This window comes from Coregonus lavaretus (genome assembly GCF_964263955.1).
Source record: "Coregonus lavaretus genome assembly, chromosome: 14".
Taxonomy (NCBI): Eukaryota; Metazoa; Chordata; class Actinopteri; order Salmoniformes; family Salmonidae; genus Coregonus; species Coregonus lavaretus.
In genome coordinates this window covers 19,332,015-19,404,103 of record NC_140001.1, presented here as the reverse complement: position 1 = coordinate 19,404,103, position 72,089 = coordinate 19,332,015, and the positions used below count along the sequence as shown (strand labels likewise).

The 72,089-nt window shown below is 42.6% G+C and overlaps 2 protein-coding genes across 2 annotated transcripts in view; one reads left to right on the top strand and one right to left on the bottom strand.

Moving 5' to 3' along the window:
• Positions 1-12,013, top strand: part of LOC311140968 (nuclear receptor subfamily 5 group A member 2-like) — a gene marked incomplete at both ends in the record, with an annotated part of 20,666 nt that extends 8,653 nt beyond the window's left edge. Inside the window, 3 exons of the mRNA XM_084176229.1 lie at positions 2,828-2,947; positions 10,331-10,478; positions 11,760-12,013. Of these exons, the coding sequence (XP_084032355.1) occupies positions 2,828-2,947; positions 10,331-10,478; positions 11,760-12,013 (522 nt within the window). The remainder of the gene's footprint in view (positions 1-2,827; positions 2,948-10,330; positions 10,479-11,759) is intronic.
• A 4,685-nt stretch (positions 12,014-16,698) lies between these two features.
• On the bottom strand, positions 16,699-49,382 carry LOC311140932 (adhesion G protein-coupled receptor D2-like; the record flags this gene model as incomplete). The annotated part of the gene is made up of 24 exons (XM_084176200.1): positions 16,699-16,749; positions 16,883-16,944; positions 19,077-19,248; positions 19,401-19,454; positions 19,599-19,640; positions 26,646-26,766; positions 31,264-31,379; positions 31,555-31,688; positions 32,164-32,317; positions 32,558-32,660; positions 33,141-33,244; positions 33,376-33,502; positions 33,620-33,675; positions 34,119-34,224; positions 40,619-40,727; positions 41,731-41,865; positions 43,124-43,235; positions 45,626-45,925; positions 46,174-46,268; positions 46,549-46,674; positions 47,808-48,437; positions 48,587-48,823; positions 49,019-49,079; positions 49,338-49,382. 24 exons carry the CDS (start codon positions 49,380-49,382, stop codon positions 16,699-16,701), a joined length of 3,252 nt encoding a protein of 1,083 aa, XP_084032326.1.
• Positions 49,383-72,089: the final 22,707 nt, after the last annotated feature.

The following is a 72,089-nucleotide window of genomic DNA, read 5'->3' as shown; positions in this document are numbered from 1 at the left end:
ATGTTCCATTAGAGGAAAACACCATTATCAAAAGTGACCGCAAATGCAATTATGCATGTAATGCTTTTATTATAAAGGTGCATTTTTATGGTGAAAATTATCTTCCCCAAACTTGAAACTCACGCGCTGCTTATGTATGCCAGTTAGGCTCTACACCCCTTGTAAAGCTGATTAATGTGCTTAATTTTAAGAAGTTATTTGGCCACTTTAGTTGTGATACAAACCTTATTAAAACATATAGGCCTATGGGCTAGTCTACATGAGGTGTGCGACTATGATTCGACAAAGTTGCAAAAACAAGGCATTGTTTCTTATAGAATTCACAAGTGATAGGCTTATATTGTCACCAATCAGACTATTCTTGATTTAATCTTGTCTTGACATATACTAAATCTTAATTGTGTGAAATTTGTTTGATTTAGAATGAACCATTATCATGCACCTGTATCGAAACAGGGGCAGCGGAAAAAATACATGTCATCTATGCACTTAAATAGCGAATGGAGGACGCTTTTCCCCGTGGTTAATTTTCATGCCAGCCAGGTAGGCTATACTCCTGTTGTAAATATAAGCAATGTGCATAATATTAGGAAAGTTGAAAAATAAATATAGTAGGCCTAGACCATAGAAAGCAGTAGAGTCCATTACTTTTCTCGCGCAATTGCATACAGTGAGGGAAAAAAGTATTTGATCCCCTGCTGATTTTGTACGTTTGCCCACTGACAAAGAAATGATCAGTCTATAATTTTAATGGTAGGTTTATTTGAACAGTGAGAGACAGAATAACAACAAAACAATCCTGAAAAACGCATGTCAAAAATGTTATAAATTGATTTGCATTTTAATGAGGGAAATAAGTATTTGACCCCCTCTCAATCAGGAAGATTTCTGGCTCCCAGGTGTCTTTTATACAAGTAACGAGCTGAGATTAGGAGCACACTCTTAAAGGGAGTGCTCCTAATCTCAGTTTGTTACCTGTATAAAAGACACCTGTCCACAGAAGCAATCAATCAATCAGATTCCAAACTCTCCACCATGGCCAAGACCAAAGAGCTCTCCAAGGATGTCAGGGACAAGATTGTAGACCTACACAAGGCTGGAATGGGCTACAAGACCATCGCCAAGCAGCTTGGTGAGAAGGTGACAACAGTTGGTGCGATTATTCGCAAATGGAAGAAACACAAAATAACTGTCAATCTCCCTCTGCCTGGGGCTCCATGCAAGATCTCACCTCGTGGAGTTGCAATGATCATGAGAATGGTGAGGAATCATCCCAGAACTACACGGGAGGATCTTGTCAATGATCTCAAGGCAGCTGGGACCATAGTCACCAAGAAAACAATTGGTAACACACTATGCCGTGAAGGACTGAAATCCTGCAGCGCCTGCAAGGTCCCCCTGCTCAAGAAAGCACATATACAAGCCCGTCTGAAGTTTGCCAATGAACATCTGAATGATTCAGAGGAGAACTGGGTGAAAGTGTTGTGGTCAGATGAGACTAAAATCGAGCTCTTTGGCATGAACTCAACTCACCGTGTTTGGAGGAGGAGGAATGCTGCCTATGACCCCAAGAACACCATCCCCACCGTCAAACATGGAGGTAGAAACATTATGCTTTGGGGGTGTTTTTCTGCTAAGGGGACAGGACAACTTCACCGCATCAAAGGGACGATGGACGGGGCCATGTATCGTCAAATCTTGGGTGAGAACCTCCTTCCCTCAGCCAGGGCATTGAAAATGGGTCGTGGATGGGTATTCCAGCATGACAATGACCCAAAACACACGGCCAAGGCAACAAAGGAGTGGCTCAAGAAGAAGCACATTAAGGTCCTGGAGTGGCCTAGCCAGTCTCCAGACCTTAATCCCATAGAAAATATGTGGAGGGAGCTGAAGGTTCGAGTTGCCAAACGTCAGCCTCGAAACCTTAATGACTTGGAGAAGATCTGCAAAGAGGAGTGGGACAAAATCCCTCCTGAGATGTGTGCAAACCTGGTGGCCAACTATAAGAAACGTCTGACCTCTGTGATTGTAGTCCCCTGTAGCTCAGTTGGTAGAGCATGGTGCTTGCAACGCCAGGGTTGTGGGTTCATTTCCCACGGGGGGCCAGTATGAAAAACAAAAAAAGGTATGCACTCACTCTGGATAAGAGCGTCTGCTAAATGACTAAAATGTAAATTGGCACTAAGTAATGTTTTGCAGAGGGGTCAAATACTTATTTCCCTCATTAAAATGCAAATCAATTTATAACATTTTTGACATGCGTTTTTCAGGATTTTTTTGTTGTTATTCTGTCTTTCACTGTTCAAATAAACCTACCATTAAAATTATAGACTGATCATGTCTTTGTCAGTGGGCAAACTTACAAAATCAGTAGGGGATCAAATACTTTTTTCCCTCACTGTAGCCTATTGAAATGTTGCGGAACATGAGCTCATGGGCTCTCATGAAGTGTTTGATTATATTTTCGAAAACATTTGTATTGATGTCAGAGTGATTAGAGGGACAATAGAGTGCTGAGTACCAGGCAGTTAGCAAGTTTGGTAGGCTACTGATGACCATCAGCAGCATCAGAGCTTGGAGAAGCCTAATTACCGTGACAAAATGGTCACATGGAATTTGACTGCTTTCATGACTTGTGACCGCCGGTGTGGCAGTAATACGGTCACCGCAACAGCCCTATGCCTCTTTGAGATTGTAATATCAGTGTAGGCTGTTTTATTTGACATTGGGTTTGACACTAGATTGGTTCTTCACTACTCCTATGTTTGGCTGTGTGGAATGAGTTTGAGCTTTCATGTGACCTGTTGTTTTCTATTTCTTCTTCGAGGTGGGGGACCAGATGAAGCTTCTTCAAAACTGCTGGTCTGAGCTGCTGGTCCTGGACCATGTCTTCAGACAAGTGCAACATGGGAAGGAGAGCAGCCTGCTGCTGGTTACTGGCCAGGAGGTAAGCAGCCTCGCAGTTCCAACATAAAATTAATACAATGCTCATACATTGATGAATACCAGACATACATACAGTCACACACACACACACACATGCATTCATCATGTAGTCATTACAGATACATAACCTCTACGGATAGCAATACGTATTTTTTGTTGTTGTTGCAATAATGTATATCTATATAGTAATTACTGTTTTTACGCTGTACCAATGTAATTACCACACATTATTTTAGTGACATAATGTCTGTGGTCCTCTGTAGCTCAATTGGTAGAGCATGGCGCTTGTAATGCCAGGGTAGTGGGTTCGATCCCCGCGACCACCCATACGTAAAAATGTATGCACACATGACTGTAGGTTGTTTGGATAAAAGCGTCTGCTAAATGGCATATTATTATAATATAAAGTGGGACTACACTGAGTGCTCTTTCCATGACATAGACTGACCAGGTGAATCCAGGTGAAAGCTACTGTATGATCCCTTATTGATGTCACTTGTTAAATCCAGTTCAATTGGTGTAGATGAAGGGGAGGAGACAGGTTAAATAAGGATTTTTAAGCCTTGAAACAATTGCGATATGAATTGTGTATGTGTGCCATTCAGAGGGTGAATGGGCAAAACAAAAGGTTTAAGTGCCTTTGAACAGGGTATGGTAGTAGGTGTCAGGCGCACCGGTTTGAGTGTGTCAAGAACGGCAACGCTCCTGGGTTTTTCCAGTGGTGGAAAAAGTACCCAAATGTCATACTTGAGTAAAAGTAAAGATACCTTAATAGAAAATGACTCAAGTAAAAGTGAAAATCGCCCAGTAAAATACTACTTGAGTAAAAGTCTAAAAAGTATTTGGTTTTAAATATACTTATGTATCAAAAGTAAATCTAATTGCTAAAATATACTTAAGTATCAAAAGTAAAAGTAAAAGTATAAATCATTTCAAATTCCTTATATTAAGCAAATCTTTTTAATTTACGGATAGTCAGGGGCACACTCCAACACTCAGACATAATTTACAAATGAAGCATTTGTGTTTCTTGAGTCAGTGAGTCCGCCAGATCAGAGGCAGTAGGGATTACCAGGGATGTTCTCTTGATTAGTGCGTGAATTGGAGTGTTTTCCTGTCCTGCTAAGCATAAAAAATGTAACGAGTACTTTTGGGTGTCAGGGAAAATGTATGGAGTAAAATGTACATAATTTTCTTTAGGAATGTAGTGACGTAAAAGTAAAAGTTGTCCAAAATATAAATAGTAAAGTACAGATACCCCAAAAAACGACTTAAGTAGTACTTTAAAGTAATTTTACTTAAGTACTTTACACCACTGGGTTTTTCACACTCAACAGTTTCCCATGTGTATCAAGAATGGTCCACCCCCAAAGGACATCCAGCCAACTTGACACAACTGTGGGAAGCATTGGAGTCAACATGGGCTAGCATCCCTGTGGAACACTTTCGACACCTGAGGGCAAAAGGGTGTTCCTAATGTTTTGTATGCTCAGATATAGATTAGTAATTATGGCGCCGGAGAAGATGGCTGCCGTTTTACAGCCCTCTAACCAATTGTACTATTATGTGATTTTTTTGCGTTATTTGTAATTTATTCTGTACATAATGTTTCTGCCACCGTCTCTTATGACCAAAAAGAGTTTATGGATATCAGGACAGCGATTACTCACCTCGTATTGGACGAAGATTTTTTCTTCAACGAGTCGGACGCGAAGGATATCCTACAGACACCCGACAAGGCCCAAATCCCCATCATTCGCATGAGAAAGAGACAGAGATATCGTGGACATAGGTCGGGGTGCCTTGTAAGGATCCGACGGCGAGTGAGTAAACTGCCTCTTCCATCAATCCTATTAGCCAATGTTCAATCATTTGAAAACAAATTGGACGACCTACGATAAAGGTTATCCTACCAACGGGACATTAAAAACTGTAATATCTTATGTTTCACCGAGTCATGGCTGAACGACGACATTGATAACATACAGCTGGCGGGATATACGCTACATCGTCAGGATAGAACAGCTGACTCTGGTAAGACAAGGGGTGGCGGTCTGTGTATATTTGTAAACAACAGCTGGTGCATAAAATCTAACACTAAGGAATTCTCTAGGTTTTGCTCGCCGGAGGTATAGTATCTCATGACAAGCTGTAGACCACACTATTTACCAAGAGAGTTTTCATCTATATTTTTCGTAGCTGTCTATCTACCACCACAAACCGATGCTGGAACTAAGATTGCACTCAATGAGCTGTATAAGGCCATAAGTAAACAGGAAAACGCTCATCCAGAGGCAGCGCTCCTAGTGGCCGGCGACTTTAATGCAGGGAAACTAATTTCTACCAGCATGTTAAATGTGCAACCAGAGGAAAAAAAACTCTAGACCACCTTTACTCCACACACAGAGACGCATACAAAGCTCTCCCTCGCCCTCCATTTGGCAAATCTGACCATAATTCTATCCTCCTGATTCCTGATTATAAGCAAAAACTAAAGCAGGAAGCACCAGTGACTCGGTTAATAAAAAAGTGGTCAGATGACGCAGATGCTAAGCTAAAGGACTGTTTTGCTAGCACAGACTGGAATATTTTCCAGGATTCTTCAGATAGCATTGAGGAGTACACCACATCAGTCACTGGCTTCATCAATAAGTGCATTGATGACGTCGTCCCCACAGTGACCATACGTACGTACCCCAACCGGAAGCCATGGATTACAGGCAACATCCGCACTGAGCTAAAGGGTAGAGCTGCTTTCAAGGAGCGGGACTCTAACCCGGATGCATATAAGAAATCCCGCTATGCCCTCCGACGAACCATCAAACAGGCAAAGAGTCAATACAGGACTAAGATTGAATCGTATTACACCGGCTCTGACGCTCGTCGGATGTGGCAGGGCTTGAAAACTATTACAGACTACAAAGGGAAGCACAGCCGCGAGCTGCCCAGTGACACAAGCCTACCAGATGAGCAAAATCACTTCTATGCTCGCTTCGAGGCAAGCAACACTGAGGCATGCATGAGAGCATCAGCTGTTCCGGATGACTATGTGATCACGCTCTCCGTAGCCGATCAGGTCAACATTCACAAGGCCGCAGGGCCAGACGGATTACTAGGACGTGTACTCCGAGCATGCGCTGACCAATTGGCAATTGTCTTCACTGACATTTTCAACATGTCCCTGACTGAGTCTGTAATACCAACATGTTTCAAGCAGACCACCAAAGTCCCTGTGCCCAAGGACACTAAGATAACCTGCCTAAATGACTACCGATCCGTAGCACTCACGTCTGTAGCCGTGAAGAGCCTGTAGCCATGGCTCACATCAACACCATTATCCCAGAAACACTAGACCCACTCCAATTAGCATACCGCCCCAACAGATCCACAGATGATGCAATCTCTATTGCACTCCACACTGCCCTTTCCCACCTGGACAAGAGGAACACCTACGTGAGAATGCTATTCATTGACTACAGCTCAGCGTTCAACACCATAGTGCCCTCAAAGCTCATCACTAAGCTAAGGATCCTGGGACTAAACACCTCCCTCTGCAGCTGGATCCTGGACTTCCTGACGGGCCACCCCCAGGTGGTAAGGGTAGGTAACAACACATCTGTCACGCTGATCCTCAACACGGGGGCACATCAGGGGTGCGTGCTCAGTCCCCTCCTGTACTCCCTGTTCACCCATGACTGCATGGCCAGGCACGACTCCAACACCATCATTAAGTTTGCCGACGACACAACAGTGGTATGCCTGATCACCAACAACGATGAGACAGCCAATAGGGAGGAGGTCAGAGACCTGGCCGTGTGGTGCCAGGATAACAACCTCTCCCTCAACGTGATCAAGACAAAGGAGATGATTGTGAACTACAGGGAAAAAAAAGAGGACTGAGCACGCCCCCATTCTCATCGACAGGGCTGTAGTGGAACAGGTTGAGAGCTTCAAGTTCCTTGGTGTCCACATCACCAACAAACTAACATGGTCCAAACACACCAAGACAGTCGTGAAGAGGGCACGACAAAGCCTATTCCCCCTCAGGAGACTGAAAAGATTTGACATGGGTCCTCAGATCCTCAAAAAGTTATACAGCTGCACCATCGAGAGCATCCTGACTGGTTGCATCACCGCCTGGTATGGCAATTGCTCGGCCTCTGACCGCAAGGCACTACAGAGGGTAGTGCGTACGGCCCAGTACATCACTGGGGCAAAGCTTCCTGCCATCCAGGACCTCTATACCAGGTGATGTCAGAGGAAGGCCCTAAAAAATACTCCAGCCACCCTAGTCATAGACTGTTCTCTCTGCTACCGCACGGCAAGCGGTACCGGAGCGCCAAGTCTAGGTCCAAAAGGCTTCTCAACAGCTTCTACCCCCAAGCCATAAGACTCCTGAACAGCTAATCATGGATATCCAGACTATTTGCACTGCCCCCCCACCCCACCCCATCCCCCCTCTTTTACGCTGCTGCTACTCTGTTTATTATTTATGCATAGTCACTTTAACTCTACCCACATGTACATATTACCTCAATTACTTCGTCTAGCCGATGCCCCCGCACATTGACTCTGTACCGGTACCCCCTGTACATAGCCTCCCTACTGTTATTTCACTTTACTGCTGCTCTTTAGTTATTTGCTTTAAAGAATTTTACTTAACACTTTTTTACTTTTTACTTTTTTTTAAACTGCATTGTTGGTTAAGGGCTTGTAAGTAAGCATTTCACTGTAATGTCTACACCTGTTGTATTCGGCGCATGTGGCAAATAAAATTTGATTTGATTTGATATGTACAGTGCCTTCAAAAGGTATTCCCACGCCTTGACTTTTTCCACATTTTGTTATGTTACAGACTGAATTTAAGATGGATTGAGATTTTATGCCACTGATTTACACACAATACCCTACAACGTCAAAGTGGAATTTTGTTTTTAGAAATTGATAAAACATTTAAAGCTGAAATGTCTTGAGTCAATAAGTACTCAACCCCTTTGTTATGGCAAGCCTAAATACGTTCAGGAGTAAAAATGTGCTTAACAAGTCACATAATAAGTTCCATGGACTAACTCTGTGTGCAATAATAGTGGTTAACATGATTTTTGAATGATTACCCCATCTCAGTACCCCACATCTGTAAGGTCCCTCAGTCGAGTAGTGGATTTCAAGCACAGATTCAACCACAAAGACCAGGGAGGTTTTCCAATGTCTTGCAAAGAATAGCACCTATTGGTAGATTGGTACAAATAAAAAAAGCAGACACTGAATATCCCATTGAGCATGGTGAAGTTATCAATTACACTTTGGATGGTGTATCAATACACCCAGTCACTACAAAGATACAGGCGTCCTTCCTAACTCAGTTGCCGGAGAGGAAGGAAACCGCTCAGAGATTTCACCATGAGGTGATTTTAAAACAGTTACAGAGTTTAATGGCTGTGATAGGAGAAAACTGAGGACGGATCAACAACATTATAGTTACTCAACAATACTAACCTAAATGACAGAGTTAAAAGAAGGAAGTCTGTACAGAATGCAAATATTCAAAAACCAGCATCCTGTTTGCAATAAGGCACTAAAGTAATACTGAAACATTTTTTGCCAAAGAAATGAACTTTTTGTCCTTAATACAAAGCGTTATGTTTGGGGAAAATCCAACTCAACACATCACTGAGTACCACTATTCATATTTTCAAGCATGGTGGTGGCTGCAGCATGGTTTGGATCAGCTCGTCATCGGCAAGGACTAGGGAGTTTTTTTTTAGGATATAAATAAATGGAATAGAGCTAAGCACAGACAAAATCCTAGAGGAAAACCTGGTTCAGTCTGCTTTCCAGCAGACATTGGGAGACAAATTCACCTTTCAGCAGGACAATAACCTCAAACTCAAGGCCAAATATACACTGGAGTTGCTTACCAAGACGACATTGAATGTTCCTGAGTGGCCTAGTTACAGTTTTGTCTTAAATCGGCTTGAAAATCTATGGCAGGGCTTGAAAATGGATGTCTAGCAATGATCAACAACCAACTTGACAGTGCTTGAAGAGTTTAAAAAAGAATAATAATATTGTACAATCCAGGTGTGCAAAGCTCTTAGAGACTTACCCAATGAAACTCACAGCTATAATTGCTGCCAAAGGTGATTCTAGCATGTATTTACTCTGTTTTATTTTACATTCATCTTTTTTCTTTAAGTCGAATTTTTCTTTCACTTTGACCCTACAGAGTATTTTGTGTAGATCGTTGAAAAAAAGAGACAATGAAATCCATTTTAATCCCAATTTGTAACACAACAAAAAGTGAAAAAAATTCAAAGAGTGTGAACACTTTCTGATGCCTGCTCTTGTTCTTTTACATTTGGTCGTGTTTGGAAGATGCAGAACAGAACAGGAAAAAACAACCATCAGCTTGTCTCTGCAGCCTGTAACTGACTCCTGGGTTTGGGGAGGAGAGGGGAAAGATGGCAGCTTGTTTTTAGTTGCTTCTTGTTTAAATCGTGTTCTTTTTTTCTCATAAAGAGTGCAATGGAAAACAGGGTATTTTTATCTACATACTGTACTAGGTTTATGGGAACAGGAGGAAGAGGGGCTTAAAAGTTACACTGTATAATTCTAGAAGTTACTGTGGGAATTGGAAGATTTAACGTCCAATATGTTACATAAAATTCCAATCGCATTAATTTAGAAGGTGGTGAGAAGCTACTGCAGACTCAATGTATGGCATCTATGAACATGTATTGAAGCTGTACTGTACTGTAATTCAGGTTGAAGTGGTGGCAACTCCACCACTTTTCAACCTCATTTTCATTATCTCCAGCACAATACCAGTGTCTACATATGTGAAAACAGCGCATTTCTACGTTTTGTAGAAAAAAACATAAAGTAAAAAAGTTCTACCCAATGACATCAAAAACAGTGATTTTCTAACACTATGAGATTTGCGGTGATGTGGGGAGTAAGAAAATACCCTCCCTCTGTTTTGAAAAACACAGTTTTTCTCACTTTTAATTCCACCCTTTCATGTACATTTACATTTGAGTCATTTAGCAGAGTTTCTTATCCAGAGCGACTTACAGGAGCAATTAGGGTTAAGTACCTTGCTCAAGGGCACATAGACAGATTTTTCATTTAGTCGGCTCTGGGTTTTGAACCAGGGATCTTTCGGTTACTGGCCCAACACTCTTAACCGCTAGGCTACCTGTCACAGAGAAGCATTGTTTAGGATCTTTCTTCTTATCTTTTGAACCACAGATCATAGAAATGCGCTGTTTTTACTGGTTCGGTGCTGGAGAAAATATATATGAGGTTGAAAAGTGCCAGAATTGCCCTTTAAAGCCTGTATATACAATAAAACATAATGTTGTCCTCCTGTGATGTGTTGCAGATGGATCTGTCATCCATGGGGTCCCAGGCAGGAGTGAGTCTGTCAGGCCTGGTCCAGAGAGGACAGGAGCTGGCTGGGAGGCTGCTGGCCCTGAAGTTAGACAGGAGAGAGGTTGCCTGCATCAAGTTCCTCCTCCTCTTCAATCCCAGTGAGTAGACCACATGGACATACACTATACACACTGTATGCTGTACCACATTAGATGGTGATTATTAGTCTTATAATATGTATATAATATGTATATAATATATGCCACTTAGCAGACACTTTTATCCAAAGCGACTTACAGTCATGCATGCATACATACAGCTCATGTATAGCTCATTACAGCTAGCTCATGAATGGAATAGATTTGTGATAGACCATGTAACATTACTATGGCCTTTCAAAGATCTGAATTTGATTAGGTTTGAGGTACTTCTTCACACTTTTTTGTATTGTAGCTGTGGTTTGTATAACCCAGTGACGTGTAGTACTTAAGAATGGACAAATAACTTTTTCAAACATTTTGTTGGAAATAGGTTTTAGTTGACAACCCTCGCTGTCCCATTTATTTTGAAAGGCAGAAGTGACATTTTAAATGGAAATGTCACAGCCATTGATATATGTTTATTTATCCAGAAGGTTACAACTGTTGTCTGAACCAATCCTTTATTTTCAGGTATACTCACTTAATTAAATGTAGGGCCTTGTCAAAAGGCAATATTAACAAAGAAGACAATCTCACCCATTATTCTTTAATAGCATTCAATGGAACCATAATGGATGGGCCTATCATTCAATAATCTGACTGACATTCATGCAGTGGCTTCTACATATGGAGTGTGTATAGACGACAGTTGCCCAGATTCCCTTAAGCGACTGCTATTTAGTGCCAGCGAGCTGGGAATAAAAGGCTTTAGAATAATGAGAGCACTCGTCACAGGCAGAAAATATTTGCCATCTCCGCTGTCTGTTTCATTCTCTCTCTCTCCCTCATCTTTCAATCAATGAGTCAGGTTTATCAGGGCAATTTAGTTGCCCTTAAGCGGTTTGAAAAAAATATTAAAAATATTTATACTGTGTGAATGGCTCTCCTGGCAGGACTCAGCTGATGCTGAATAGAAGTCCATTATAGGGTCTAGCTATTGTCACACACACACACACACACACACACACACACACACACACACACACACACACACACACACACACACACAACCCTGCTGCACACTGTACAGATCCAATGTACCAGAAATGGAATATTAGTAATAAACTGATGCAATGTCAATGCTAAAGCTTAGGCCTACACTTGATCTCCACAAGCTGAGCCTTAACACAGGGATTTGAGGAACAGTTTCAAATAAATATATCAATATTCTCCCATTTATGTGATCATCTACAGAGTAATATAATCCCCCTTAAAGCTCTTTCCTATGTCCCTGTCCAGATGTGAAGCTGTTGGAGAACCAGGTGTTTGTGGAGAGTGTTCAGGAGCAGGTGAATGGGGCTCTGCTGGAGTACACTCTGTGCACCTACCCCCTGTACCTGGACAAGTTCAGCCAGCTGGTGTTACGTCTGCCAGAGCTGCGTGCCCTCAGCACTCAGGCAGAGGACTACCTGTGCTACAAACACCTGAGTGGGGAGGTGCCCTGCAACAACCTTCTCATCGAGATGCTGCATGCCAAGAAGGACTGTATATGAGCACCACGCTACCACCACTACACACCAACAGACTGTCTGTGGGACTAATGCTGTGGAAGCAAAGAGGGGATTTATGATTAAAGCTAGGAGAAAATGATGTGTGTTTGTGTGCGTGCATGCATGCGTGAGTAGCCCCTCTGTCCAAGGTGTGTGTAAACAGAATATGGACTCATTGTTTTGGCAGTCCTTTAAATGTACATAGTTATAAAATGTACAAAGAAGCTATGTTATGATACTGTATGTAATAAATGTAACTTTTACGTTTTGTTGAATTAAGCAGAGTGAGGTCTACACTATAACCCCTGTTATTCAGACTTGTCTTAGCCTTTCAAATATAGTGTAAGCACTACATTTATTAGAGCACTTGTTCCTTTGTAAATTGTCACCAACTTTACCAAAAAATGTGGTATGTGAAAAATATGTTATGTTCAATATCGTTTTTTTCTATTAGATATTGATATTCTAATATATTAACTACACATATGTTTACAATAATTACATAAGCATACTCATTCAGTTTAATGACAGTCTGTTACTCCAATGAGAGATCGACTTAAAGTGGTAGAAAGAGAGAAAGATACAGAGGAGAGAGGGGGAGGGGGAGGGGGAGGGGGGAAGAGATGGAGTAAGAGAGAGGGAGGGAGAGAGCCCTGAATGTGGCGCTGATGTGTGGGAGAGAATGAAAGGAAGCCATCTTTGGCTGCATCCATCTCTTATTAACAGATTAATGGAGGACGGCCCCAGAAAGAGACACCCACATGTGTGGACAGAAAAATGAACAACAAAGAAAGCAATCTCTTATTAAGTAGATGTGTTAAAAATGAATGTTCTTGGTAAGCTTTACGGTATAAGTCCTCTAGCCTCTTCTGTCCACCGTTGCTACAGAGCCAGGTCAAGGATAGGGGGTCGTGCACTGTGGATGTGCTCCAGTCCTTTTGTACTCGCAGAATGAAGGAAAACATGCAATTGGCAATGTATGGATGTTTTTTCTTTTCAAGGTAAACTTGAAGGAGAGCTAGGGAAATCCAGTTGGATTCAAGTGTAAAGAGAAAATAGACTTATCGTACTTTAGAAATGGCAGGGAAATTGGCAGATGAAGCACAAAACATTAAGTATCAGGACGGCAAGGAATGAAATCAACATCAACAACAACAACATGTACCACCCACATATCCGTTGCGTAATTTCAGCACATAGTGAAGCAACATGTTGGAATTGTCTCTCTTATACAGACATGGCAGGGTTGGCTGTTTTAACTTCTTCTAGACAATCAGAACACCTGCCGTAAGAAAACCCTGGCCTGTCTGTCTGTGAATATATGGACTATTTTGTAACTGAAATGACTGTCATCTGTGCCTCTCTGTACAGTACATTTATATTGTGAATCACAAAAAGAAATAACACAGTGAGCAATACCAAGCTCAGATGTTTCAACACACAGACTTTTCTATTTCTTAAGGTTGAAGATGCTTATTGTGCAATTGGTTCCCTATATGTTGTTTTTGCTTCTGTTGAGATTAACCTTATTCTGTGAGGTCCCAGTCTTGGTTGTTTTGGTGAAGTGATGAGCTCTGTTGAAGTCCTCATTCTCAAACTGTCTATGATGGTCCACTTTGTTACCTCTGTCAGCAATTTGAATGCTTTTCAAACAGAAACAATCAAAACATATTTTTTTCTTTAAATATATTTTATTGTAATATCATCAAACCAATAAATGCAATTAAGTAAAGCGTTACTTATGTTCTGTCCATTTCTTTTGAACCATCCCACTGTTGTTCAATGACCATGGGGGTCATATATATATAATACATTATTTTCAAATACTCTGGAGGCTATCCGGGATAGTGGTAGCAATTTATGAGTCATGACAACACAATTCATAGTAATGTTGAAGTCTATGGTTCTGGGCGGACTTCACAAATACATAGAGTACCAGTCAAAAGTTTGGACACACCTACTCCAGGGTTTTTCTTTATTTTTTAAAACTATTTTCTACATTGTAGAATAATAGTGAAGACATCAAAACTATGAAATAACACATATGGAATCATGTAGTAACCAAAAAAGGGTTAAACAAATCAAAATATATTTTATATTTGAGATTCTTCAAAGTAGCCACCCTTTGCCTTGATGACAGCTTTGCACACCAAGAAAAACTAACGGCTCTGCAAGCTGTCTCAATCTCGTTTCCTTGCACCTCTGCCCAATCAACACTTAAAAAGGCTACACAAGACTTCCTGGCTGAGCATTTGAACCACGTTGCTGCTGCCCCCTGGGGATGAGGTGTGGAAGTGCGTGGTAGTGTATTTGTCTATGTCCTAACAATAACCTTCCCCCCATCTCATAACAGTATACAAATACAATTACATCAGACGACAATGTACAGTGTTTTTGCCTCAGCATATTATTGTATTGGGACAAAACACAGTTTCATGCAACCATTTGAGCTGTAGTAAATATTGTGTCTCAGTTCAGAGTGCACCTTCCTGTAGTGGAGATAGGGAGATGCCAGGATTGCTGCTGCTTGTTGTAAGGTAGGGTAGGCCAGGGCAGGGGAGGGAGGAAAGGCTTGGGGAGACAGCCAAGCTGCAGCTAGCACAGCCTCCAATACACATAGTGGTTGGTTGGTGATACAGTACTGTAGGTGGACAACAGGTGATAGGCTTCATAAAGTCTCTTTATGAGCTGCCCAGACAGTGCACAGTAAGTTAGCAGCATATCTCTACTATCTAATGCTGTTGATCTATGAGAGGATCTGTCATCCTACTATCCACGTTTTCACACTGACAACACAATCTTGTTGTCTGGTCATATAATATCTTACAGTAGTAAAACCCTTTAATCCTAGATTCAAAGGTTACAGTGCTTACAGTAACATCTACTATCTAGTTATGTCTACTGTAAAAACAGTAACGTCTACTGTCTAGTTATGTCTACTGTAAAAACAGTAACGTCTACTGTCTAGTTATGTCTGTAAAAACAGTAACGTCTACTGTCTAGTTATGTCTGTAAAAACAGTAACGTCTACTGTCTAGTTATGTCTGTAAAAACAGTAAAGTCTATTGTCTAGTTATGTCTGTAAAAACATTAACGCCTACTGTCTAGTTATGTCTGTAAAAACAAAAAGTACACATACACAAAAAGATAATTGTAAAAAAATGACTGAAGGTGTGATCAGCCACTCTACAACAGAGAATAAAACTGAAGTCTGTATGCACGCGACAAACGTTGTGTTGCCTCTCTGGAACGGCCATTTCCTAAACAGCAGATGATTCCTGACCCTGGGAATGGGACACCGTGGAGGAGGAGCTGTCCTCCTAAAAAAACGCTTCCTGCTTCACACGCTCTGTGTGTGTGTGTGTGTGTGTGTGTGTGTGTATATCTTTGAGTCTTTCATTCTGTATGTGGGGGTATGTGTATGTGTGTGTGTGTGTATTCTATATGTGCAGTATTTGAGTGTGTGTCTATTTACACTATCTACAGTATTTGTATGAGAGTGGATGCATCTATTGTGTGTATCTGTTTGTGGTATTCACTGTGCAATTCCACTTTCTTCCCACCAGGTTATATGATAAATGTGCCTTTGTGTCCATACATTCCATCAGCAGCCTGTTGTAACAGAAAAGTAACACAAAATGTATTATTCTATCAACATATTATGTCCAATATAATAGATTATTCTTTCTTTGCAAAAAAGGAAACTACATAGAACGTCTATAAATGGTTTAATCCTTAGAGACTAGGCCTTGTAAAACCTCCAGTATTGCCCCAACACAACCTCTTGGGTGGATTGAGTGTGTGTGTGCGTGTGTGTGTGCGTGTGTGTCTGTCTGTTTGTCTGTGTGTGTGTGTGTGTGTGTATGTGTGTGTGTGTGTGTGTGTGTGTGTGTGTGTGTGTGTGTGTGTGTGTGTGTGTGTGAATGTGCATGTGTGTGTGCGTGTGCGTACAATGCGTGTGACACAGTCAAGCTGTGGGAGCAGGTGTTCGAGTGGATGATCGGCGGTAGTCTGATTGTCTAACTAATGAGGAAAATTATGTTTCCTATTGTTCTGACTGTCAACATCGGACCCCAAGTGCCACTCACACACCACCGATAAGATGTTTGACACAAAATAGAAAACATTCAGCAAATTAAAGGACAAACTTTCACCTCTCTCCTTTCTGATGATTAGATTGGGACTATAAGGTTCTATCTGCATTTTTGTCTCTCCAAAATGTTGTTATTGATATAGCCTTGTTCTGTTCCATGTTCTCTACTTATATAGTACTCTAGATACCCAATTCATGTTGTTAAGTTCAAAAGAATACACAATAAAAATTGCTGACATCATTCAAACTGATTAGGGTTCGGAACTTTAAAGCCAATTATCTCAGAATCATATTTTTTGCAGATAGAACCTTATAGTTCCAAGCTCTCGACATGGTGAAGCGACCTGGTCCACTTCAACAACCCAAAAACAGCTGCCAATATGTTTACAAAACGCACACCTGTTTTTATTACATGTAGTCAAAATAATAGTCCATTAAAAATCATTTTCATCTGAAGAAAATATAGATACTAACTGAAGGGGATTAAATTATGACGAAATTGTCAGTAGACAGTGTAACCTGGTTCCTTATTGTATGCGTGCCAGTCACATAATTTTTTATAAACCAAGATTAACTTGAAGTCAGATTCAGCTGCCTAGGAAATGATGAAAATACCTGAGGGCTTGAAAGCAGTCAGTTGAACCACCTGGTAAAGTAAAACAGACATGTTGATGTCTGGGAGATGGATCATAATTCTCAAATACACAATTAACCATTTGGAGTGATAGTAGGCCTAATAAGTGGATATAGTCTCTTTAGATACATAATACCAAACATACCTGGTTTCCTGATGCTGGTTTCAAGGAGAAGCTCACGAAACTACTTTCTTTCCCAAAACTCTCTGAAAGACAAAAAGGCAAAATCCCACAGTGATGCATTTATTCACCTGGTACTAAAGGAGAAGTTTACCCCAAATCCAGAAACTCCCAAGTGATTCCATAATTTGAAACTAGTTCAGTGGAGTTTGCCCTCTCCCGAGTGGCGCAGTGGTCTAAGGCACTGCATCTCAGTGCTTGAGGCGTCACTACAGACCCCCTGGTTCGATTCCAGGCTGTATCACAACCGGCCGTGATTGGGAGTCCCATAGGGCGGCGCACAATTGGCCCAGCGTCGTCCGGGTTTGGCCGGTGTAGGCCATCATTGTAAATAAGAATTTGTTCTTAACTGACTTGCCTAGGTAAATAAAATAAAATAAATAAATAAAAGTAGTGCTGTACTGTAACAGCTGCAAAAGCAGTTCACCTGACTGGTGACGTTGCTGGATGCAGGCCTCGCTTTGTGCGGTTGCCAGTGAATTCATGATACAGAAATCAGTGAATTGTGGACAACTTCATTGTTTATTGAAAGCATATGACCGAATGAGCTATTTTTGTCAAAACTACTATCTGTTTGGGTCAGGAAATGTGTACTTTTCCACCTAAAACATTTGCGATTATTTTATATCATTATTTTATGTAGCCGACTGCCACAGCAGCGGAGATGGGTAACAACTGTGCATGTGCGCTCTCGGGGGAATCCCTGCTATGTAGAAACTGTATGTTATGCCCTGAATCACAGATACACGTTTTTGTTAAGACAGTGAAGTGAAGACAGCGTTACACACTAGTTATACAAAGTAAACAAGAACCTACAAATATGTCTGACGACCAAATACTCGTGAGTGATGAAGAAAGCTACTGGAGGGGTGCCGATGGTGTCGTCGCCTGAGTATTCGGATGAAGAATTTAGGCAAATTGCAGCAGTTTCCTGGACCACAGACCCAACCCATGCCCAGGATCAACACAGACGGTGGTGCAGTTGTGGCAATTGCTCTCCAATGCTGCAAATGAAGACTGTTTGTGCTGCGGAGAGAATTCGAATGTGTGACTACAATTCTTACAGAAATTGAGGAACGTAATGATGATGAGAAGCAGTTTCTCAAATGCGCCTTTGTATTTTGGCACTGCGCCAGATCCAGTCCATGGAAATATAGTATCAACAGCTGTATCTTTTAGTATCCTTCAGTTTTCTGTCCCCATAATTTCAGAATGCATATTTCGTCACTGAAGTGCTTGCTACACACATGCAGCAATGCAAGGTTGGCTGCAGGTGTCTTTACATCATATTTACTATTTCGAATTGCTACTAACCATCTTCTGCATTACTCCATATCTTTTATCGGAAAACCGTGACATTTGGTGGCTTCTTCCCTTGATTTCCTGTATAAAGTGCAGCCAGGGACCAATCACCAGCTTTCTCTTACTGCCATCTCTGTTTCCACTTTGCATAACTAATTTTACCTGCAATATTCTTAACTATTAACTTTCACACAAGGTTCTTTCTCACCCCCCCCCAAAAATGTAATCTGTGACATCAACCTCTGTATAAGGGCATATTGTGACGTTTCTACGTAGCAGGATCTCCCCCATGAGGGGCACATGCACAGTTGTTACCCATCTCCGCTGCTGTGGCAGTCGGCTACATAAAACAATGATATAAAAGAATCGCAAATGTTTTAGGTTGAAAAGTACACATTTCCTGACTCAAAACCGATAGTACTTTTGACAAAAATAACTAATTCGGCCGTACGCTTTCAATAAAACAACAAATTTGTCCACACTTCGCAGATTTCTGAATCATGAATTCACCGGCAATGGAGCAGAGCAAGGCCTGCATCCAGCAATGTCAGGAGTCACATGACACATTTTTGCAGCTGTTTCAGTACATCACTACAGGGAGAGAGAGGGGGAGAGGGCAAACTCCATTAAACTAGTTTCAGTGTTTGGTATCACTTGGGAGTTTTTGGATTTTAGGTAAACTTCTCCTTTAATGGCATTCATGCACCACAACCCACCACTACCCAACTCTAACCCAACCCAACCCAACCCAGCCTACCCAGAACCAGACAACCTTCCCCCAACCTGACCCACCCCAACCTGACCCACCCCAACCCTCCACAGCCCCATGCCTCACTCCAGCCCCAGGGCCACCCACCCCACTCTGCCCAGCCTCTCCTACCGTTTTTGATGACCAGTGAGGTGGAGGTTGAGCTGCCGGGGCCTGAGATGTCGCTGGTCTCTGGGCTGGAAGGAGGTGGCAGACTGTGGGTCCACGTCTGTGCCTGACCCCTCTGGGACGGCAGGAAGCTGATTGGCTGGGAACAGTTCTACAACCAATGAGATTGCATTGAGATGTTTAGATGACGCTGTCTGATTATGTATTCAATGCATGTTCATACTGAATTAGCATAATGTTTTTCTCCAGTTTGAGCATAATACACATTTTAGTACGGCTGTTGCTGTATGTTTTTTGGCTCACCGTGAAAGACAAGGCTTTCCTCTTCTCTTTGATCCTCTTTATGGCATTCCTCACCTTTAAGAAAAGCAGACAATACCCTCAGTAGCTTGTACAGCCACTGACGTGTTTGGCATTGTCAAATGGTTGGCATGCCACAGATCGACAACTACATTCGGAGAGAAAGAAGCCCCGCTGAAACAGAGTTCTTAGAAAACATACCTCACTATTGTAAACCGCATACACCAGGAATATGTACAGGCCCTACAGAAAGGAAAAGACAGAAGACAATGTAAGACATTATTACCCATGGCTGTAACTACAGTTGAAGTTGGAATTTACATACACCTTAGCCAAATACATTTAAACTCAGTTTAACACAATTCCTGACATTTAATCCTAGTAAAAAGTATCTGTCTTAGGTCAGTTAGGATCACCACTTTATTTTAAGAATGTGAAATGTCAGAATAATAGTAGAGAGAATTATTTATTTCAGCTTTTATTTCATTCATCACATTCCCAGTGGGTCAGAAGTTTACATACACTAAATTAGTATTTGGTAGCATTGCCTTTAAATTGTTTAACTTGGGTCAAACGTTTCAGGTAGCCTTCCACAAGCTTCCCACAATAAGTTGGGTAAATTTTGGCCTATTCCTCCTGACAAAGCTGGTGTAACTGAGTCAGGTTTGTAGGCCTCCTTGCTCGCACACATTTTTTCAGTTCCCACAACTGTCACGCCCTGGCTCGGGGGACTCTCTTATGTTGAGCCAGGGTGTTAGTTTCTATGTTTTGTGTTGTAGGTTGTGGGTCTAGTTTGATTATTTCCATGTTGGCCTGAGTGACTCCCAATCAGAGGCAACGAGTGTCAGCTGTCAGCTGGTTGTCTCTGATTGGGAGCCATATTTAAACAGTCGGTTTTTCTTTCGTGTTTGTGGGATTTTGTTTCAAGTCTGGTTAGGTTTGACCGTGTACTGTCACGTATCGTTTGTTGTTTTTGTTGTGTTTCCTTCAGTGTTAATAAATATGTTTGCATTCGACGCTGCGCATTGGTCCTCTCTTACCGGCGATCGTGACAGAAAATCCCACCACAACTGGACCAAGCAGCGAGTCGAGGAGCCATCGCCAGCGAAATCCCTAGCAGATCTCCGTGGCAGCCTCGACTGGGTCAAGCCGATTGAAGAGCGGAGAGAGTGGACTTGGGAACAATGGAGGAGGAGTTTCGACTGGGTCAAGCCAATTGAGGAGCTGAATAGTGGGAGTTGGAAGCAGAAGAGCGAGAGTTGGGCGAGAACTATAGAGGCCTGGCCCACGGGGAGGAGAGACCCCCAGAAATTTTTTAGGGGGGGGCTCACGACGTCGGGGCAGCAGGAGGCCGCGATAGAGCGGTCCAGCGGGTTGGCAGAGGAGGCCGCCAGGTTACGGGGGCCACTGGCCGAAGAGGGGGTGGAAGGTGTAGAGGCACGGCGAGAGGTACTGGGGTGTGTTACCAGTCCGGTCCGGCCCATTCCAGATCCTGGCGTAGGACCAGTGGTGTGTGTCCCCAGTACGGTCCGGCCTGTTCCTGCTCCCCGCACCAAGTCTGTGGTGCGTTTCGTCAGCCCTGTCCGGCCCGTTCCTGCTCCCCGCACCAAGTCTGTGGTGCGCGTCGCCAGCCCAGTCCGGCCCGTTCCTGCTCTCCGCACCAAGTCTGTGGTGCGTTTCGTCAGCCCTGTCCGGCCCGTTCCTGCTCCCCGCACCAAGTCTGTGGTGCGCGTCGCCAGCCCAGTCCGGCCCGTTCCTGCTCTCCGCACCAAGTCTGTGGTGCGTTTCGTCAGCCCTGCCCGGCCCGTTCCTGCTCCCCGCACCAAGTCTGTGGTGCGTTTCGTCAGCCCTGCCCGGCCCGTTCCTGCTCCCTGCACCAAGTCTGTGGTGCGTTTCGTCAGCCCTGTCCGGCCCGTTCCTGCTCCCCGCACCAAGTCTGTGGTGCGCGTCGCCAGCCCAGTCCGGCCCGTTCCTGCTCCCCGCACCAAGTCTGTGGTGCGTTTCGTCAGCCCTGTCCGGCCCGCTCCTGCTCCCCACACCAAGCCAGTGGTGTGCGTCGTCAGTTCAACACGGCCCGTGCCTGTTCCCCACACCAAGCCAGTGGTGTGCGTCGTCGGTCCGGCACGGCACGTGCCTGTTCCACTGGTGCCTGGTCCGGCGCCGGTCAGATGCGTTACGCCGGAGCTAGAGCAATCCGCTCCACCAGTGTGCAGTCCAGCTCCGGTCAGCAGGGCCAGACCGGATCAGGGGTACTGTGGGGGGTTAGAGAGCGAGTGGGGATCATGCCCGGAGCCGGATCCGCCGCCTAGGCGGAGTGCCCACCCGGTCCCTCCCCTGTTGTGTGTGGTTGGCGCGGTCGGAGTCCGCGCCTTTAGGGGGGGGTACTGTCACGCCCTGGCTCGGGGGACTCTCTTATGTTGAGCCAGGGTGTTAGTTTCTATGTTTTGTGTTGTAGGTTGTGGGTCTAGTTTGATTATTTCTATGTTGGCCTGAGTGACTCCCAATCAGAGGCAACGAGTGTCAGCTGTCAGCTGGTTGTCTCTGATTGGGAGCCATATTTAAACAGTCGGTTTTTCTTTCGTGTTTGTGGGATTTTGTTTCAAGTCTGGTTAGGTTTGACCGTGTACTGTCACGTATCGTTTGTTGTTTTTGTCGTGTTTCCTTCAGTGTTAATAAATATGTTTGCATTCGACGCTGCGCATTGGTCCTCTCTTACCGGCGATCGTGACAACAACCTTTCTATAGGATTGAGGTCAGGGCTTTGTGATGGCCACTCCATTACCTTGACTTTGTTGTCCTTAAGCCATTTTGCCACGTTTTTGGAAGTATGCTTTGGGTCATTGTCCATTTGGAAGACCCATTAACTTCCTGACTGATGTCTTGAGATGTTGCTTCAATATATCCACATCATTTTCCTTCCTCATGATGCCATCTATTTTGTGAAGTGCACCAGTCCCTCTGCAGCAAAGCACCCCCACAGCATGATGCTGCCTCCATCGTGCTTCACGGTTGGGATGGTGTTCTTCAGCTTGCAAGCCACACCCTTCTTCCTCCAAACATAACGATGGTCATTATGGCCAAACAGTTCTATTTTTTTTCATCAGACCAGAGGACATTTCTCCAAAAAGTACGATCTTTGTCCCCATGTGCAGTTGCAAACCATAGTCTGGCTTTCTTATGGTGGTTTTGGAGCAGTGGCTTCTTCCTTGCTGAGCGGCCTTTCAGGTTATGTCGATATAGGACTCGTTTAACTGTGGATATAGATACTTTTGCACCTGTTTCCTCCAGCATCTAAACAAGGTCCTTTGCTGTTGTTCTGGGATTGATTTGCACTTTTCGCACCAAAGTACGTTCATCTCTAGGAGACAGAACGCATCTCCTTCCTGAGCGGTGTAACGGCTGCGTGGTCCCATGGTGTTTATACTATTGTACTATTGTTTGTACAGATTAAAGTGGTACCTTCAGGCATTTGGAAATCCCAAGGATGAACCAGACATGTGGAGGTCTACAATTATTTTTCTGAGGTCTTGGCTGATTTCTTTTGATTTTCCCATGATGTCAAGCAAAGAGGCACTGAGGTTGAAGGTAGGCCTTGAAATACATCCACAGGTACACCTCCAATTGACTCAAATTATGTCAATTAGCCTATCAGAAGCTTCTAAAGCCATGACATAATTTTCTGGAATTTTCCAAGCTGTTTAAAGGCACAGTCAACTTAGTGTATGTAAACTTCTGACCCACTGAAATTGTGATACAGTGAATTATTGTCACGACTTCTGCCGAGGCTGCCTCCCCTCCTTGTTTGGGCAGGTTTCGGCGTTCGTCGTCATCGGCTTACTAGCCACTGCCGCTCCATATATCATCATTCCATTTGTCTTGTCTTGTCAATTACACACACCTGGTTCATATCCCCTCATTAGTCCTTGTATAAGTGTTCCCTCTGCCCCCTTGTCCTTGTGGGTGATTGTTTTATGTGAAGATGAGTGTAGCTCGGTTGAGCTACCCGTACTTTTGTATTGCCGGGGTTATTTGTCCCTGTGTGCCTGTATTGTGTTCCAGTGCGCCTGTATTACGCACTGTGCTGTTGACGCTATCCAGCGTAACTGTGTACTATGGAATAAACTCTGTTTTCTGTGATTTACCCTCCTGCGCCTGACTCCTTCAAATCACACTCTCACAGAATCACCCACCCGCAATGGAGTCAGCGGGAGAGGAGCGCATGCCTGGAGTCGTGGCATGGGTCCAGGAGCATTACACGATGCTGGCCAGCTTGGGAGAAGTGTTGGATCGGGTTCTTCAGGTCTGGAGAGGAGAGGACCCGATCTGTCGAGACCAGCTGGCCAATCGGATCCAGCCACCCACACCCCAGCACCCGGAGGGATCCAGATATCCCAACCACAGGAGTTCGACGGGACGGCGGCTCTCTGCCAAGGATTCCTCCTCCAACTGGAGCTCTACTTCTCCAGCATCAGGCCGGCCCCATCGGAGCGGGAGAGGGTGTCCGCCCTCATCTCCTGCCTCTCGGGGAAAGCCCTGGAGTGGGCCAACACAGTGTGGAGTTCGCTCGCCTCTTTCGGGCTGTCTTCGATCACCCGCCAGAAGGTCGAGAGGCGGGCAAGTGGCTGGTCCACCTGAGGCAGGGGACGAGGACTGCACAGGACTTCACCTTGGAGTTTTGGACTCTGGCAGCGGGGTCCGGGTGGAACGAGTGGGCACTTATCGACTATTTCCGGTGCCATCTGCGGGAGGACGTCCAACGGGAGCTAGCCTGCCGGGACACCATGTTGTCCTTCGCGCAACTGGTGGACATGGCCATCCGTTTGGACAACCTGTTGGCAGCCAGAGGACATCCTGGAAGGGGTCTACCCGTTCCCACCCCGGCCGACTCGGATCCCGAGCCGATGGAGCTGGGTGGAACCGCCATCCGAGAGAGCGGAGGACGACAGCGACAGTGTCACACTGGTGGCACGAAGGGACAGTACACCACACGTTGTTGTCAGCGCTCTTTTGGGTCTGGAGGCGGCAGGCAGGGCACTCTCGTATCACCCCAGGTATCGAACACCCACACTCATTCAGAGCCCTCTGCTGCGCACTGTACCCTACCCATCTACTTTCCCGATCACATGGTAGTTCCCCAGTGTAAGGCGCTAGTCGATTCAGGCGCAGCTGGGAACTTTATGGACAGGGCATTCTCACACCGGCTAGGCATTCCATTGGTTCCCCTCTCCATTCCAATCCCCATCAGAGCACTTGATAGTCGAGCATTAGGGTCCGGGTTTGTTAAGGAAGTTGCTGCACCAGTCACCATGATTACCCAGGAGACTCATTGTGAGCAGGTCACTTTTTATATTATTGAGTCTCCTGCTTTCCCTGTGGTATTAGGTCTCCCTTGGTTAGCACTCCACAACCACACCTTCTCATGGCCGCAGAGGGTTCTCACAGGGTGGTCGCAAGAGTGTCAGGGTAGGTGTCTAGGTGTTTCCGTTGGTGCAACCACGGTGGAAAGTCCAGACAGTACCTCCACCGTGCGCATTCCCCCCGAATACCTCGATTTGGCGCACGCATTCTCTAAAATGCAGGCTACCAAGTTACCACCTCATTGGGCGGGGGATTGTGCGATAAACCTCCGGGTAGACGCTGTACCTCCCAGGAGTCATGTGTACCCCCGTCGCAGGCTGAAACGGCGACTATGGAAACATACGTCACCGAAACATACGTCACTGCGCCAGGGGTATATACGTCCCTCCACTTCACCCGCCTCCTCAAGTTTCTTCTTTGTGAAGAAGAAAGACGGTGGTCTGCGCCCTTGCATTGATTATCGACCACTGAACAAGGAGACGGTAAGATTTAGTTATCCTCTCCCCCTCATTCCGTCAGTGATCGAGTCAATGCATGGGGCGCACTTCTTCACCAAATTAGATCTCAGGAGTGCGTACAACCTGGTGCGTGTTCGAGAGGGGGATGAGTGGAAGACAGCATTCAGCACAACCACGGGGCATTATGAATACCTGGTGATGCCTTACGGTTTGATGAATGCTCCATCTGTCTTCCAGTCCTTTGTGAACGAGGTGTTTCGGGACATGCTTGGTCGCGGTGTAGTGGTCTACATCGATGTCATTCTGGTGTATACCGCTACACGCGCCGAGCATGTGTCCCTGGTTCGCAAAGTGCTGGCCCAACTGTTGGAAAATGACCTTTATGCCAAACTGAGGGGTCTGTTCACCTGCTGGTAACTGTGTACTACGGAATAAACTCTGTATTCTGTGATTTACCCTCCTGCGCCTGACTCCTTCAAATCACACTCTCACAATTATAAGTGAAATAATCTGTCTGTAAACAATTGTTGGAAAATTTACTTGTGTCATGCAAAGTAAATGTCCTAACCGACTTGTCAAAACTATAGTTTGTTAACAAGAAATTTGTGGAGTGGTTGAAAAACGAGTTTTAATGACTCCAACCTAAGTGTATGTAAACTTCCAACTTCAACTGTATGTGCTCTATCCTGGCTCTAGGGTTTAGACAGTAAGACAGGTTGTTGAGGATGCTGTGTGGATAGTAGTTCTAGTTTGAGTGTACGAGAACTACCAACTAGTTCCTGTTTCGTGAGAACAGTGAGTTATTTCTATGGACCCTTCAAAAGCCTGAGTATAGTTTGAGGATGATGAGGTTTACCTCCCTTCTCTCCGGATGAAGCCTCACAATAAATCTAAATTAACTAGCAGCTCTCTGAGGGTTACTCCGGGGCCGTGGCCAGCTCATTCACATTAATTAACAACCATGTAGGAAGCTCATATGAGAGAGAGAGAGAGAGAGTAACACACAGAGAGAGAGAGAGGAATAGAGGGGAAGTGCAGAGTACCTCCAACTGATTTACAGGTCTTATCAGAAGTGTGATGGGAAGGGAGGTGGAGGTAAATCTGGCGAGAGCCCTGCCTGGAGCCCTGCCATGACCTGTCCTTCAAAGGTCCAGACTGAGCCACCCTTTCCCACACACTACACTCGGCTGGTCCTTCTTATCTACACCAAGCCCATCTCTCTCTCTCTCTCTCTCTCTCTCTCTCTCTCTCTCTCTCTCGCTCTCGCTCTCGCTCTCGCTCTCGCTCTCGCTCTCGCTCTCGCTCTCGCTCTCGCTCTCACTCTCTCTCTCTCGCTCTCTCTCATCCACTCTCTCTCTCATCCACTCTCTCTCTCTCAGTTTCTCTTTAAACTTTTACAGACAATGATCCTTGAAAGGGTGGCTTTGCTCACCTGGAAAGCATTGAGAGCGATGAAGACATATGCCACCACCATGGATAGGTGCACCAGGACTCCACAAAGCCAGGTAAGACCCAGCACCGGCAGTAGAATAAGGGTTGGTCGCGTCACAGCCCTGCAGAAGTCCGACTGTCAGTACAGTACACACACCCACCCACTCACGCATCGACCCCCAAACACACTCTCCGGGCAGGACTCAGCTGATGCTGATTAGAAGTCCATTATAGGGTCTAGCTATTGTCACGTATACACACACACACACGGAAACCCTGCATAGCTGCACAAAATGTAATTATTTGACAACCACAGCTATACTTGATGCGAGTGTATTCAATTGAAATTAGTAAAAAATATGTAAAAAATAAACATTATTACATTATTATTATGCATGCTCTGTGTCTTTGATTTATTGTCGTCCTGCTGAACCTGGGCCAGGAGATTGAGTTCACGTTGAACTATGTCTACAAGGACAAAGTGAGTTCACGTTGAACTGACTACAAGGACAAAGTAAGTTCACGTTGAACTATGTCGACAAGGACAAAGAGAGTCTACGTTGAACTATGTCTACAAGGACAAAGTGAGTCTACGTTGAACTATGTCTACAAGGACAAAGTGAGTCTACGTTGAACTATGTCTACAAGGACAAAGTGAATTCACGTTGAACTATGTCTACAAGGACAAAGTGAGTCTACGTTGAACTATGTCTACAAGGACAAAGTAAGTCTACATTGAACTATGTCTACAAGGACAAAGTGAGTTCACGTTGAACTATGTCTACAAGGACAAAGTGAGTTCACGTTGAACTATGTCTACAAGGACAAAGTGAGTCTACGTTGAACTATGTCTACAAGGACAAAGTGAGTTCACGTTGAACTACGTTTACAAGGACAAAGTGAGTTCACGTTGAACTACGTCTACATGGACAAAGTGAGTTCACGTTGAACTACGTCTACAAGGACAAAGTGAGTTCACGTTGAACTACATCTACAAGGACAAAGTGATTTCACGTTGAACTATGTCTACAAGGACAAAGTGAGTTCACATTGAACTATGTCTACAAGGACAAAGTGAGTTCACGTTGAACTATGTCTACAAGGACAAAGTGAGTTCACGTTGAAGTATGTCTACAAGGACAACGTGAGTTCACGTTGAAGTATGTCTACAAGGACAAAGTGAGTTCACGTTGAACTATGTCTACAAGGACAACGTGAGTCTACGTTGAACTATGTCTACAAGGACAAAGTGAATCTACGTTGAACTATGTCTACAAGGACAAAGTGAGTCTACGTTGAACTATGTCTACAAGGACAAAGTGGGTCTACGTTGAACTATGTCTACAAGGACAAAGTGAGTTCACGTTGAACTATGTCTACAAGGACAAAGTGAGTTCACGTTGAAGTATGTCTACAAGGACAAAGTGAGTCTACGTTGAACTATGTCTACAAGGACAAAGTGAGTCTACATTGAACTATGTCTACAAGGACAAAGTGAGTTCACGTTGAACTATGTCTACAAGGACAAAGTGAGTCTACGTTGAACTATGTCTACAAGGACAAAGTGAGTTCACGTTGAACTATGTCTACAAGGACAAAGTGAGTTCACGTTGAACTATGTCTACAAGGACAAAGTGAGTCTACGTTGAACTATGTCTACAAGGACAAAGTGAGTCTACGTTGAACTATGTCTACAAGGACAAAGTGAGTTCACGTTGAACTATGTCTACAAGGACATTGTGAGTTCACGTTGAACTATGTCTACAAGGACAAAGTGAGTTCACGTTGAACTATGTCTACAAGGACAAAGTGAGATCACGTTGAAGTATGTCTACAAGGACAAAGTGAGTTCACGTTGAAGTATGTCTACAAGGACAAAGTGAGTTCACGTTGAACTATGTCTACAAGGACAAAGTGATCGATGTTGAATTATGTCTACAAGTACAAAGTGAGTTCACGTTGAACTATCTCTACAAGGACAATGTGAGTTCACGTTGAACTATGTCTACAAGGACAAAGTGAGTTCACGTTGAAGTATGTCTACAAGGACAAAGTGAGTTCACGTTGAACTATGTCTACAAGGACAAAGTGATTTCACGTTGAACTATGTCTACAAGGACAAACTGAGTTCACTTTGAACTATGTCTACAAGGACAAAGTGAGTTCACGTTGAACTATGTGTACAAGGAAAGGTGAGTTCACGTTGATCTATGTCTACAAGGACAAAGTGAGTTCACGTTGAACTATGTCTACAAGGACAAAGTGAGTTCACGTTGAAGTATGTCTACAAGGACAAAGTGAGTTCACGTTGAAGTATGTCTACAAGGACAAAGTGAGTTCACGTTGAAGTATGTCCACAAGGACAAAGTGAGTTAACGTTGAAGTATGTCTACAAGGACAAAGTGAGTTCACGTTGAACTATGTCTACAAGGACAAAGTGAGTCTACGTTGAACTATGTCTACAAGGACAAAGTGAGTCTACGTTGAACTATTTCTACAAGGACAAAGTGAGTTCACGTTGAGCAACGTCTACAAGAACAAAGTGAATTCACGTTGAACTATGTCTACAAGGACAAAGTGAGTCTACGTTGAACTAGGTCCACAAGGACAAAGTAAGTCTACATTGAACTATGTCTACAAGGACAAAGTGAGTTCACGTTGAACTATGTCTACAAGGACAAAGTGAGTCTACGTTGAACTATGTCTACAAGGACAAAGTGAGTCTACGTTGAACTATGTCTACAAGGACAAAGTAAGTTCACGTTTAACTATGTCTACAAGGACAAAGTGAGTTCACATTGAACTATGTCTACAATGATAAAGTGATTTCACGTTGAACCATGTCTACAAGGACAAAGTGAGTTCACGTTGAACTATGTCTACAAGGACAAAGTGAGTCTACGTTGAACTATGTCTACAAGGACAAAGTGAGTCTACGTTGAACTATGTCTACAAGGACAAAGTGAGTCTACGTTGAACTATGTCTACAAGGACAAAGTGAGTTCACGTTGAACTATGTCTACAAGGACATTGTGAGTTCACGTTGAACTATGTCTACAAGGACAAAGTGAGTTCACGTTGAACTATGTCTACAAGGACAAAATGAGTTCACGTTGAACTATGTCTACAAGGACAAAATGAGTTCACATTGAACTATGTCTACAAAGACAAAGTGAGTTGACGTTGAACTATGTCTACAAGGACAAAGTGAGTTCACGTTGAACTATGTCTACAAGGACAATTTGAGTTCACGTTGAACTATGTCTACAAGGACAAAGTGAGTCTACGTTGAACTCTGTCGACAAGGACAAAGAGAGTTCACGTTTAACTATGTCTACAAGGACAAAGTGAGTTCACATTTAACTATGTCTACAAGGACAATGTGAGTTCACGTTGAACTATGTCTACAAGGACAAAGTGAGTTCACGTTGAACTATGTCTACAAAGACAAAGTGACTTGACGTTTAACTATGTCTACAAGGACAAAGTGAGTTCACGTTGAACTATGTCTACAAGGACAAAGTGAGTTCACGTTGAACTATGTCTACAAGGAGAAATTGACCAGTTCCTCTTCTTCCTTTGCTTTTCTTTTCAATTTAGTCTTCCTTCCAAACTTGTGACATCTCATCATATTCTTACAGGGAACAGATAGACTGCGGAGGGGGCAGAGATGACTTGCTTACTCCTTCACTCTCTTTACAAGGAAAGGAAGAGGTGATGACTGAAAATTATAATCTCATATGAAATACTGTCTTGGTTTTTATAAATGTGTGCATAATATAATTGTTTTATTTGTCTTGTCTCTACATGTAGGCAGCTACAGTATATATAAGTATAGCATGTTTAGACCCTGTCCATATTGGGACAGGACTGAACCCTATGGTCCCTGTTTTTTTTGGTCCACCAGACAACGAGCTCAGTGAAAAGCACACAGACCAACACACACCCACACAGTCTGCCTCTCTGTCTCTTTGTCTCCCTAGGACCAGGTGTTAGGTTGATAAGACCTATAACAACTCCCACTACTTCAGACTCAAACTACCTCATTCTCACACAGTTACAGTCTCTCTGTTCAGTTCAGTTAGGTTTGGCTGAGTGGATCTGTCACTTGTTGATTTGAAAACCACCCATTCCACAGATTGTGCTTGAAAGGAAAATTCCTCTGACAGCTTTCTATGTCTCATTATATCGCACATATAAAACATGGATGTTGGATGTTGGGTCGAGTCACAGAATCAAAATACAATGTATGTGTCCTAGGTTGCATGTGCGTGAGAGAGCAGGAGAATCAGGGAAAGAGAGGACGAGAGACTGGATGAGAGAGAATGAGAGAGAGAGAGAGAGAGAGAGAGAGAGAGAGAGAGAGAGAGAGAGAGAGAGAGAGAGAGAGAGAGAGAGAGAGAGAGAGAGTGGATGAGAGAGAGAATGAGAGCGAGAGAGAGAGAGAGAGAGAGAGAGAGAGAGAGTGGATAAGAGAGAGTGGATGAGAGAGAGAGAGTGGATGAGAGAGAGTGAGAGAGAGAGAGAGAGAGAGAGAGAGAGAGAGAGAGAGAGAGAGAGAGAGAGAGAGAGAGAGAGAGAGAGAGAGAGAGAGAGAGAGCTATAGTGTGGTGACTCACCAGGTCAGGTCGAAGGTATGGAGTTTAGATGCTGAACTGGGAGTGAGCATCTTTGCTCGACGACGAGCGCTGGACACTGTCACTATGACTACCCGGCAAAGCACCACTGCATTGACCTAGGAGTACACAAAGTCTTAGAACAACTGATGGACATGCCATATTGTTGCTGCATGACACATGTATGACACATTAATAATCATCACATGCGAGCACACACACATGCAAATGCACACACACACACACACACACAAAAGTAAAGTGAAGTAACACAAGTAAAGCGAAGCTACATACAGCCAAGATAAATAGAACAGGTCCCACAAAAGCCCAAATCATATCAGTCTCCACATTGAGCCAGCAGTGATTGTCTGCCTTGTACTTGTCCAGGGATATTGTCAAGGTTACACCAACAATCACAACAGGCAGACCTGTAAAAAGAAAGCAACAATATTATTTTAAAAGGGAATATAACACAAGAATGTCTTTAAAGAAGAGAGTTGACATTGCTGTGGTACAGGCACTGCACTAGGCACTGACTGTCCATTCACCAGCCATTCTATTTAGTCTGAAAAAAGTGAACACCTCAGACAGCTGGCCAATATATGGCCATCTTATAACACATCATCATGAGTGTGTTTAGCTATTTGAATAAACACACTCTTCCAATATGGTCAGTAGGAACACAGCCTTTAGCCTGATGAAAAAAAACAAAAAACTAAACAAACAAAAAAACAGAGCGTCAGCTAAATGACTAAAAATGTAATGTAAATGTAGATGAGCTGTGTTCCAGACAGCACTGTGCACAAACTGGGCTTGTATGTACTGTAGGATATAGGCCAGGGTCTTGTGTGACTGGATGAGTACTGTGTGGGGACATTGTGTTATTTCTGTAGGGTGTTTTACCCCAGCCTATGGAGTAGTACATCTTCATCCTGCGGTCCTCGCTGATGTTGACAGACACCACCTTACTCCACAGTAGCAGCCCCTCCACCAGCATCCAGGAGAAGGAGGCCATGAAGAAAAAGTGCAGCAAGGCCGTCACCACCAGACACGCCCCCTAGTGGACAGGAGGTACAGAGCATTGACATACTTGTCCACCACTTAAGTAACACACATAGTACTGTAGTCTAGAGAAGAGAATGGAGTCATATCATACATTCAACGACCGAAACAGATAAAAGCCTACAGGCACATGAATCTCTGACCCTATGCCCTCCTTTACTTCATAGTACCCATAACCATATAGAGAATGAGATGTTTGAAGACAGACAGAGCTACTGTATGTAAAGAGTCCCACCTTGTTAGCAGAGGCCCAGTCACTGCACATAAGCAGCAGCTCAGCTATCCCCAGAGCCACGATCAGGTTCTTATGGACAGTGGTGCGGTCAGACTTAGGAACTCTGCACCCACACCACACCAGGCCAGACAGGGGAGAGGGGAGAGGGGAGAGGGGAGAATGGAGATAGACACAGAGAGATGATCAAGGTCAGACCAACATACAGCTAGTCTGTGAGTCAGTCATCATACATAAATACTAAACACAGCAGCAATGGGTCTGCTCAGCATGGTAAAGAAGACAATGTACAGACAGAAATAATCATTCAAACAAACACGTGTCTTGTACTCTCCACATGCTAGTAGATTCTTCGCTGAAGCAGAGCACCACTCACCCCACAGCGATGAAGCAGAGCACCACTCACCCCACAGTGATGAAGCAGAGCACCACTCACCACACAGTGATAAAGCAGAGCACCACTCACCCCACAGCTATGAAGCAGAGCACCACTCACCCCACAGCGATGAAGCAGAGCACCACTCACCCCACAGCGATGAAGCAGAGCACCACTCACCCCACAGCGATGAAGCAGAGCACCACTCACCCCACAGCGATGAAGAGGATGAAGGTGAAGAGTAGGCCACACAGAGACACGCCACAGCCGATGAACGTCATCACCTGGAGGGCTCTTTCATTCTCTGGACTCCTCTGACACACACACACACACACACATAGATATTTATCTGAAACTATAGTGACTATAAGTGTCTATTCTCTATTGAGTGCACTATTTCACAATGAGGATGGGAGGAATTGTGGAGGATAGAATGGACCTTTACCTGGACTTCATAGACTTGCATCAGCAGGGCAAAGTTGGTGGTGTGGTTGCAGAAGCAGACAGTGGAGCCGTACTGTTTAGAGACGACCTCACATCCTCTAGTAGACCACCACCCCCCAGCCTCTGGCCTAGAGGGGGACAACAGTTTACACTTTCATAACAATGTACGGTAACCATTACACTAATAAATCGAACACTGATTTCTATTGATGTAATGGTAGAACATTTGCTGTCATTATACTCACATCAGATCAAAGTCCCAGAATGCACAGACGGGGTCATACACGGTCCCTGCAGGATTCTAAAGGAATCAATGGAACGGGACATAATTTCACACTTATAGTAAAGGACAAACTTGTGGAGTAGAACAAGGGGCATATATCATATTCTCTGTGAACGAGGAAGAGGAATATAGTATATTTAAGCAATAAGGCACGAGGGGGTGTGGTAAATGGCCAATATACCACGGTTAAAGGCTGTTCTTATGCACGACGCATCGCAGAGTGCCTGGACACAGCCCTTAGCCGTGGTATATTGGCCATATAACACAACCCCCCGAGGTGCCTTATTGCTATTCTAAAGTGGTTACCAACGTAATTAGAGCAGTAAAAATAAATGTTTATTCATACCCGTGGTATACAATCTGATATACCACGGCTGTCAGCCAATCAGCATTCAGGGCTCAAACCAGCCAGTTTATAAAGAGGAATAGAGTCCATGTGAGTGTGAGACTGAGGTCCTAACCTGAGCTCTGTGTTGGAGCTGGAAGCGTACAGCCATACTGACAGGCTGTCCGTCCCCCAGGACTGTAGTAGAGATGACAGAAGAGCCCAGGATGGTGCCCAGGTACCTGACACACATAGCACAGCACAGGCCAAATGGGGACAGTCACACATCAGGCTGGATATCAACACTGGATCATGCTCAGTAGGCACTAATGGAAAAAGAGTCTTAATGGAAAATGAAATATAATTCTTTTTTTTTAGGGGGTAGATCAGCTTAATATTGCAGATAGATTGTAACTTCCATTAATGTAATTGTCTGCATCACTTCTAATCCCCCATGTTTTATATATATATATATATATATATATATATATATATATATATATATATATATATATATATATATATATATATATATATATCTCTATATATATACATACATATACATATACACATACACATATTTACACACATACATATATACACACATACACACATACACATACACATATACATACATATACATACATACATACATACATCCTTTTAAAAATATATATATTCCCCTTTATTACTTTCCAACCCCACCACCCTTTCCCTAATTGGAGTAAACTAGTGAACAGCAATGCTTAGTCCTCTACTTCCAGCTTATACTTACTATATACATTTTATGGACACAGTCAATTTGACAATAATTATATTTTGTTTGTTTTTTCTCCTGAACTTCTTCTACTCTCAACCTCTCCAATCATTTTCATGATGTCCATCCGGTTTGCTTCTACAGTGGGGAAAAAAAGTATTTAGTCAGCCACCAATTGTGCAAGTTCTCCCACTTAAAAAGATGAGAGAGGCCTGTAATTTTCATCATAGGTACACGTCAACTATGACAGAAAAAATGAGAAAACAAATCCAGAAAATCACATTGTAGGATTTTTTATGAATTTATTTGCAAATTATGGTGGAAAATAAGTATTTGGTCAATAACAAAAGTTTCTCAATACTTTGTTATATACCCTTTGTTGGCAATGACACAGGTCAAACGTTTTCTGTAAGTCTTCACAAGGTTTTCACACACTGTTGCTGGTATTTTGGCCCATTCCTCCATGCAGATCTCCTCTAGAGCAGTGATGTTTTGGGGCTGTCGCTGGGCAACACGGACTTTCAACTCCCTCCAAAGATTTTCTATGGGGTTGAGATCTGGAGACTGGCTAGGCCACTCCAGGACCTTGAAATGCTTCTTACGAAGCCACTCCTTCGTTGCCCGGGCGGTGTGTTTGGGATCATTGTCATGCTGAAAGACCCAGCCACATTTCATCTTCAATGCCCTTGCTGATGGAAAGAGGTTTTCACTCAAAATCTCACGATACATGGCCCCATTCATTCTTTCCTTTACACGGATCAGTCGTCCTGGTCCCTTTGCAGAAAAACAGCCCCAAAGCATGATGTTTCCACCCCCATGCTTCACAGTAGGTATGGTGTTCTTTGGATGCAACTCAGCATTCTTTGTCCTCCAAACACGACGAGTTGAGTTTTTACCAAAAAGTTATATTTTGGTTTCATCTGACCATATGACATTCTCCCTATCCTCTTCTGGATCATCCAAATGCACTCTAGCAAACTTCAGACGGGCCTGGACATGTACTGGCTTAAGCAGGGGGACACGTCTGGCACTGCAGGATTTGAGTCCCTGGCGGCGTAGTGTGTTACTGATGGTAGGCTTTGTTACTTTGGTCCCAGCTCTCTGCAGGTCATTCACTAGATCCCCCCGTGTGGTTCTGGGATTTTTGCTCACCGTTCTTGTGATCATTTTGACCCCACGGGGTGAGATCTTGCGTGGAGCCCCAGATCGAGGGAGATTATCAGTGGTCTTGTATGTCTTCCATTTCCTAATAATTGCTCCCACAGTTGATTTCTTCAAACCAAGCTGCTTACCTATTGCAGATTCAGTCTTCCCATCCTGGTGCAGGTCTACAATTTTGTTTCTGGTGTCCTTTGACAGCTCTTTGGTCTTGGCCATAGTGGAGTTTGGAGTGTGACTGTTTGAGGTTGTGGACAGGTGTCTTTTATACTGATAACAAGTTCAAACAGGTGCCATTAATACAGGTAATGAGTGGAGGACAGAGGAGCCTCTGAAAGAAGAAGTTACAGGTCTGTGAGAGCCAGAAATCTTGCTTGTTTGTAGGTGACCAAATACTTATTTTCCACCATAATCTGCAAATAAATTCATTAAAAATCCTACAATGTGATTTTCTGGATTTTTTTTCTCTCAATTTGTCTGTCATAGTTGATGTGTACCTATTATGAAAATTACAGGCCTCTCTCATCTTTTTAAGTGGGAGAACTTGCACAATTGGTGGCTGACTAAATACTTTTTTCCCCCACTGTATATGCCATATCTTTCTAACTGTGCTCTTTCACAAAAGCTCCCAACCTACAACCTACAATTTATTATGGACACAGTATGCTTACATAATTAGTTATTTTGTTATTAGTTGTTGTTAGTTACTATTAGTCCCATCCTTCAACTCCATTCAACACCACCCATCTATCTCTTAACACCATCCATATAGGATTTCTATTTGCCATATATTTTTCAACTGTACAGTGATATTTTACAAAAGTTCTGAACCTTTCTATTCTCATTGTTTCTACAGATTGTAAATAAACATTTTTGCTAAAAGTATTATTATATTATTGATTGATTGACTATGACTTTTCAGATCACCCAGTAATGCTATCTGCAAGGTTAGCTCCAGGTAAATATTGCAATCCTTTAGCCATTCCTGGACCTGTGTCCAAAAACAGGCTACAAATGGACAGTACCAAAACAAATGATCTAATGATTCTGTCTCTTCGCAGCAAAATCTGCAGAGCTGGGAAGATTGTATCCCCCATATAAATAACATTCTATTGGTAGCAAGAATTTTATATAATAATTTAAATTGAAAGATTCTAAGTTTTGAATCCGGTGTTGTTTTGCGTATCAGTTCATAAACACTATGCCATGGGATCGGTACGTCAAAAATCTCTTCCCAACTATTTTTCAATCTGTATGGGAAGGCTGTCAATCCTTTGGTCCTTAAATGAAACTGGTATACTTTTTTATTTATCACAGTTTTCTTTAACCAATGATGTTCTTTAATGCAAGGCCGACAGACAAGTTCCTTACTTTCTCCCCCTTCCACTTTCCTCTTCCATTTTTGCGGTAAGGCTGCAATTATTTGGTTGTAATTTTGGGTAGAGCAGACATTTCTATATGTTTTTGTTAGCTGCATGTGCGACATAACTCCACCAGTCCTACCGATGATATCATTTACAAAGATAATACCTTTTTTAAACAATTTTTTTGTCAATTAGTATATTTGAGTTTAACCACAATATTTGTTGCATTATTTGTTCTGTCGTTTCTGGAGGATTAAATTGAAATTGCAACCAACTTTCTATGGCTTGTTTTAGAAATAGTGATATTTGGGAGATGATTTCCTTTTCAAATAACTGAAAGTGAGAGGTTGTAATCTGAATAAAGGGAAAAAGGCCATTCTTGAACATTGGGTGAGACAATCTTACTAATTTGCTAGAGAACCAGTTCGGATTTAAGTATAACTTTTGTATGACTGAAGCTTTTAGTGATAGGTCTAATGCTTTAATATTTAATAATATCTGTCCTCAGAATTCATATTCATTATATAAATAGGCCCGTTTAATTTTGACTGGCTTGCCGTTCCAAATAAAATTGAATATTTTTTTCTCATATAATTAAAAAAACTGTTCGCTAGGCGTAGGCAAGACCATAAGCAAATAGGTAAACTGGGATGATACTAAAGAGTTAATCAGGGTGATTTTTCCACAAATTGACAGGTATTTACCTTTCCATGGTAGCAAGATCTTATCTATTTTTGCTAACTTTCTATTAAAATGTATTGGAGTGAAATCATTTATTTCCTTTGGGATACAGTGCTATGAAAAAGTATTTGTCCCCTTTCTAATTTTCTCTACTTTTGCATATTTGTGATACTGAATGTTATCAGATCTTCAACCAAAACCTAATATTAGATAAAGGGAACATAAGTGAACAAATAACACAACAATTACATATTTATTTCATAAACAAAGTTATGCAACACCCAATTCCCCTGTGTGAAAAAGTAATTGCCCCCTTACACTCAATAACTGGTTGTGCCACCTTTAGCTGCAATGACTCCAACCAAATGCTTCCTGTAGTTGTTGATCAGTCTCTCACGTCGCTGTGGAGGAATTTTGGCCCACTCTTCCATGCAGAACTGCTTTAACTCAGTGTCGTGTGGGTTTTCAAGCATGAACTGCTCGTTTCAAGTCCTGCCACAACATCTCAATTGGGATTAGGTCTGAACTTTGACTAGGCCATTCCAAAACGTCCAATTTGTTGTTTTTTAGCTATTTTTGTGTAGACTTGATTGTGTGTTTTGGATCATTGTCTTCCTGCATGACCCAGCTGTGCTTCAGCTTCAGCTCAGAGACAAATGGTCTGACATTCTCCTGTAGTTCATGCTTGAAAACCCACACTTCACTGAGTTAAAGCAGTTCTGCATGGAAGAGTGGGCCAAAATTCCTCCACAGCGACGTGAGAGACTGATCAACAACTACAGGAAGCATTTGGTTGGAGTCATTGCAGCTAAAGGTGGCACAACCAGTTATTGAGTGTAATGGGGCAATTACTTTTTCACACAGGGGAATTGGGTGTTGCATAACTTTGTTTATGAAATAAATGAAATAAATATGTAATTGTTGTGTTATTTGTTCACTTATGTTCCCTTTATCTAATATTAGGTTTTGGTTGAAGATCTGATAACGTTCAGTATCACAAATATGCAAAAGTAGAGAAAATTAGAAAGGGGGCAAATACTTTTTCATAGCACTGTATGCATTCCGAGTATATCCACATCACCATCAGACCATTTTATTGGTAAACTACACGGTAATGTAAAAATTGTATTTTTTAGTGATCCAATACGTAATATAGTACGTTTGTCATAATTTGGTTGTAATCCAGAGAGGTTAGAAAATGTATCTAGATCCTCTATGAGGCTGTGGAGGGATTCTAGTTGTGGATTTAAAAGAAAACATGAATGATCAGCGTACAATGACACCTTTGTTTTTAAGCCCTGGATTTCTAATCCCTTGATATTATTGTTGGATCTGATTTGAATAGCAAACATCTCGATGGCCATAATAAATAGATATGCCGATAGTGGACAACCTTGTTTCACTCCTCTTGACAGTTTAAAACTTTCTGAGAAATAGCCATTATTTACTATTTTACACCTAGGGTTACTATACATGATTTTGACCCATTTTATAAGAGATTCTCCAAAATTGAAATGCTCCAAGCATTTATATATAAACCCCAGTCGTACTTTATCAAATGTCTTTTTGAAGTCTGCTATGAAAAGCAGGCCTGGTTTCCCAGATTTTCCATAGTGTTCTATTGTTTCCAGTGCTTGCCTTATATTATCTCCAATGTATCTTCCATGTAAAAAACCTGTCTGATTAGAATGAATAATGTCCAACAATACCTTTTTAATTATATCCGCTATACATGTTGCTAGAATTTTTGCATCACAACACTGAAGTGTAAGGGGCCTCCAATTTTTTTTATGGACTGGATCTTTATATTTTCCACTTGTACCCTGTTTCAGTAATAATGAAATCAGACCTTCTTGAGTGTCTGATAATCTACCATTTACATAGGAGTGGTTAAAACATGCTAATAACGGTCCTCTTAGTATATCAAAAAAGTTTTGGTATACCTCGACTGGTATGCCATCCAACCCTGGAGTTTTCCCAGACTTAAAGTCTTTAATTGCATCCAGAAGTTCCTCCTCTGTAATTTCACCTTCACGTGAGTCTTTCTGTATGGCTGTTAATTTTACATTATTAATAGAAAAAAAATCTCTACAATTAGCTTCAGTTAGAGGAGATGGAGGCGACTGAAACGAAAACATATGCTTAAAGTACTTTGTTTCCTTCTTCAAAATATCATTTGGTGAATCATGGGTGACTCCGTCAATTGTAACCAGTTTCATTAAATTATTTTTGGTTGAAGATTTAAAAAAGAATTTTGCGCATTTTTTCCCATATTCCATCCAGTTTGCTATATTTTTATAATATATTACACTTGATCTTTCTTGAATAAGTTTTTCCATTTCTTTTTGTTTTTCCTGTAATTTATTCTGAGCCTCTTTGTTACAGTTTTTATTGCCATCTATCTGTTCTGTTAGACCTTCTATTTCCTTTGTTAGTATAAGCTCTTTTGACCTAAATTGCTTTTGTTTTCGAGATGAGTACTGAATTGCATGGCCTCTAAAGGCACATTTAAAGGCGTCCCATACAATAATGAAAATGAATGTTCTTAATGGACTGATTTATATCTACAGTAATTCATGAAAAAAGACTTGTCCTGTTTCAAATTATTTCTTCTTATTTCGTGCCTACTCAATGTCACCCTAGTCTAAAAAAGTTCAGAGTTCTCGTCTTCCATACCTCTGGATGCCGTCGGTGACGATGGGAAACATGGTGATGTTCTCCTCTGAGCTGAAGAGAGGCCGCAGGGAACTGTACCACGTGTTGACCACAGTCACCATCTGGAAGCCTGCTCATACAACATCCACATAAACAACACATCTCCAGTAACCAAACTCAGTGACTCTTCTAAGAACACTAGTCAGTTTAACAATGCAGCACAAAGTGGAAACACAGATCAATATTATGTCTCACAATAGCCAGCTAATATAGATTGTGAATAGTTGTATGAAGTCAAGGACCTGGTACTGCAAATGGATGAAAACATACTGTCTGTACTGTGCATTGACAAGTGTGTACCTGTACATACACTGAGTGTAGAAAACATTAAGAACACCTGCTCTTTCCATGACATAGACTGACCAGGTGAATCCAGGTGAAAGCTATGATCCCTTATTGATGTCACATGTTAAATCCACTTCAATCAGTGTAGATGAAGGGGAGGAGACAGGTTAAAGAAGGATTTTTAAGCCTTGAGACAACTGAGACATAGATTGTGTATGTGTGCCATTTGTTCATTCGTTCATTCAGAGGGTGAATGGGCAAGACAAAATATTTAAGTGCCTTTGAATGGGGTAATGGTAGTAGGTGCCAGGCGCACTGGTTTGTGTCAAGAACTGCAACACTGCTGGGTTTTTCACGCTCAACAGTTTCCTGTGTGTATCAAGAATGGTCCACCAACCTAAAGGACATCCAGCCAACTTGACACAACATTGGGAAGCATTGGAGTTAACATGGGCCAGAATCTCTGTGGAATGCTTTCAACACATTATAGAGTCCACTCCCCGACGTAATGAGGCTGTTCTGAGGGCAACTCAATATTAGGAAGGTGTTCTTAATGTTTTGTACAACAGTGCTTGATAAATTCTTGGTATGTCTTTTAAAATCCTGCTTCACTACATCGCCGACTACTACTGTTTTTAGTGTTAGAGGAATACATGGTTGAGACTGTAAAGTAGTCGGCTATGACTGAAGGAGTGCAGATTCTCATCTAGACACAGTACAGCCACAGACAGTACAGCTACAGACAGTACAGCTACAGACAGTACAGCGCTCTCAGGGATGTCTCTCACCGTTGTCATGGAGATCCTGAATGTTCTGCGTGGGGACTGAGATGCAGTCTATGTTGGTGTCGCTGTCCACCACTGGACCACAGAACTTAGACCCGCTAGATCCTTCTCCCAGACTCTGCTGCTGGACCTCCAGCTCTGAATGACATAAATAACTATTCTCAGTGGAATTAACTATAGTAAGAGGAATGGTTGTAGTCACAGCAGCACATCCTACAAAAAGTGCTGGGCTAATGAGTATACATGTAAAGGACAGAAAGGCCTGGTCACTATATGCTCCTATATACTACCACCTGTGACCTGATGAAAATCCACTGTGGATAGGAATGTTGTAATTAAAGGTGGTATAAGGAGCATACATAATGTGCAGGCCTATCTGTCCTTTTTGTATTACAGTAAGAGGAACAGCTAAGTGCTCCATAGCGGTTGGTAAATAACATTGTATTGTAGCAGTCTATGAAGATGCCTGTGTTAGGAAGTAGTAGGTCTATAAGAACAAAGGTAAGAACAAGCATGAAGCTCATGTGGCGGGGTCCAAAAAAGGTCTAGATTTCTCTGAATAGCAGTAGACACATTACCCACATTAAAAAATACTATATTATAAACTGGGTGGTTCGAAACCTGAATGCTGATTGGCTGACAGCCGTGGTATATCAGACCATATACCATGGGTATGACAAAACATTTATTTTTACTGCTCTAATTACATTGGTAACCAGTTTAGAATAGCAATAAGGCACCTTGGGGGTTTGTGAGGTTATATACCACACCTCTGGGGCCTTATTGCTTAAGTATAAACTGGTTGGTTCGAGCCCTGAGCCATGGTATATTGGCCATATACCACACCCCCTCGTGCCTTATTGCTTAAGTATACTATGGTATACATACTACAGCATTCACTGTAGTGCTTTTGTGGACTTTACTGTAGTTTTCACTGTGGTGTTTTACAGTAGCATACTGTAGTATTTACTGTTTACTATAGTATAAATAATGTAGCAAAATAAAACTAGTATATAATATAGTAATCCATGTAATGTTTTTGCAGATTGTACTATACTGTAGTATTTACTGTAGTGTTTTTGCGGACATTACTGTAGTATTTAATATAGTTTTTGCGGATTGAGGGATACTAAAGTGTGTAGTATAGTATTCAACAGTATACTACAGTTTACTACAGAATTCTACATTAAGTACTGTAATATTCTATAGTAAACTGTAGTATTTTTTCATGTGGATACACAAAGGGATATCAAACCAATTCTGAATTAGCCACTGGAAGATGTTATCGGTTCAATATTGCTTTGTGTAGTATTTCTGTCCACTCTCTCAGCCTTTCATAAGCACACAGAACACACTCTAAAAGTCTAGAGAATGTACTGTACTGTAAGTGACTTACTGATGTTGGAGCTGTGAATGAGCAGACGGTCAGTTTCTGCCATCAGCCGAGTGCTCAGACTGGTCACCATGCGGTCAATACTCTTGACCACAGCCATCGGTCCACTCACCACCTGGGGCCCAGGGAAGGGATAAGGGTATGGGGTTCATCATAGCAATATACTGGTCATTGGTAGGGCCAGGAGTTTCACCTGGCCACGTGATCTGACCAGGATATTAGGCCTATAACTAGTACACAGAGTTTGGTCAGCTGGTCAGGAGACTCCTGGCTGTAGTTATTGGGTAAGAGCAGACACTGTGAGTGAAACAGTGCTATGTGGGTGAGAAAAGCGACATTGTATCAGTTCTCTAGCTGCTCTAATACATTCAGTCTGGCTGCACTGTGCTGCTGTGACCTTGGAGGATAGAAAGGCCTGGGAGAGGGGAGGTGAGTGAAGTGGAGGAAGCGAGCGCTGCATGAATATGAACACTTATCATATGGCTACCACTAGGATACATATACATATAGTATACATGCTTCATATGAAGTTTAATGTAAGAAATATAATATATCAGAGATCATAATACAGTCGTGGTCAAAAGTTTTGAGAATGACACAAGTATTGGTCTTCACAAAGTTCGCTGCTTCAGTGTTTTTAGATATTTTTGTCAGATGTTACTATGGTTTACTGAAGTATAATTACAAGCATTCCATAAGTGTCAAAGGCTTTTTATTAACAATTACATTAAGTTTATGCAAAGAGTCAATAATTGCAGTGTTGACCCTTCTTTTTCAAGACCTCTGCAATCCGCCCTGGCATGCTGTCAATTAACTTCTGCGCCACATCCTGACTGATGGCAGCCCATTCTTGCATAATCAATGCTTGGAGTTTGTCAGAATTTGTGGGTTTTTGTTTGTCCACCCGCCTCTTGAGGATCGACCACAAGTTCTCAATGGGATTAAGGTCTGTGGAGTTTCCTGGCCATGGACCCAACATTTCAATGTTTTGTTCCCCGAGCCACTTAGTTATCACTTTTGCCTTATGGCAAGGTGCTCCATCATGCTGGAAAAGGAATTGGTCGTCACCAAACTGTTCTTGGATGGTTGGGAGAAGTTGCTCTCGGAGGATGTGTTGGTACCATTCTTTATTCATGGCTGTGTTCTTAGGCAAAATTGGGAGTGAGCCCACTCCCTTGGCTGAGAAGCAACCCCACACATGAATGGTCTCAGGATGCTTTACTGTTGGCATGACACAGGACTGATGGTAGCGCTCACCTTCTCTTCTCCGGACAAGGTGTTTTCCGGATGCCCCAAACAATCGGAAAGGGGATTCATCAGAGAAAATGACTTTACCCCAGTATTCAGCAGTCCAATCCCTGTACCTTATGCAGAATATCAGTCTGTCCCTGATGTTTTTCCTGGAGAGAAGTGGCTTATTTGCTGCCCTTCTTGACACCAGGCCATCCTCCAAAAGTCTTCGCCTCACTGTGCGTGCAGATGCACTCACACCTGCCTGCTGCCATTCCTGAGCAAGCTCTGCACTGGTGGTGCCCCGAACCTGCAGCTGAATTAACTTTAGGAGACGGTCCTGGCGCTTGCTGGACTTTCTTGGGTGCCCTGAAGCCTTCTTCACAACAATTGAACGTCACTTCTTGAAGTTCTTGATGATCCGATAAATTGTTGATTTAGGTGCAATCTTACTAGCAGCAATATCCTTGCCTGTGAAGCCCTTTTTGTGCAAAGCAATGATGACGGCACATGTTTCCTTGCAGGTAACCATGGTTAACAGAGGAAGAACAATGATTTCAAGCACCACCCTCCTTTTAAAGCTTCCAGTCTGTTATTCTAACTCAATCAGCATGACAGAGTGATCTCCAGCCTTGTCCTCATCAACACTCTCACCTGTGTTAACGAGAGAATCACTGACATGATGTCAGCTGGTCCTTTTGTGGCAGGACTGAAATGCAGTGGAATTTTTGGGGGGGATTAAGTTCATTTTCATGGCAAAGAGGGACTTTGCAATTAATTGAAATTCATCTGATCACTCTTCATGACATTCTGGAGTATATGCAAATGTCCATCATCAAAACTGAGGCAGCAGACTTTGTGAAAATTAGTATTTGTGTCTTCTCAAAACTTTTGACCACGACTGTAGTCTGTGAAAAAGTGCTGCATCTATTTACAAATTAGACCTGTTTATTGTTACGCTAGATATTCATGCATTTAGAACAGATTAAACTTAGTATATGTACAATTAAGCTTTATCAAGATTCAGCTTTATGTGTTCTGTACATGTACACTAACTAATTTAGCTAAGCACAACCATTCATTTGATAGTTTCTCGGTCATTCACAGTATCCATCTTACTGCCCTCTAGTGGAGATATGCTAAAATCATGCTCCATTAGTCAAGTTCCTAACACCTTATCTCTGCCTCCACCTGTTCCCAGTCATTGTTGTAGCTTGCCTCTGGTACCTGATATACACAGGGCCTCGTAAACCACTTTGAATAATTGATTGATACCTGTTTGATGGCCTGCCACTTGGGGGCGTTGTCTTGGCTGATGATGCTGTCAGCCACAGTGATGAAGGTGTGGCTGAGCTCCCCAGCGCTGTTGGTGGCCCGGCTGTGGTTGCCCTCCTTGGCCATGTCTGTGGGCACGTCTGCAGCCCGCGCCAGCAGCTGGACCAGGGACAGCATGTCCCCAGGCTGCAGCCCCTCCCTGGTATCCTCCAGGGCCTGCCTGGACATGTTGAGCAGACTGGACACCTGACCCCAGCTCATCTGGCCCCCTGGCTGCTCCCCCATCACACCCTCCATGCCCTGATGAACGCACGCACGCACACACACACACACACACACACACACACACACACACACACACACACACACACACACACACACACACACACACATACACACATACACACATACACACACACACAAAATTGGACATCATTTTCTGACAGAACAAAGTTTAAATTGCTGTGTCAAGTTGAGTAAGTTAGAGATCAATCGTAAATGTCCTAATCCTGACAGGCAACCAATGACTTATAGTAATCAGTCTTTACCTGTGTTCCATTGGAGAGCTGCATGAGGTGGTTCATGAAGGGACTGGGATGGGAGTTCTGAAACTCACTCAACTCCTTCATCTTAACATAGCGCTCTGTAACAGAGAGCCATGTGTCAGAAACAGTCCATGTTTCCTCTCTGATGTTTTGTTAGGGTATTTAGTTACAAACATTGTACAGAGTCACAACTATTCATGTTCAATCATTTTCCCTAATGTGATGCTAAATTCGTTTCACTAGTCAGTTCAGATATATACATGTTATTGTTGTACAGTAAAGAGTCATGTAGTAAGTACTGTGATAGCCATGTTTGTTACAGTATGTAAGTAATGGTCTAGGCCTATGTAGTGGCAGTCTAGGTAGTGGTTGACTCACCCCTGCTGGTCCTGCAGATGAAGGGCAGTGTGGTGGAGCAGTCTGCAGAGCTGTACAGGGGGAGCTGTTGGCTAGACCAGCCCTCTAGAGCCCTGCAGCCCTGCATCTCCCTCTGCCTGTGGACCGCTGCTCACACAACACAACACAACACACAGACACACAGCATGAGACAGCTCCAGTAACTACGTAATCCGTTTATTTTCTACTAAAGTTAATAGAAATACATTTAAATGACTTATTTGTATCAAGTGAGCTCTTGATTTTGTGACACCTTTGTTTAATCCATAGTCCTCTAAGTATTTGGTTTAATTTAGCATGCTGTAGCATAACATGTTCGCAATCTAAAGCAATTTACATGTATAAGTGAAAGACCATCATATTTTCATATTAATATTCAACAACCTTTGAAAAAGACAGACAATTCCTTGCAATTATTTTGACCGTGTTTGACATTTTTACTGAGAATGGCTGCCAACAAAAAGCCAGTCAACTTGTTACTCACAGAAATGGAATCCCTTCTTTTTCATGACAGTTAAACGTTTTGTTGCTTTTCACTATTGAGTAGAGCTCCATTCTCTTCGTAAAGCACAGACCTCATACTTGCGTGAATCCCCCTCCTCTGCCCTCCAGATGGCCTTTAGCCAGTGAACCACGCTAACCAGTTTCCTCTCCCCCATGCATCTCTCTCAGACAGACATACTGGATGTGTTCAGGCAGACAGCCACTGGCTTAACTGACCTCTTTAGAGGTAGATCACCCAGAATGATTCAACAACCAACTGACGGGGGACTGGGAACATTAACCACTGCCTCAGTATTGGATTAGTAATAGAAACGGATTGATCTGGAAGAAGGACAATAGGTTTGTGATAGAAAGCCCAATAGAGGAGGTACCATATCAGAATAAAAAAGCTATGTGAAAGAATCAAAAGACCTACATTCTGATTTTAAATCTGCAGGAGGCCACCCAAATAATGCATGCTGAATTTTGTGTGTGAACAAATCCTTCTTCAATGTAAAATAGGCTACTTGACTAGGAGCAAGAGACCACAAGGGGCATGTGAAACAAAAGGGCAGATAGTAAGTTTAAATGGACAAGATTCAACTGCTAAGATGACAATTAAATCAAACAAAAAATATATCAACCTCGAATCAAAAGCACTGATAAAAAGCACATCCAATAAAAGAGAGCAGATCAGATTATGGCTATATTTTATGTAGGGATCTCTCATTGCTGTGAGAGTGTTGGTGCAGTCTCACCTGGGCAGAACAGCATGGCTGACACCTCCCTGACCACTGGGTGACGGGTCATATTATCAATACTCCAGGTAAAGATAGCTTGCTGGGTCAAAGGCGAGCAGCCGCTCAGGGCACGGAACTGCCTCTGCTCCAAGGATGTGTCCCAGACATTCAGATCTGTGATATTCCCTACGAAGGGCTCAGTGAAGTTCCCTCCGAATGAGTCCTGGTCCTGCCCCAGGATAAGTATGCCATCTCCATGCATATCCCTGGGTGTGTCAGTCCCGGAGCCCATGGCCCCTCTCTCCCCATCCACATAGATGGCCCAGTGGCCGTCAGTCTTGCGCCAGGTAACACAGAGGTGGTGCCAGGCCCCATCGTTGGGGAAGGAAGCCTTGTAGGGGCGGTGCTGCCCGTGGACGATGAGCGCCAGCAGAATGCGTCCTGTTCTGTCCACCTGCCCGCGCAGCTGGAACTCATTGGTGAAGACAGGTGCGGCGTAGGAGTACATGGTGGACACCTGGTCCCACTGGGGGTCCCACTGCACGCGGACACACACGCTCACCGCTGGCAGGGCCGGAAACATCATGTTGACACGGCCATAGCCCTCCTGAGAGTCCCTGGGGAAGTTCAGGGCTTGGAAGAGCATGTCTAACAGGTAGAGACAGAAGGAGATCATCACTCTCAATGTTGGCCTTGATCACAACACAAAGCCAAGGTGTCTATAGACAACTTGATAGAGTGGAAGAGATGAATGCAACATGGCATCAAGACATAGGTGTTGTAGTTGCTAAACTCACACTGTTTGGCGAGGGCCAGAGGCCTGCTGGTTGGTCTGTTGGGGTCCCTGACCCACATGGGTCCATGCAGGCCTGCCTGCCTCTGGAGCTCCAGGGTTCCCTCCTCGTCTTCAGGCTGGCCCAAGGTGGTGAGGGAGCTGAATTGGCCGCTGCAGAAGCTCCTTGCCTGGGAGAGGTCCAGGGATACGTTGACCAGCTGGAACACCCAGTCTGATGTTTGATGGACCAGACTGCCCTCTGTCATTATGACCACAAAACCACAAATAGGCGTGGATCACACTTTACAGGAACACCTCTATAATCTCTTTGAGCAAATCTCTATGGAAACAACATGGAACAGACATGATATCCTAAAGAGATTCAAGCATCATACATCAGGTTGTAAGAGTTGCTGCCATGGCATTGAAAGTCATTGACAGTTCCAGAACTCACCGTCTGTGTCCATCTCTCCTTTGTCTGGCCCTGGCTGTGTTGGCTCACATTCACACAGCACCTACAGTAGAGGAAACATTTACACTGCTTTATTCTTTGGCTATGGCATTGACATGTAATATCCTTGATATGTACTTCTCCTATGAACTCAGTATAGAAACAAGCAGAACAATGGAGTCAAATGAATCGTTGTGTTTAGCCTATCAAACTTAGATCTACCAATAAATTAATTAATTTCTACAGTAAAACGCTTAAAACAATGAATGGATTCATTTTCCAAATTATTTCATTTTATATATAAGAAAGGAATAGACATTACCACTATGCAACAGAGCAGAACCCCAGGCAGCATGGCTCCAGTCATCTCTACGTCTCAGTGTTCCACAGCTGGAACAAAACACAATGCTAACTGGCCTCTCCCTTTCAGCATTTAGGTTTCTTCAATGGATCATACTGTATTCATATCAAAGACCAATTCACATCTGTTCATCAATACAATGACTAACACAGCGCAAAAACATACTGTATAAACAATATTTGAAGTATTATAAATATGATACTATATTTTGTGTATATTTCAAAGAGAACCACTTCAAATAAAATAGCGATAGGATGCTTATCTTACCGTATAACACACATAAAAGTTACCCCAGACCCACACAGCACCAAGTGATGTCCCCTTATTTGTGTAATTGGGCTTTCTGTAGACTCGTAGTGAACAGACTGCTCCGACTCCAGCTCTCAATGCCTAGTGCTACTCCAAGGCTGCTTTAACTCTCCTTAAATCCTGATGACCACTACTCTGATTTCCTGCGTGTCCTCTGACCTGTGTCCAGTCCAGTCAGTTCGTCCACTGTCCAGCAGCTTTAGCCTCCAGCATCTCCTGCTTAACTGGCCTCTATGGAGGAGTCTCTGCTGTGCATTGTGAGGAGTGCTGTCCGTTGCCTTTCTGTCCAACAGTCACCCTCTGCCTCCAACAGTCACCCTCTGCCCCCCCCCCACCACCACACTCCTCGGCGCTCTTGAATCAGTAGCATGCTGTGTCATGCAAATAGGGCAATTTTTTTAAAGAACCCTACTAATGCAAACAGTGCCAAGCCTTTGGCACGGAGAGTTCATCAAGACCAGCAGGGTGGCAAGCATTTCTGCACCACTCTTACTGTCTGTTGCTGCTATGTACTGTATACATTAAGGTAAACTACATGACCAAAAGTATGTGGACACCTTCTCGTCGAATGGCATTAATATGGCGTTGGTCCCCCCTTTGCTGCTATAACAGCCTCCACTCTTCTGGGAAGGCTTTCCACTAGATGTTGGAACATTGCTGCAGGGACTTGCTTCCATTCAGCCACAAAAGCATTAATGAGGTCGGGCAGTGATGTTTGGCGATTAGGCATGGCTCGCAGTCGGCGTTACAATTCATCCCAAAGGTGTTCGATGGGGTTGAGGTCAGGGCTCTGTGCAGGCCAGTCAAGTTCTTCACACTGATCTCGACAAACCATTTCTGTATGGACCTGGCTTTGTACACGGGGGCATTGTCATGCTGAAACAGGAAAGGGCCTTCCCCAAACTGTTGCCACAATGTTGGAAGGACAGAATCGTCTAGAATGTCATTGTATGCTGTAGCATTAAGATTTCCCTTCACTGGAACTAAGGGGCCTAGCCCGTACCATGAAAAACTGCCCCAGACCATTATTCCTCCTCCACCAAACTTTAAGTTGGGGCAGGTAGCGTTCTCCTGGCATCCGCCAAACCCAGATTTGTCCGTCGGACGATGGTGAAGCGTGATTCATCACTCCAGATAACGCGTTTCCACTGCTCCAGAGTCCAATGGCGGCGAGCTTTACACAACTCCAGCCGACGCTTGGCATTGCGCATGGTGATTTTAGGCTTGTGTGCGGGTGCTCGGCCATGGAAACCCATTTCATGAAGCTCCCGACTAACAGTTCTTGTGCTGACGTTGCTTCCAGAGGCAGTTTGGAACCCGGTAGTGAGTGTTGCAACCGAGGACAGACGATACGCGCTTCAGCACTCGACGGTCCCGTTCTGTGAGCTTGTGTGGCCTACCACTTCGCGTTGTTGATCCTAGACGTTTCCACTTCACAATAACAGCACTTACAGTTGACTGGGGCAGCTCTAGCAGGGCAGAAATTTGACAAAGTGACTTGTTGGAAAGGTGACATCCTATGACAGTGCCACGTTGAAAGTCACTGAGCTCTTCAATAAGGCTATTCTACTGCCAATGCTTGTCTATGGATATTGCATGGCTATGTGCTCGATTTTATACACCTGTCAGTAACGGGTGTGGCTGAAATTGCAGAATCCACTCATTTGAAGGGGTGTCCACATACTTTTGTATATATAGTGTATCAGTACATTACATAGTCAATGAGATGTAATTCACTACAGATGATAATGAATTACTTAGGTTACTTTATTTAGGTTACTCTATATATACACTGAGTATACCAAACATTAAGAACACCTTCCTAATATTGAGTTGCTTCCTCTCTTTTGCCCTCAGAACAGCCTCAATTCGTACCACAGGGATGCTGGCCCATGTCGACTCCAATGCTTCCCACAGTTGTGTCAAGTTGGCTGGATGTCCTTTGGGTGGTGGACCATTCTGAATACACAAGGGAAACTGTTGAGCGTGGAAAAACCCAGAAGCATTCCAGTTCTTGACACAAACCGGTGCACCTGGCACCTACTACCATACTACTACCAGTTCAAAGGCAATTTAATATTTTGTCTTGCCCATTCACCCTCTGAATGGAACACATACACAATCCATGTCTCAATTGTCTCAAGGCTTAAAAATCCTTCTTTAACCTGTCTCCTCCCCTTCATCTACACTGATTGAAGTGGATTTAACAAGTGACATCAATAAGGGATCATAGCTTTCACCTGGATTCACCTGGTCAGTCTATGTCATGGAAAGAGCAGGTGTTCTTAATGTTTTGTATACTCAGTGTATAACATACTTTATGTAACATATACTTTCTTCTTAGATGCACAAAAGTGAACAGCATACATAGAAATTTACAGTGAGTACATACAGTGAGGGAAAAAAGTATTTGATCCCCTGTTGATTTTGTACGTTTTGCCACTGACAAAGACATGATCAGTCTATAATTTTAATGGTAGGTTTATTTGAACAGTGAGAGACAGAATAACAACAAAAAAATTCAGAAAAACGCATGTCAAAAATGTTATAAATTGATTTGCATTTTAATGAGGGAAAAAAGTATTTGACCCCTCTGTAAAACCCTTGTTGGCAATCACAGAGGTCAGATGTTTCTTGTAGTTGGCCACCAGGTTTGCACACATCTCAGGAGATGTTCTGTTCCATTCCTCTTTGCAGATCTTCTCCAAGTCATTAAGGTTTCGAGGCTGACGTTTGGCAACTCAAACCTTCAACTCCCTCCACAGATTTTCTATGGGATTAAGGTCTAGAGACTGGCTAGGCCACTCCAGGACCTTAATGAGCTTCTTCTTGAGCCACTCCTTTGTTGCCTTGGCCGTTTGTTTTGGGTCATTGTCATGCTGGAATAGCCATCCACGACCCATTTTCAATGCCCTGGCTGAGGGAAGGAGGTTCTCACCCAAGATTTGATGGTACATGGCCCCGTCCATCGTCCCTTTGATGTGGTGAAGTTGTCCTGTCCCCTTAGCAGAAAAACACCCCCAAAGCATAATGTTTCCACCTCCATGTTTGACGTTGGGGATTGTGTTCTTGGGGTCATAGGCAGCATTCCTCCTCCTCCAAACACGGCGAGTTGAGTTGATGCAAAAGAGCTCGATTTTGGTCTCATCTGACCACAACACTTTCACCCAGTTCTCCTCTGAATCATGTTCATTGGCAAACTTCAGACGGGCCTGTATATGTGCTTTCTTGAGCAGGGGGACCTTGCGGGCGCTGCAGGATTTCAGTCCTTCACGGCGTAGTGTGTTACCAATTGTTTTCTTGATGACTATGGTCCCAGCTGCCTTGAAATCATTGACAAGATCCTCCTGTGTAGTTCTGGGCTGATTCCTCACCGTTCTCATGATCATTGCAACTCCACGAGGTGAGATCTTGCATGGAGCCCCAGGCCGAGGGAGATTGACAGTTATTTTGTGTTTCTTCCATTTGCGAATAATCACACCAACTGTTGTCACCTTCTCACCAAGCTGCTTGGCGATGGTCTTGTAGCCCATTCCAGCCTTGTGTAGGTCTACAATCTTGTCCCTGACATCCTTGGAGAGGTCTTTGGTCTTGGCCATGGTGGAGAGTTTGGAATCTGATCGATTTATTGCTTCTGTGGACAGGTGTCTTTTATACAGGTAACAAGCTGAGATTAGGAGCACTCCCTTTAAGAGTGTGGTCCTAATCTCAGCTCGGTACCTGTATAAAAGACACCTGGGAGCCAGAAATCTTTCTGATTGAGAGGGGGTCAAATACTTATTTCCCTCATTAAAATGCAAATCAATTTATAACATTTTTTACATGCGTTTTTCTGGATATTTTTATTGTTATTCTGTCTCTCACTGTTCAAATAAACCTACCATTAAAATTATAGACTGATCATTTCTTTGTCAGTGGGCAAACGTACAAAATCAGCAGGGGATCAAATACTTTTTTCCCTCACTGTATACCTGTACTGAATATGAAATGAAATAAATAGTATGGACCACTCTCTGTTTTTGGTTTTAGTAGAGGGATCCTCCCGTGTGGCCCCAAGCACACACACATGTACTTGAGTGTAAGACCCCCACACAAAAGCCACTAATCTAATGCCCAGTGTACACTGATCTGGAAGACAAAGAGCTGCATTAGTATTCTCCTGGGTACCAACCAACCCACAGACTGAAAGCCACACCACAGACCCAGATCAACAAAGCCTGCTGCTGCTGCTGCACCAAGCTGGGCACCTCTCGCCTCCTTCCCCCTTAATCCGCTGTCTGAACAGCAGCCTGCGGCCACCCCCCCTCATCCAGACCATACACATTGGTTTGAACATGTAAGCGTCTTTTGCAAGTTTGCATTTGGAACAATTTAAACAATATAATTTATATGCATTTAGGATCTTATTTTGAGCCAGTTTGCTACAGCAGGAAAATAATCCTGCAGCAACAGGAAATGTGAATTATTATGTGGATTATAATTCATGGACAATTTTGTAGAGGTTGACACATCGTAAGCGAAAATCAAGTCTGAAATGTCAAAGTGGAAATTACAAACTTCAGAAGCTTTTTTAAACCTCAAATACAGTCCAAGTTCTAAATGTCCTGCATTGCAGAATTTTTTTCCTGCAACAGGGTGATCAAGTTAAGATCCTACATCTGTATTGAAGGATTGAAGATGTCCAACAGGCTACTTCTTTCACCTTCAGATTGTTTAAAATTCCTCAGTTCATTGAAGAAAATGTACAGTGTAGATTATCATAATCTGTATTGACTATTAATAATTTTCAACAGGTTTATGAAGAGTATTAATGAGGTTCTAAGTGTGTGTCGCTGTCCACCTTCTGTGTAAACAGTATAGCTAGAGCATCATTCTAAGCCCCATGTTGCTGACTCACTGCAGTAAAACACATTAGGGGTTGATATATAAAAATGAACTATCACCTATACACTGAGTTGACAAAAAGAATGGGTATAGTTGTGATGTTTCCTCCGACTCAGGGTGTCAGCAAAGGACACGCAAATATTGGAAACTCATGATGTTTAGAGGAGTATTGATTATGTCATTTGCCTTTGGTAAGTAGTAAGTTTAACATGGTGGTTTACATTTTATGAATCAACCCCATTGTTATGTTTGTGAGAGGTAGAGAAGAGATTTGTCTTGTATGTTGGTGAGATAGGGGTGTGATAAGCATCTCTACCCTGGTTGACTGAATTCAGGAAAGGTCTCTGTATACATAAGATATTTTAAATCCCATTCAAAAACATATTGATTGATGGTTTACTGATACCAACTTATGGGCAACACTCATCAATCTTTATTCACTTCAATCCATATTGTTCTTAATATAATTTGGGTTAACTGCAGGGCTTGTTGAAAAGGTACTGAGATTGAGGTGTAGGGTGACAGCGTAACAACCATGTTGAGAGAGTGAGGAGAATGTGGTGTGTAGGAGACGGCCTTGTTAACAGAGTAGGGCTGAGGGAGGAGATGTGGGATGCAGTGGAGGCATGACTACCTTGGTACACTGGTATGTCAACTGCAATGCAATGATTCACAGAGTAGTAAAAGCAGTGCTGGTAAACACATAATGTGGAAGAGGCACCACAGCATTGTCCGGGGGGATCCCAGAGCAACAGACTAACCACATCAGGAGCAAGGAGATGAAAGTCTGGCTGAAAAAGCACCTCTTTTACAGCTGCATGTTCATGGTAAAGAAAGAGCCTAGGACTTAAGGGGAGGCTCCAACCCATTTTACGTGAGTTTGTGTACCCTGATCCTATCCACACAAACTGTTGTAGATTAGCTATGTCAGATCATAACTGTCATTGTAGATATGGGGACGAGAGTGTCACTGACTTGCTGACAGTATTTCAGTAACTTCCCAATCGATTTTAGTCACATACTGTACAATACATCAGACAAGGTTAGGAACCTGAGGAGGTCTGAAAACAGTGATGTTGTTATTGGGATGTTGCAAACTGCAAGGACATAATGATTACAGTTCTAAATTACACTGGAAATGGTGGATAAATATCTGTCTGTCTTGTGGTCCTGAGTGGGCAAATACAGTACATCCCAAGCACATCTACCCACTCATACACACGACAAGTACAAATATAACACCAGCACAGACAATCGATAATGTTATGTTGTTTGTTGGTCTACACTGTACTGAATGCTGTGTTTTTGAAGGCTATGTAAGCTGGGTGTGTTGGGCTCCCTCTGTAAACGCCTACGTGTTCAGTCGCCTTGTCTGGCCACTGTGGGTTATTCCTCAGAGCAGCCTTGTTTCACACAAAGAGACTAGGACAGCATGAGAGACTAGGACAGCATGAGAGACTAGGACAGCATGAGAGACTAGGATAGGGATAGAGAGACTGTGGGGCTATTCAAGTTTCTCTGTTTTACAAAGTCAAAAGTCCATGACTACACTTAAATCCAACATCTTTTATCAATGTGACTGAAACATTAAACATTTACAGTCATTAACAAGACATCCATGTACTGTAAAACTAATAAAGTACAACATTTAGGCTTCTGAACTGCACTGAGTATTCTGGACACTCCTTCTTTAGCTTGGTGTCAACAAATATCCAATGTAAAGCAGTCAACTGCTTCTTTTAATCAACATTTGGCCATGATGTCACAGAAGTACACAAAAGAACCCAGGAATAATTGACCCCCCTCTTTTCACTCCCCTTTCCTCCACTCTAACTTTGCGGCCATTGCCACCCAGTGTATTTCCATGACAACCTGGGGGTTGTAAGAACGGCATGGAAACGTCAAACAGTGGGCTCGGCGGGCTCACATCAGAGGAGACAAAGGGCCAGTGAGCTACATGTGGGGAGAGGATGAACACTTTTCCCAGAAGCACCAGCCCACAGTAGCCTGCCCAGGCACCCTGGGATACTGACACCCCCAAAGTCTTTGTCTTGTTCAACAACAAAATTCTATATGATGAAGCTGAATGGTATTACATAACTGTAACACGCAACGCTATCTTGAGTTGCAACAAAGTGTCAAATTACTTACAATAATGTAAAGATAATGTAATGGTAATGTAAAGATAATGTAAAGATAAAATAATATATACAAAAAATGTCATTTTGTATCTTTATCTTTAACTCTGCATTGTTGGAAAAGGACCCGTAAGTAAGCATTTCACTGTTAGTCTACACCTGTTGTTTACGAAGCATGTGACAAATAACATTTGATTTGATTTTAATGTAAAATGGGCATCAATGTGTTGAGAGTTGAGGGGATACCTGCACTGTTTTGCTGTGCGCTCCATTACAGAGTGATTGTTACTACACTGTACTGCTGACTGATATCTTCCAAAGAGATGATAGAAGTGGTAGATCTATGGGATACAGGTGGCGTCCGGACATTTTGCTCAGTAATGTCTGGACTGAACACTGTCATCCTTTCCTGCAATCAAATGACCTAGTGGCCTCATGGATGGAATGTTATTAATATTTTTCATAATTAATAAACGTTACTTTTATGTCAAACAGTTTTGTTATATTTCAGTCTTCTGTGATATATTTAAAGTGTAATATTGGGATGCAAACTCAAAATTGAATACATTTCAACTCTGTATCTGACATGGTACAAGTGTCTTATTTTTTGTAAACCATGTGTGTGAGGTGTATACTTTTGTTTCAAAGTAGATTTGTTTAAGACTACCAAGAAACACTCTGTGTGACCCTGATTTAGCCCACTGCAGTAAATTAACCATCCAGAGTCCAGTGAATTCTCTACAAAGCAAATGCTACTCATATGGCTAATTCTAACAACCACTGTGTGAGTGCTCTGACAGACTGACCTGTAGTCAGATAAAGAGATTATTCAAAGGTTTAAAAATAACCAAAAGACAAGAATACATTCAGATGAGATTTATGGAATTATTAAAGAGGCAGGGGGTACATGTCTGTAAATCTGCGGTTCAGAAAATGGCAGAATATCACCTTGTTAACAAACATTCCTGCCTGGCTGGCCATTCGGGGGCATGTTTGTCCGGCCTAATCTGGCCAGAGCAGATAGTCTTGATGACCGCCCCTTCAACCATCAATCAGAACCTCTGCTGGGGAAAGGGTCAGTGGTGGAGGGATGTCACACCGTCGCTATGGAGACCGCCTTTTAAAGCAGCTCCATAAATGTTGTAGGGGCATTAGGTTGAGACAAAAACAGAAGGGGAGAGAGAGAGAGAGAGAGAGAGAGAGAGAGAGAGAGAGAGAGAGAGAGAGAGAGAGAGAGAGAGAGAGAGAGAGAGAGAGAGAGAGAGAGAGAGAAGAGAGAGAGAGAGAGAGAGAGAGAGAGAGAGAGAGAGAGAGAGAGAGAGAGAGAGAGAGAGAGAGAGAGAGAGAGAGAGATAGAAAGATAGAAAGATAGAAAGATAGAAAGATAGAAAGCGAGAGAGATGGTCTGACGGAGTCACAGGGTACAGGCTAACATTAGCTGTTAGCTTTATCTCAGATAACTCTTCCACTGCCAGGTCTGCGTCTGACCTTACTTATCTCTTATACATATCCTAAAACCACAGCTCATTTCAGACCTCTTTTTCACTAAAAAGCACCAATGCGTAATGTAAATTGTGCTGGACTCTACTGTGGACTCACTCAGTCAGTCGTAGAGCTCCCCACATCTGTTGATAGAGACTACTGTACATTCTAAACTTAAATGCACAATGTTCAAGTTTAAAACTGAACTCAAACTTTAGCCCTTGGCCAGTTGCTGAATTCATAGAAATGCTTCGCATTTTGTGTGAATGAAAACCAAAAGTGGTGAACTTGTTCAACGGGCGGTTGTAGTCCTCAGCAACTAATCATAGAGCACCGTCTAGCATTAAAACATTATGTTCAGCCACTTCCTCCTGAAAATTTGAAATTGTGTAATCTGTTCGTCTTCTATGACATCTATCTATCTATCTATCTATCTATCTATCTATCTATCTATCTATCTATCTATCTATCTATCTATCTATCTATCTATCTATCTATCTATCTATCTATCTATCTATCTATCTATCTATCTATCTATCTATCTATCTATCTATCTATCTATCTATCTATCTATCTATCTATCTATCTATCTATCTATCTATCTATCTATCTATCTATCTATCTATCTATCTATCTATCTATCTATCTATCTATCTATCTATCTATCTATCTATCTATCTATCTATCTATCTATCTATCTATCTAAGTGAGGGAAAAGAGTGTTTGATCCCCTGCTGATTTTGTACGTTTGCCCACTGACAAAGAAATGATCAGTCTATAATTTTAATGGTAGGTTTATTTGAACAGTGAGAGATAGAATAACAACAACAAAAATCCAGAAAAACGTATGTCAAAAATGTTATAAATTGATTTGCATTTTAATGAGGGAAATAAGTATTTGACCCCCTCTCAATCAGAAAGATTTCTGGCTCCCAGGTGTCTTTTATACAGGTAACGAGCTGAGATTAGGAGCACACTCTTAAAGGGAGTGCTCCTAATCTCAGTTTGTTACCTTTATAAAAGACAACTGTCCACAGAAGCAATCAATCAATCAGATTCCAAACTCTCCACCATGGCCAAGACCAAAGAGCTCTCCAAGGATGTCAGGGACAAGATTGTAGACCTACACAAGGCTGGAATGGGCTACAAGACCATCGCCAAGCAGCTTGGTGAGAAGGTGACAACAGTTGGTGCGATTATTCACAAATGGAAGAAACACAAAAGACCTGTCAATCTCCCTCAGCCTGGGGCTCCATGCAAGATCTCACCTCGTGGAGTTGCAATGATCATGAGAACGGTGAGGAATCAGCCCAGAACTACACGGGAGGATCTTGTCAATGATCTCAAGGCAGCTGGGACAATAGTCACCAAGAAAACAATTGGTAACACACTATGCCGTGAAGGACTGAAATCCTGCAGTGCCCGCAAGGTCCCCTTGCTCAAGAAAGCACATTTACATGCCCATCTGAAGTTTGCCAATGAACATCTGAATGATTCAGAGGAGAACTGGGTGAAAGTGTTGTGGTCAGATGAGACCAAAATCAAGCTCTTTGGCATCAACTCAACTCGCCGTGTTTGGAGGAGGAGGAATGCTGCCTATGACCCCAAGAACACCATCCCCACCGTCAAACATGGAGGTGGAAACATTATGCTTTGGGGGTGTTTTTCTGCTAAGGGGACAGGACAACTTCACCGCATCAAAGGGACGATGGACGGGGCCATGTACCATCAAATCTTGGGTGAGAACCTCCTTCCCTCAGCCAGAACATTGAAAATGGGTCGTGGATGGGTATTCCAGCATGACAATGACCCAAAACACACGGCCAAGGCAACAAAGGAGTGGCTCAAGAAGAAGCACATTAAGGTCCTGGAGTGGCCTAGCCAGTCTCCAGACCTTAATCCCATAGAAAATCTGTGGAGGGAGCTGAAGGTTCGAGTTGCCAAACGTCAGCCTCGAAACCTTAATGACTTGGAGAAGATCTGCAAAGAGGAGTGGGACAAAATCCCTCCTGAGATGTGTGCAAACCTAGTGGCCAACTACAAGAAACGTCTGACCTCTGTGATTGCCAACAAGGGTTTTGCCACCAAGTACTAAGTCATGTTTTGCAGAGGGGTCAAATACTTATTTCCCTCATTAAAATGCAAATCAATTTATAACATTTTTGACATGCGTTTTTCTGGATTTTGTTGTTGTTATTCTGTCTCTCACTGTTCAAATAAACCTACCATTAAAATTATAGACTGATCATTTCTTTGTCAGTGGGCAAACGTACAAAATCAGCAGGGGATCAAATACTTTTTCCCCTCACTGTATCTACCTCTCGCTTTCTCTCTCTCTGAATGTGAACTATTGTGTCTTTCAGTCCACATCAGTCTATCATACCCTCAGAGTGCTCTGCCACTCCAAATGAAAGGCTTTCCATTGGAAATTGCATTCTTGAGGAACGTACAAAAAAGGAACAATTTCTTACAAAAAGAGGTGACTCACTGTGAGGATTCCTGGAGGATAATACATTGAGCTGCAATTAGAAACGAGAGGTATGTGGATGTAATATGTGAAGGTCTGTCCCACACTTTTGAGGCACCCCAAGACCCCCACTTGAGTAAAACACATGATACTGTGTGTTTTGAATGAGCTGGTCAAGTGCAGATGCACCCATCTAATTGTGGGGATCTCTACAGCTGATAATGGAATGGCTTTGGGGCGTTCTAATAAAATAGGGTGTGCAAATGATAATGTCTCTAAAAATGAGCAAATGTGTCACTCTCTACCTGCACCCTCATTTTTTAACTATTATTCCTAGTTATCCATTACAGTAAATATCTATTGTCAAATAATCTCAATTCAGAGTATTTATTTATTGGCACTGCAGGCTTGGTGGATGTAAAAAACCTAATGAGATTTAAAATGTGATGAGGATATCACTGTACTCTGACAGTCACAGAGCATGACAGCTATTCCTACAGACACACTGACACCAAGTGGCAGGATGTTGTATATACACCTTGTAAGTGGCCACAAGACCAGCACCATCCTCTAATACACTACAAATTAACAATTCTGACAGAGAAATCGAAGTGCACTGATGTGATTAAAATCTATGACAAAAATTCCCTCACTTTATGAAAGTTACGATTAAATGCATAAATATTATACTACTTCAACGCCACCAATTTCCAGCTGAAATTCTGCACATGTCCACTAGGTGCTGCTGTTGTGTAAGGGCTCAATGCTCAGCGGCACCAGCTTGTGAGTCAATAATGAGTTATTATTGTCGACTTCTCAGGAGATCACAGGAGAGACAGGTTTTCCTGTTCTGATTTACCTGCTCTGACTGTTTCACCTGCAGTCACAGACTACTGCGGATATGAATGAGATGGGGAGGAAACAATTACCTTTAGCAAACACTGTGAAACAGCTGTGCAATTACTGAGAACAGAGGTTTGCACTTAGCCCACTCATTTCCCCAGCAACATGGCTCACCTCATGCTGCAACCCCACAGCACAGCAGCCATCACAAAAAGCTAATTAAGGCCTCATCACACCTGGAGAGTAACATGCTGATCTGCATAAAATACATGTCAGAATGAGAGATTTCAATTCTGCACACCGTGACAAGTTTTATAATGCATCTACCCCTCATTACTGTATTCATTACAGAGGAAATCATAGAACCTTAATAATCCAGGTAAGCTATACAAAGTGTGATGTCGGTAGGAATGGTACTGATTGGTACTGTATCTCTCAGTGGCCTATTCAGGTACTGTATAATAGGTCTGTTATTACATATCAACTGATGAGTATGTCCCCACCCTCTGTCACTCTGTGTGTAACATTATGCTATGAATAAAGTAGAGGAAGTGATTGGCTGTGGTTGACAGGCTGTGTGGTGGAGCTGTATCAGACAGTGGTGCTGGCTATGTTATGGCTGTGTCTGACATGGCAGAGGGGTGTCAGGGGCTTGGCAGCTCAGTGTGCTGTGACAGATCCACGACTCCCCATAGACCTGCTGGAGGTTTCACTATACACTGTACTATAAGCCCTGTGGGTGGGAATACACTGTACATTGAACATGGTTCATGGTCCCAAGGACTCTGTAGCTTAGAGTATGGTGCTGGCAAGTGGCAACACCGAGGCTATGGGTTTGATTCCAACGTGGGCTACACTTTAAATATATTGTCTGGATGGTCTGGATTAGTCACTGTTAACTGTAAATAGTTTTGGATCAAAGTGTCTGCTTAATTATCGTATTTCTCAGAGTTTCAGAAGCACAGGGTTCCAGTCACCAGTAGAACCACTACAGGGAAAGGAAGGAAGGACAGAGAGCAGCTTCATGAACCTGATGACCTTCACTGTACCTGAGCTCCTCTCTGACTGCAGGTCCTGGCAGCGATCAGCCCAGAGTATGGAGTGGCCTAACATCTCGGTCATATACTTCCTATGATGAGAAAAAACTAACAGCTCAGTCTTTCTGTGATCATAAATGCAATAATTGTTACAATCAGTGCTGTATGTCAATGTTTCCTAATTTAATAATGTACAGTGCCTTGCAAATGTATTCATCCCCCTTGGCGTTTTTCCTATTTTGATGCATTACAACCTGTAATTTAAATGGATTTTTATTCGGATTTCACGTAATGGACATACACAAAATAGTCCCAATTGGTGAAGTGAAATGAAAAATTTCTAAAAAATAAATAACGGAAAAGTGGTGCATGCATATGTATTCACCCCCTTTGCTATGAAGCCACTAAATAAGATCTGGTGCAACCAATTACCTTCAGAAGTCACATAATTTGTTAAATAAAGTCCACCTGTGTGCAATTTAAGTGTCACATGATCTGTCACATGAGCTCAGTATACATACACCTGTTCTGAAGTGCCCCAGAGTCTGCAACACCACTAAGCAAGGGGCACCACCAAGCAAGCGACACCATGAAGACCAAGGAGCTCTCCAAACAGGTCAGGGACAAAGTTGTGGAGAAGTACAGATCAGGGTTGGGTTATAAAAAAATATCCGAAACTTTGAACATCCCACAGAGCACCATTAAATCCATTATTAAAAAATGAAAAGAATATGGCACCACAACAAACCTGCCAAGAGAGGGCTGCCCACCAAAACTCACGGACCAGGCAAGGAGGGCATTAATCAAAGAGGCAACAAAGAGACCAAAGATAACACTGAAGGAGCTGCAAAGCTCCACAGTGGAGATTGGAGTATCTGTCCATAGGACCACTTTAAGCCGTTCACTCTACAGAGCTGGGCTTTATGGAAGAGTCCCCAGAAAAAAGCCATTGCTTAAAGAATAAAATAAGCAAACACGTTTGGTGTTCGCCAAAAGCCATGTGGGAGACTCCCTAAACATATCGAAGAAGGTACTCTGGTCAGATGAGACTAAAATTGAGCTTTTTGGCCATGAAGGAAAATGCCATGTCTGGCGCAAACCCAACACCTCTCATCACCCCGACAACACCATCCCCACAGTGAAGCATTGTGGTGGCAGCATCATGCTGTGGGGATGTTTTCCATCGGCAGGGACTGGGAAACTGGTCAGAATTGAAGGAATGATGGATGGCGCTAAATACAGGGAGATTCTTAGCATACTGCTGAAGCAACACTTGAGTGGTTTAAGGGGAATCATTTAAATGTCTTGGAATGGCCTAGTCAAAGCCCAGACCTCAATCTAATTGAGAATCTGTGGTATGACTTAAAGATTGCTGTACACCAGCGGAACCCAACCAACTTGAAGGAGCTGGAGCAGTTTTGCCTTGAAGAATGGGCAAAAGTCCCAGTGGCTAGATGTGCCAAGTTTATAGAGACATACCCCAAGAGACTTGCAGCTGTAATTGCTGCAAAAGGTGTCTCTACAAAGTATTGACTTTGGGGGGGTGAATAGTTATGCATGCTCAAGTTTTCTGTTTTTTTGTCTTATTTCTTGTTTGTTTCACAAAAAAAATTATTTTGCATCTTCAAAGTGGTAGGCATGTTGTGTAAATCAAATTATACAAACCCCCAAAAAATCCATTTTAATTCCAGGTTGTAAGGCAACAAAATAGGAAAAATGCCAAGGGGGGTGAATACTTTCGCAAGCCACTGTAAGACATGATACAGTACATTATTACTTTCATTACTATTTTACAGTATAGCATACAGTATATTTTGAAACTGAATGCAGTATAGCATACCATATATTTTTTAACTGAATGCAGTATAGCATACCGTATATATATATTTTTTTACTGAATGCAGTATAGCATACCATATATATTTTTTCACTGAATGCAGCATAGCATGCTGTATATATATATTTTTTTACTGAATTCAGTATAGCATACCGTATATATTTTTTACTGGATGCAGTATAGCATACCATATAGATTTTTACTGAATGCAGTATAGCATACTGTATTTATTAAAAACTGAATGCAGTATAGCATACCGAATGGCATTTTATAAAGTAAGACATAGTTATTGTGTTGTTTTGGCCACTTGAAAACTGACACACCTGCACTTTTGCCCTCTACAGTATTTCCACTTTTGCGTGATTCAAATGATTTATAAAACATAGAGGCCATGTAGTATTTGTTGAGCTGCTGATGAGGTAGAGGAAAGGACCCACATGCATTTCCTGTGTCTCTGAGGGCTTCTGAGGAGATCTGCTGCTTACTCAAGAGTGAAAGCATAAAATTAAAGTGTTTGTGCTGACAAAGGACAAATGAGATTTTTTTTTTAAGCAAACGGTGCAGGAATGTGTGGAGTTGCTCAAAGTGTCAGGAAAAGTGTAAACTGGTCGACACCTCTAATGAAACGTGCACATGAAATTAGAGCCCACATTTGCTTGCTGTGTTTTGGCTGTGAAAGTTGAGGCAAGAGAGAGAGAAAGTGAAGGAGAGAGAGAGAGAGAGAGAGAGAGAGAGAGAGAGAGAGAGAGAGAGAGAGAGAGAGAGAGAGAGAGAGAGAGAGAGAGAGAGAAGGAGAGAAAGAAAGAGGGATGTCTCTCCTTCTCTCTCTTGTGTATATATATATATTTTGTACCCTTGAAGTGGGAGTAAATTAAATATTAATGAGTGAGCGTGAATAAGTGCTCTGTCAGCCAGTAGTGTCACTGATAGATGAGGGGAGGGCCGGGCTGGGGCTCAATGGCCAGCCAGGCTTCTCCACAGAGGGGTAGGTAGGTAGGTAGGTATTTTCATTCCTCCCTTTTGGTGATAATGTATTGGATACAGGGTGTGTAATGATCCTCGAGCGCTACTATAACCACTAACAGGCATTTCTGTCAAACACATCTCCATGCTCATTGATTTGTGCTGCCTTTAAAACGGGCCATTTCCTACACATGAAGCCCTGCCATTATTGGGTCTTGCTTAAATGATTCAAATAAGCAGCCTGGTCTCATAGACTAGAGGTAACATAGTAAATGCAAATCTGAGACGCTCAAATTAGTATGAAATGTTACGTTTGGTGTGGTGATATAAGACAGATGGTTACTTAAGGCAAAAACTTAAGTTAATTTAAATTATATTATATTAAGTAGTGTGGTTGGTTGGGGTGGATGAATGGCTGTATAATGCAAACATCTAGCAACCCATAGGTTGCAAGTTTGAATCTCATCACGGACAAATTTAGATTTTCGGTAATTAGCTACTACTTTTTAGCTACTTGGCACCTACTTAGCATGTTAGCTAACCCTTCAACCTAAGCCTAACCTTAACCCTTTTGGCTAACCCTAATGTTAGCCAGCTAGATAACATTAGACACCTAGCCACCAAGCTAGAATTCGTAACATAACATGTGTTTTGCAAATTCGTAACATATTGTACATTTTGCAAATTCGTAACATATAATATGAATTGTAATTCGTAGCGTATCATAGGAAATGGGTGATGGACATACACAAATTAATACATACCATACATCAATTGAACGAGATTTACGTACAGAATAATCCGAAATGCTCTGAGACCAGGTTGAAATAAGGCGGTCTGTTTTGCTCTCCCTCTCCTCCTTCGCTCCCTGCGTCAATATCATCCCCACTTATTTCATTACAGATTCAGCAGACTTGATAAAACAGCGGGGCTGCCCCATTCCACACCGCTTAACCAGCCAGCCCTCGTTCCGGCCCCAGACAAAGAAGTGGTCAAGCGAGGCAACAAATCACACCAAATGGAGAATTTGCTCTTTGTGCAGTCTAGTTATCCAAACTGATAGCAGCGTGAAGAATACTGAGTAGGTCTAATAAATGCTGAAGAGAGGATATCCTCTCCTAATTGGATAGAGGAACGGAAGCACACACATTCCCCCTTTTTGAAGCTCAAAATGAGTTCTGTGAAATAGCCTATTAGGATACATACATTGGGAGTCTGCTTTGCTGTCACAGATAAACATGTTCTCTCAGGGCTAATTGCTCTACCTGTTCCAGGCCAGATTCCAGGCTCCAGTGACAGGATGCTGTTAGCGCTGGGCCTTCAGATCTCCTGGACTCCCCAGTGTTGTGTTGTGGATGAGCTGTAATGCTGAAATGCACAGCACATTCGGCCATAGCTGACTGTACTACTTCATAGAGAATGGGGAGGTTGACGTAACTCCAAACTTGCAATACAAGTTCCAAATGAACAGTCAACAGAAATCCCTGGTTAGAGTCTTAAGACAGCTGTCACGTGGGCATTGATGGATTAACTAACACGACAGATAGTCAAGAAAATATGATAACATACACTACCAGTCAAAAGTTTGGACACACCTGCTCATTAAAGGAATTTTCTTTATTTTTACTATTTTTTAAATGGTCAAATATTAGTGAAGACATCAAAACTACGAAATAACACATATGGAATCACGTAGTAACCAAAAAAGTGTTAAACAAATGAAAATATATCTTATATTTGAGATTCTTCAAATAGCCACCCTTTGCCTTGATGACAGCTTTGCACACTCTTGGCATTCTCTCAACCAGCTTCTCGAGGTAGTCACCTGGAATGCATTTCAATTAACAGGCGTGCCTTCTTAAAAGTTAATTTGTGGAATTTCTTTCCTTCTTAATGCGTTTGAGCCAATTAGTTGTGTTGTGACAAGGTAGAGGGGGTATACAGAAGATAGCCCTATTTGGTAAAAGACCAAGTCCATTTTATGGCAAGAACAGCTCAAATAAGCAAAGAGAAACGACAGTCCATCATTACCTTGAGACATGAAAGTCAGTCAATACGGAACATTTCGAGAACATTAAGTTTCTCCAAGTGCAGTCGCAAAAACCACAAGCGCTATGATGAAACTGGCTCTCATGAGGACTGCCACAGGAAAGGAAGACCCAGAGTTACCTCTACTGCAGAGGATAAGTTAATTAGAGTTACACAGAGGGGACTGTGTGAATCAGGCCTTCACGGTCGAATTGCTGCAAAGAAACCACTACTAAAGGACACCAATAAGAAGAAGAGACCTGTTTGGGTCAAGAAACACAAGCAATGGACATTAGACTGGTGGAAATGTGTCCTTTGGTCTGGAGTCCAAATTTGAGATGTTTGGTTCCAACCGCCTTGTCTTTGTGAGACGCGGTGTGGTGAACGGATGATCTCTGCATGTGTATTTCCCACCGTAAAGCATGGAGGAGGAGGTGTTATGTTGTGGGGGTGCTTTGCTGCTGACACTGTCTGTGATTTATTTGGAATTCAAGGCACACTTAACCAGCATGGCTACCACAGCATTCTGCAGCGATACGCCATCCCATCTGGTTTGGGCTTAGTGGGACTATCATTTGTTTTTCAACAGGACAATGACCCAACACACCTCCAGGCTGTGTAAGGGCTATTTAACCAAGAAGGAGAGTGATGGAATGCTGCATCAGATGACCTGGCCTCCACAATCCCCTAACCTCAACCCAATTGAGATGGTTTGGGATGAGTCGGATGGCAGAGTGAAGGAAAAGCAGCCAACAAGTGCTCAGCATATGTGGGAACTCCTTCAAGACTATTGGAAAAGTATTCCAGGTGAAGCTGGTTGAGAGAATGCCAAGAGTGTGCAAAGCTGTCATCAAGGCAAAGGGTGATTCCATATGTGTTATTTCATAGTTTTGATGTCTTCACTATTATTCTACAATGTAGAAAATTGTAAAAATAAAGAAAAACCCTTGAATGAGTAGGTGTGTCCAAACTTTTGACTGGTTCTGTATGTGTCATAATAATATCCCTACCCAACTAGCACATTTGGTTCCTTGGAAGTTGTGGGAACATACATTTTTGGTTTCCCATTGGCAGTGGTGGGAAAAGTACCCAATTGTCATACTTGAGTAAAAGTAAAGATACCTTAATAGAGCCCCACAGTGGAGGTGTTATAATAATCATAAAACCTAGCGGTCAAACATAGAAATGGTTCCAATTGTTTTTCTGCCATTCATTTTTCCCATAAAGGATTTTAGAAAAACTTAAAATAAGGGCTGTGTTTCGTGTAGGCTTACCCTGGCATGACGTTTTGATAACCATGTAAATCTCTCTCGGACAAGGTGTGATGAGTTTGATAGTAGGAGTCAGGCACAGGAGGATATATCACAGAATACAGAGTTTATTCCGTCGTACACAATTGCGATGGATAGTGACAACAGAAAACAGGCACAGGGGAAACCATCTACCCTGCAATACAAGGTACGGGTAGCTCCAACAATATGCAGGTACGGGTAGCTCCACCGAGCTACACTACTCTCACAATAAACAATCACCCACAAGGACAAGGGGGCAGAGGGAACACTTATACACGGACTAATGAGGGGATAAGAACCAGGTGTGTGTAATTGACAAGACAAGACAAATGGAATGATGATATATGGAGCGGCAGTGGCTAGTAAGCCGGTGATGACGAACGCCGAAGCCTGCCCGAACAAGGAGGGGAGGCAGCCTCGGCGGAAGTCGTGACACAAGATGACTTTTATCAATATATTCGGCTCTATTTACTCAGATTCGAAAATGCTAATTAACATCAAAGTAGACACCATGCAAGACTACAAATCTCTTCAAGCTTCTGCACGTCACCTCTAGCTGGCATCTTTGCTAACAGGTACATTGAAAGAAATGTTGCCAATTTTTTCATTACTACATTTAGCTAACATTAGATAGTTAATACAGAGATTCTTACATTTGCCTCGATTCGGCAATCTCGTTCAGATCATCATGGCATTTGAGATTCTTTATGATAGTCACATGAGCAGCTAATTAGCATTTCATTTGTTCGGGATAAATACAGGCAAATATATTGATAAAAGTCACCTTGTCCGAGAAAGATTTACACAGTTATCAAAACGTTATGCCAGGGTAAGCCTACACGAAATACAGACCTTATTTTAAGTTTTCTAAAATCCTCTATTGGAAAAATGAATGGTGTAAAAACGATTGGAACCATTTCCCTGTTTGACTGCTAGGTTTTAGGGGTATTATGACTCATACTGTGGTACTCTATAGAAAATGACTCAAGTAAATGTGAGTCACCCAGTAAAATACTACTTGAGTAAAAGTCTAAAAGTATTTGGTTTTAAATATACTTCATTACCAAAAGTAACTGTTATTGCTAAACTATACTTAAGTATCAAAAGTATAAGTCATTTCAAATTCCAGACAGCACAAATTCTTTATATATTTGTTATTGACAGATAGTCAGGGGCACACTCCAACAGTCAGACATAATTTATAAACAAAGCATTTGTGTTTAGTGAGTCCACCAGATCAGAGGCAGTAGGGATGAATAGGGATATTTTCTAGATAAGTGCATGAATTGGACCATTTTCCTGCTAAGCATTCAAAATGTTACGAGTACTTTTGGGTGTCAGGGAAAATGTATGATTAAAAAGTACATTATTTTCTTAAGGAATGTGGTGGAGTAAAAGTAAAAAATTTCAAAAATGTAAATAGTTAAGTAAAGTACAGATACCCCCCCCCCCAAAAAAACGATTTAGGTAGTACTTTAAAGTATTTTTACTTAAGTACTTTACACAACTGCCCATTGGTCCTGGGAACGAAGCCATACGTTTCCTGACTGGTAAAACTGAAAGTTTTTTTTCTGAGAACGGATGTTAAACTTTTGCCTGAACTTGATAAAAATTTTAGGTTGCAGGGAGGTTCTGAGAACGGAAATTATAGGCTATTTGGAGGTTTTTGAATAACTTCCTTAAAACTGTCATGAAATCAGCTAGCAAAGGCTAGCTTTTTCAAACAGAAATGTGCATCCTGTAGCACTAACTCCAAAACGTTTTGGGACACTGTAAAGTCCATGGAGAATAAGAGCACCTCCTCCCAGCTGCCCACTGCACTGAGGCTAGGAAACACTGTCACCACCGATAAATCTACGATAATCGAGAATTTCAATAAGCATTTTGCTACGGCTGGCCATGCTTTCCACCTGGCTACCCTCACCCGGGCTACCAGCTCTGCACCCTCCGCTGCAACTTGCCCATGCCCCCCTTCACTCATGCTGCCAAACATGACCTCGTAAAACTAACTATCCTACCGATCCTTGACTTCGGCGATGTCATTTACAAAATAGCCTCTAACACTCTACTCAGCAAATTGGATGTAGTCTATCACAGTGCCATCTGTTTTGTCACCAAAGCCCCATATACTACCCACCATTGTGACCTGTACGCTCTCGTTGGCTGGCCCTCACTACATATTCGTCGCCAATCCCACTGGCTCCAGGTCATCTATAAATCTCTGCTAGGCAAATCCCTGCCTTATCTTAGCTCATTGGTCACCATAGCAACACCCACCCGTAGTATGCGCTCCAGCAGGTATATCTCACTGGTCATCCCCAATGCCAACACCTCCTTTGGCCGCCATTCCTTCCAGTTCTCTGCTGCTAATGACTGAAACGAACTGCAAAAATCTCTGAAGCTGGAGACTCCTATCTCCCTCACTAACTTTAAGCATCAGTTGTCAGAGCAGCTTACCGATCACTGCACCTGTACACAGCCCATCTGTAATTAGCCCACCCAACTACCTCATCCCCATATTGTTATATATCTTGCTCATTTGCACCCCAGTATCTCTATTTGTATATCATCTTCTGCACATCTATCACTCCAGTGTTAATACTAAATTGTAATTATTTTGCATTATTTATTGCCTTACTTCCATAACTTACTACATTTGCACACACTGTATATATATTTTCTATTGTGTTATTGACTGTATGTTTTGTTTATCCCATGTGTAACTCTGTGATGTTGTTGTCTTTATCGCACTGCTTTGCTTTATCTTGGCCAGGTCGCAGTTGTAAATGAGAACTTGTTCTCAACTGGCCTACCTGCTTAAATAAAGGTGAAATAAAACAATTAAAAATAAAATGTTTCAATAAGACTTGTAATAACACTGCTAGCTTATTTTTGTTTAACTTCATTGAACTCCAAGCAAATATACAGTAGGACACATGGAAATTCATTCCTTAGGAATTAATAATGGAAACACATTTTTATTTTATTGTTACCCGGCATCAGTGAGATTCAAACCTATAATCTTCTGTTCTCTATCCATGGAATTAGCCCACTGTGTCACCAGGACAGAGCTTGCATGGCAAAAAAGAATATGCATACAAAGCTGTTCATTTTAGTCGATAATAGACCCCATTTCAAAGGAATCAGGTGTGGCCAATTAGTGGGCGTGTTACAGGTCCCAGTTTTGGGACTGAAGCAGCAGATAATAGTTCCTGTAACACAGGATACAATTGAAGTCGGAAGTTTACATACACTTACGTTGGAGTCATTAAACTCGTTTTTCAACCACTCCACACATTTCTTGTTAACAAACTATAGTTTTTGCAAGTCGGTTAGGACATCTACTTTGTGAATGACACAAGTAATTTTTCCAACAATTGTTTACAGAGAGATTATTTCACTTATAATTAACTGTATCACAATTCCAGTGGGT